The sequence below is a fragment of the Dromaius novaehollandiae genome, chromosome 17 (assembly GCF_036370855.1).
Source record: "Dromaius novaehollandiae isolate bDroNov1 chromosome 17, bDroNov1.hap1, whole genome shotgun sequence".
Taxonomy (NCBI): Eukaryota; Metazoa; Chordata; class Aves; order Casuariiformes; family Dromaiidae; genus Dromaius; species Dromaius novaehollandiae.
In genome coordinates, this window is record NC_088114.1 from 14515249 (window position 1) to 14584805 (window position 69557).

General features: G+C 57.8%; 1 protein-coding gene across 1 annotated transcript; it reads right to left on the bottom strand.

The window, feature by feature from the left end:
* Positions 1 to 11526: 11526 nt before the first annotated feature.
* TBX3 (T-box transcription factor 3) lies at positions 11527 to 25305 on the bottom strand. Its single transcript, XM_064522313.1, has 7 exons — positions 23798 to 25305; positions 21682 to 21949; positions 20208 to 20354; positions 18014 to 18090; positions 16629 to 16783; positions 14417 to 15114; positions 11527 to 13534 (listed from the first exon to the last, which is right to left on the bottom strand). The coding sequence occupies exons 1-7, from the start codon at positions 24190 to 24192 to the stop codon at positions 13055 to 13057; spliced, it is 2220 nt and encodes a 739-aa protein (XP_064378383.1). The 5' UTR covers positions 24193 to 25305; the 3' UTR covers positions 11527 to 13054.
* Between the last annotated feature and the right edge of the window lie 44252 nt (positions 25306 to 69557).

A 69557-nucleotide genomic window follows, 5' to 3' on the forward strand; every position in this document is an offset into this window, starting at 1 on the left:
TTCTTTAGCAAGTTCCTTGCCTTCTGGCTACACTCCTAGCTCTCCTCTTCTTGAGGAGTGTCTTTACCATGCTTATGTCCAAGTCTCAAAATCCTCCCCAAAAACAAGCCTCCTCCTTTGTTCTCTCACCAAGGAGCACAAGAGACTGATACCACAGGACCCTACATATAGCTCAGGTCATTTCACGTCAACTTTCACACACACAACTGAATGCCTAGAAGCTCTCTGCAAAGACACATTGGCATTCAGGAACCAAAACCTAAAGGCTAGGCTTGCTTAGACCTACCTTAAGTCCCACAGATAAGGCAGCACATCTTAAAGAGCCCCCAAAGGAAGGGAACCAGCTAGATGCCTACACAGACACTTGAGCTGTCATCCTGGAGACCTGGATTCTCCTCTGCTCTCTAACATCCCATCTGAAGTGCCTTCACAGGCCTAAGAGAGAAGCCAGCTGGTAGCAACAATACTGGCAGAAGGACCAAGGCAATCCAGCCAGGACACAAGGAGGAGAAGGAGAAACAAGAAGCAGCACCATAAGGAAGCCCTACAGCAACAGGCTGCAGGCCAGCCCCCAGCCTCTCCCACACTCCAGGTTTCAGCCACATAGACCACAGAGCTGCACAACACAGCTTTCTCCCCTTTTCCTTTCCACATAAATCTTCCTTGTTTCTCTCCTCTTCACAGCAGCCCCCACAGAAGGGGAAATCAGACATACCAACTCACTAGAGCCCTCTGAGCCATGTAGTAGGCACATCCAGCACTGCAGGGCTCCCTCCAGAGGGGAGAAAAAAACCACTTCACAGCCCTCAAGGGTGACCATATCACCACACAAAACCTGTTACCAGCATTACACCACCAACAACTCCCTATTTCCTCCCACACACCTTCTTACCTCTAAAGCAAGTCCAGAGCACCTCATCCCAGTTGCTGCAGGTCTCTCAGCAGTCTTCCCCACCTTGCAGCTCCAGCACCACCACAGCTTTCCAGAAAAGACCCCTGCTTACCCTGAGCCAAGCTTATAAAGACCCAGGTCCCTCTTTCTCCCTGCAGCCAGTTCACACCTTAATTTTCACCCTATCAATCACAGCTGGTTTCCTTTGCTCCTGCTGGGTAATTGCTTGCACTGGTGCAAAGCCTGAGGTCTGGAGTATTAGGGCCAGCGCGGCTCTCCGTAGGCAGAAACGGGCCTCAAAGAGAAGCAAATGCTGCAACGCGGGGCCCTGAGGCTAAGCTTTGTGCAGGCCCACAACTGGAGACGTGTCAGGTCCCGCTCGGGGTGGGGAGGCATGGGAGGGGGATTCAAATTATGTGGCAGGAATCAAGGGCAGCCTTCTCAAAAGCCCCTGCTGTCTGCACTCCCAGAGCGGCCGCAGCCACCCCTCGCCCCCTCTCATTTTTCCTGCGAGGAGCAGAGCTTAGCCCCTAAGTAGGTGTCGTTTCTCTGACAGCTCATTACGGCACAAGAGAGCAGGCCAGGGGCTGACCCCGAGGTGCGCGGCGCTCGGATGTGGGCTGGGCGAGGGGACTGAGGCTCCTGCGCCGTGGAAGCCCCTTAGGAACCGTCACCCTCCGTCCGTCGGCGGGGCAGCGGGCGCAGGGCAGGGCGCGAGGGTGCCCTCCCATCCCCGGGAGCGGTGCCAACCGGCGCTGCGTCCGGGCGCTCCTGCACGCCGGCTCTGGCCACCCTTCCTTCTGCCAGCTGCTCCCATTAACGCCGAGAAATCTGGCGGGGGTATTTTTCGAAGGTAAACCTCCGCGCACGTGGAGTGCTCTTGCCCCTAGATTTCACCGGGGCGATGTGATTTAAAAAGAAGCAGAGAGAGCGGCACGTAATTGATTACCCATAAAACGGGATTATAATTCAATAAATAAATGATAAATCAGTGTGTCTCCTCTCGGCGAAAAGCTGGAGATGCAAAGTTCCCCTCAAAGGAGCGGAGCAGAGTATCCATTATCCGAACTGATAGCAGCTACCCAAGTGGAAAGCGCAGCTGTGCCTTCACATTTTCTGACACTTTTTGCATATATTACACCATCCCACCTGAAAATGAAGTGGTTCAGACTCTAGATAACTCGTTAAAGCAAGGAAGGAACTGATGTTTTCCAAATTACCTAACCCCTGTCTGTTCGGATCAAAACCCAACACCCGAGGAATTAAGTGTGGTTTCTTTGATGCATCTCAAACGAATCCTTCTGCTCCCAGCCAAGCTGCTGGTGTTCTAGTTGCGAATTCCCCCAAAGCTCTGTCCGCACAGCTTCACTAAGCGTTCACGGCAAGCTGGGCTCTTCCGCCGCGCGGCAATCGTTCCCTCTCCCCTACCCTCCGCTCCCGAGAGAATTAACGTGAGACTCCGAGGATTTAGCTCCTTCGTAAATCTTTCAGGCCGCAGCAAAGCGGGAATCACCCGCCCCAGAAACCCTGCGTGTGGATGGCCGCAGAGCAGCCCTGACGCCTACATGCACACACACAATTCAGGGGCCCTAATGAGAGCGTGCTCCAGCTCGGGAGGGGACAATGGGCATTTCTCGTGACTAATCAGCGGCAGCCGAAAAGTAGGACAGCAGTTTATTGGGAAGCTCTGCTGGACTTGGAAAGTTGCTTCACTAGAGGAGTACAGTCCCTCCGTGCTGGTGCAGACGTTTCAACGAAACACATGCGCTTGCTACCAGTGCTTTAAGAGGGACAAACGTCTCTGTGCCTGGGAAGGCGTTTTTCCCCATTGTGTGACGGCTGCACATTAAAATGCAATCAATATCATTCCCATTGTTTACCCTGAAGTTTGATGCATGTCTTCCTGCTTTTACATCCTTGTTCTCACATTTTAGTGCCCCCGGTTCCACCAAAGCAAGTTGATCACTAGCCTGGAGAGACGTGTTTCTTGCAAGATGGCAGTTTCTGGCGCAGAACAGTTCTGTAATGAGGGAGGAGGCAGAAAATATAAATAAAGCTATAATAAGATGAGCTGCTCATGAGGAACAGCTGAATGTGTGTGTAAGAGTGTAAAAAAGTGTAAAAGAAAGTGTGAGAGAAATGGAAACAATATGAATAAAACTGTGAAGCAATAAATTTAAGCAGTTTTTGTGTGCGTGTGCATGTGTGCATGTGTATGCGTGAACAAGAGGTGAGACTAGCATATGAGAAAAGGCAAAAGAAAACATGGAAGCCAAATAGCTCAGAACATGTGTGTATGTGGGTATGTGAGGGAGGGTAAGAAAAATGCGATGAGCCAAAGTGCAGGAGGCCTTGTGCCATACAAACCAGCCAAGGGTGCAGCTGAGGGGTGTTAATCAGGCAGTTTTAGGAACTCTTCCTGCTCTGAGAGTGCAGCTATCCGCACCTTGAAAATTTTGGGGGGTTTGCTACAAACTGCCAGGCCTCGTGCTTCTCCTGTACAAGTGCCCAAGCCTGAGATGGTCACTCGGAGCTCACTGAACTCACCGTGCTAGCGTTCGTGGGACTCTTGCGCACAGCCTGGGTAACTACGCTCAGCCCCCACGACTACAAAGGAGCAGGGAGGGGGACATATAGGATTTCCAGAACAGGCTCTTCCTTCTCGGATGCTGGACAAGAAACGCTTTCAACAACGTCTTTGTGTATGGCTGCCGCTTGCACCCTCCGCGTTTCCCATGCCCAGGCACAGGAGGGTCCCCATCCCCCCGGCCCATTCCCCCCCCCCCCCCCAAACCCTCCTGCGGGGCTCGGGGCGACCTTTCCCGGGGCGGCAGGCGGGCTGCGGGGCCCCGCGCTGCGGGCTGCGCCCACCAGGTGGCACTGCAGGAGCGGCGGAGCGGCCCCGGCCCCGGCCCCGGCCCCGGCACAGCCCGGCCCGGCACAGGCACAGGCACAGCCCGGCCCCGGGACCCGCGGCGCCGCGCACCTCGCTGCCCTCCCCCGAAACGCGCGGGGCTGGTGCCGGGCGGCCGGGCGCTGCCCGCCGACACCGTTTCCCGGCGGATTTCGGGATTTCGGGGCGTCGCGCCCGCTCTGCGCAGCGCCGGGAGCCGCCGCCCGCTCGCCGGGCGCCAGCGAAGCGCTCTGGCCCCGTCGGTCCGCGCTCCCCGCGGCAGAAACCCGGAGCCGCGGGATGCCGGGGACAGGAGTGCATTTACCTTTTATCTCTCCCGCTCCCCCCGCCCCCGGTTAAACATTTGGCAGGAGGCTCGAGGCAGAGAGCGGCTGCCGGGGGGTGCGAGCCCGAGCCCCCGGCGGCACCGCACGGGCAGCGCTCCCTCCCGGCGGCGGGCGGGGGGCGGCGAGTTTATTTGCGACCGGTCAACAGAGATGAATTTACCCAGGACACTCGAGAGCAAAGATAACACAAAGCTGCCCGAGACACGAGATGGCAAAGGCCACCGGCTCCAGCGGGTGCCGGCGGCGGCTTGTGCTCGGGCCCCGCGGGGTGGGACAAATACCCGCAGCGACAGGATGTGTCTCACCCTTGGCGTTACATTTTATACATCATATACAAACGTATTTATACAAATACACTTCATACAAATGAACGCGCACACAACCTCCTCTTTCCACATACCCTTTCTGTAGCCACACATATATATTTGAACTACATAAATATTTGAACTGTATAAATACTTGAAACGCCTAAAGTTATTTAGCGCTGTATACACAGTATGTACAGAGACATCTGTATGTAAATAAAGTAATAATAAAGTAATATATGGCTATGGACACGCTCTGTAGCTATGCACATACTATGTGTCTAATCGCAGCAATGCGTCCGTGTAAACACACCACGTTGGAGGGTGAGTATCAGCAATTCCTGCGGACGTGCATTGCCCGTGTGCGCACACGAATCCTGACCAGCATGCTCAGCTTCGAGGACAGTGGCCAGCTATCCCCACTCCCCGTGGATTTTTGCTGTCGTTGTTGCGATTCGGATTCTCTTTCTTTCTTTTTTTATTTTCTTTCCCGTAAAAAGTTTGTTCGGAAAAGGGGGAAAAAATCTCCGTCTTTAAACAAAGTCTCTGCCGGCCCGAGCCGCCACCTTTCCTGGGAGCAAACCCTTCGGCATGCAAACCAAAGCTTCCCCTCGTCCGACCGCAAACCGGCGTTTTCGGAGGGGGGGCTCGTTGTTGGCGGCGCTCCCACGCGTGCCCCGGCGTTTCACCCGGCAGCGCTCCCGGGACTGGTTGTTCCTTCGCCTCTGGACGGATTCCTGTGGAGAAATCATCTTTAAAACACACCAAAGAGCCGCACGACCACCACCACCACCGCGTGCGGCTCTCGGGTTAACCCCCCCCTAATGACTGACGGCTGGTGCCACTGAGACAAATAAATACATCGTAAGGAGGGCAATGGGTCGCGAGTCGTTTTGGCCCTAAGGTGAGAGTTAGCAATGACCGCCCATTAAAACAAGCTTTTCACTTTCCCGAGGGGTAGCCCCTGCCCCCACCCGCCTTGCGAGCGGAGCGGGGGAGCCTCCTGGCCGGTCTCACGTTCGTATTTAAGGTTTCGGGGATTTTCCCCTTCCGTTTTAGCTCGGACTCGGGAGAAAGGGGAACCGGCTGAAATGGGACTCAGAGAGTTCGAGTTTGAAAAGAGTCCCGCAAATTCACGGAGAAGGCCCCAAACTGACAACAAGGGGAGCAAGGGAGAGCTTAAAAAACAATATTAAGGAAACCTATCAAAAATAAATGCCAGAGCGTATAAGAAAAGTTGCACGGCAGAGAGGAAAAGATCCTGCCAGAAGCAATCGCGATGCCAAGTTTCCCCAGGGAAGGACTCGCCGGCGCAGGGAGAGCGCGGGGGGGGCGGGAGGGGCCCGATCCGGGCGGGGGCCCAGCCCGTGCCCGCCCGGGGAGCGCGGACCGCCGGCGAGCCGAGCCCCCCCCGCGCCCGAGCAGCCTCGGGCAGCCCCTCGCCGCGCTCCCCCCTCGCCCCGAGGGAGCAGCGGAGCCCCCGGAGCCCCCCCCGGGCCGCCCCCGGCCTCCGCTTCCACCGCCCGGCAGCGGCTGCGGCCGCAGCGGAGGGAGCAGGTCCGCGCTGGGCGGGGGGGGGCACCACTGGCTTTTTCTTTCGGGCTAATTTGCCTGCAAACTTTATTTTCTCCGTGATGCTTTGGCAGCTTGCAAAGAAATCAGGCTTACTCTGGAAAAAAAAAAAAAAAAAAGAAAAAGAAAAAAGAGGGAAGCCGCGGGCAGGGGCAGCTGGCAGCGCCGGGGGCGGCGGAGGGGGCGGACGGGCTCGCCGTGGCCCGGCTGCTCCGCAGCTCGGCAGAGCCCAGCCCGTCGTCTTGCTTGCGATCCGGGCTTTTTTTTTTTTTCTTTTTCTTTTTTTCCCCAATGCCATGTGGGAAAGGGTCCTTCGCTGGAAAGGCGGGGATGTGCGGCGGGGGGGGGGGGCGGGGGTGCTGAGTACGGTGAGAACAACCTGAAGCTCTGCAGGAATTGCGGCCTCGGTTAGCCGCGCTAGAGGCCGAGCTCTTTTTTCTTTTTTTTTTTTTTTTTTTTTTGCTGAGGGCATTAAAAGTAAATAAACAAAGCTCTTTTCCCCCGGAATTATCGAATTATTTAAAAGAAAAAAAAAGAAGGAAAAGAAGGGGGTTAGAAGGGGAAAGGAGGAAGGTGCGTGTCCGCACGGCGGCTGCGGTCCGAGCCGCGTGTGCTCGCCGAGGAGGAGCAGCGGCAGACGGAGACGTTTGGGAGCTCGGGCAGAGCTCCTGAGCCGCAGCCCTGCAGGGGCAAATGCCGCAAACCGTGCAAAAAACCGGGGCTTCTGCGAGTCCCGGGCAGAGGCGGTGCCCCCGCCAGTGCCCTGCCCTGGGCTCTGCCTGGCAGCCCCCCCGGCCGCCCCTGTCCCCGCAGCCCTTGTCGCTGCCCGGCTGGCAGCGGGCGGCGGGGACCTGCTGCAGCCTCGGGGCGAAGAGCCGGAGCCAGAAGCTACAGCAGCGCCTTGAACGGCCACTTCAAGCCGAGGGCTTCGCCTCGCCGTGTTTTTACACGCCTTAATTGTTCCTTAATAATGCGGGGTTTGGTAGGAGCACGTGGGAAGTTTGGGGCTGGCTGGAAAAAAAACAACAAACCCCCCAAACCAACGCCATGCATCATCTTCCAGAGCTGGCTGCCTCTGGGCTGTTGGCTTTTCTCTCTCCCCGGAGTCAAAGGCTTCAGGTGTAAACGGCCGCTCTTTAAAAGCTTGAGAGATGTAAAAAGGGTCTGGCTGCAGGGAGAGGTCGGCGGGTCAGGGAGATAAACGATGCGATCCTCCAGCTACACGAGCTGGAATGTCCCTTTTCATGTCTGTTTGCCTTCGTGGGGTGTGGGTGTGTGTGGGGGGGTGCGCAGGGGCGAGGGCTCCGCGGGCCGAGGTGCCCCCGGGGAAAGGGGCGCTCAGCAGGACGACGGGGGTCGCAAGGCGCCGGGGTGCTGCAGGCTGCCGCTGCCCGCGGGAGGACCATCCTCGCCCCGGCTCCGCGTCCCGGCGCCTCCCTCGCGGCCCCGGGCGCCCCGGGCCGGGCGCTGCGGCCCCGCAGCCGGCGGGTCCCGGGGCTGCTGGCACGGGCAGAGCACGGGGTGGTTTCTGCGGAGGGGGGGGGGAACCTCTGGCCGCCTCCGCGCTCCTGCCGCGCTAAGCACCGGCGAGGGAGCGCTGCGGGGCGACCTCCCCACCGGAGCATTCACCTCCCCGAGGCAGCAACCGACCGACCAGCCGATCAATCAACCCGCCCAGGACGCCCGGCCCTGGCAGGCGCGACGGCGTGTGCTGCGTGCGCAGCAGCGGCTTTGATGCTCGCTTTGGCCGTGCAGGGGCCGCTTTGATGCTGGCTCTGGAAGCGCCTCGGCGCTGCGCTTCCCGGCAGCAGGGATAAACCAGCAGCCGCGCAAAGGCGGCAGTGCGCGCCCTGCCTTGCCCCCCCCCCGCCACCCCCCCTCCGGCCCGGGGCTGGTAACGAGCTCGGCGTCGCCGCCGGCAGCAGCGCGGTGCTCGGCGCCGCTCCGTGCTGGTCCCGCGTGGGCGCCGGCGGCGCGCGTGGGCGCTCCTACATACACGGGCTGCTAAACTTCAAGAAACTTTTTTTTTTTCCTTCCTTCCCGTCTAACGAGCCCTCTCTCTGCCTTTCCAAAAGCGCTTCCCGGTGCAATCCTGCAGCCCAGGGCGAGGGAGGAGGCGGGATGGTCCCAGCTTCCAAGACTTTTACGAACACTCGTTAAAGAAGGAAACCTTTCTTTCTTTCTTTCTTTCTTTCTCTCTTTCTCTCTCCCTCGCTCTTCCCTTGTGCGGAGTACGCGGAGGGCGCTTTGATCTGCGAGGCCTGGCTCGCTCCGCGCCCGCACCACGGCTCCGCGCAGAGGGGCCCGTCCGCCGTGGGAGCCCCAGCGCCAGCACATGAAAGGGAAAAGGGCGGCCAGGGTACGGGAGATCGACCGAAGGGCTTAAATATTTCATATTGCTGGAAGCTGTCAAGGCCAAAAACAACAACACGCCTCCCGCCCTCCCTCCGAAGTGTTTGCAGAGGGCAGGGGTGCGTGTGCGTGCGAGGGGGCCGGAGCGCGCCGTGTACCAGGCCCGGGGAAGGGAAGGGGGAGCGGGCCATAAATTTTCACTTGTAATCAATCAATAATTAACTAATAGCGGAGCGGGGCCCGAGCGGGGCCGGCAGGACGGAGCCGGCGGCGGCCGCACCGCCGGGCCCCGCAGCCCAACGCCTCCCGCCCGGGGCCGCGGCGGCTCCTTTGCCCCCCCGGGGGCCGGCCCCGCTGCCCCAGCCCCGCGCTCCTGCCCCGCTTCCCAGAGACTTTGCCCCCGCCGTCGGGCAAAACCCGGCCGGGGACTCCGCTCCGCTCCCCCCACCCGCGGCTCTGCGGAAACCCAGCTCGGCGCGGCTGCTCGGCCGGGGGGCGGTGAAAAGGGGGGGTTCGCCCTCCTGCCCCGGCGCCGTGGGAGCCACCCCCCCCCCGGGGGTCCCGTCCGTCCCCCCCGGGCCGTGGGTCCCCCGCGGGGTCGCTCCCGCACTTCCCGGGCTGCCCGAGAGGTGGCGCCGCCGCCCCGTCGGACAACCCGCCCCCCCGGATCCCCCCCCCCCCAGCGCCGGGTCGCCTGCATCAGCCATAAAACCATTGAGGATATCAAGACAGGCGCCAGGTGAGTAATAGACAGGATAATCCAGAGAGATTGCTCGCTGTTTACCTCCATCCACAAGCGCCACAAGAGTTACTCATTAACGTTACTATATACAAATAAGATACACAAGAGATAAAGCCATTTGCAAGTCAGAGTTACACCTGCGGTACACGGATTTCTGGCAAGGGCATGGGGAGGGGGAGGCCAGTATTAGCCCCCTCCTCCTGAATCAGTCAGGCTGTGCTGCTCCCCTCGCCCCCATCCAAAAAAGAAAAGGAAAAGGCTTGGCCGCCGCTTTGCAGGAGCCGCGGGGCAGCCGGGCTCCCGGCGCTGCTGCTGGCGGAAAGGCTGCCTGGCTCCCGGGCTGCCGGGAAGGGCGGCAGCGGGCGGGAACCGCTTCCCAGCGAACAGCAGCAGCTCGTTACCTGGCCGACAGCAATCGCCCTCCGCCGCCGCGGAAAGGGCCCTCCGTGTAGGGAGGGAGCTGGGATCCCAGCAGCTGGGGAGGGGGGGGAAGGAGAGGCTGCCCCACAACCCAAATGGAGGGGGCTGCGGCGGGGGGGTCGTGTCGCCCTGGAAGGTGCCTCTGCGCCGCCGCCTCTAAGGCCCGGAGACGCGAGAGAAAGTCCCACAGCGTTGCCGAAGGCTGGTTTTGCAGCACCGCCGGGGTATCGGCCTCGTGTCCCGACGTCTCCCTGTCTCCCCCCCGGCTTTGCCCCCCCCGTGCGGGCGCGCACACGGCCCCCCCGGCCAGCTCGGAGAGGAGGCAGCCTCGGCCCTGCCGTAGGATCCGGGTGGAAAACCAGACCCGTCCTCTGGGGCTCCGGCCCCCCCAGCCCGCAGCCCCTCTCCTGCAGACGCTGTTTCTCGCCAGCCCCGACGCCCCCCCTTCCGTGGGAGCCCCGCCGCGGACAGGCCGGCTCGGGGGGGCACCGGCAGCGCGGCTGCCCTCACCTTGGGCCCATCCGCGGCCGGGGGAGGGAGAGAAAATGCTGCTAAACCCCAACCTTTTCCCCTCCGACCGCCCCAGCTGCCAGCCCGGAGGCTGCCCCGGGGTTCAAATGCGGCCCCCGCTCCCCTCCCGGCTGAAAACGAAGGACCCCCCCCACCCCCCGTGATGAAGGGGCAGCAGAGACCCGAGCTGCCTGGGGAAAGCGGTGTGCAGGGGGGGCGGCTGGGGAGGCAGGCGGTGCCCTGCAGGGGGTCGCGGTCAGGGTCCCCAAACGCCGGGAGGGTGCCCGGGGCCGGGGGGGGCTGCGCTCACCCCCCCCCCCCCCCCCGGCGCGGCCGGTCCCGCTGCCGTCGGGGCCCCTCGGAGCCGCGACGCGGCGGCCGCGGGGGGCGGAGGGGGAAAAGTCCCCGCTCTGCGCGATTTCCCCCCAAAACCCGCCAGCGCGCAGAGGCGGCGAGGCCGGGCAGGGTTTGCGGCTCTCCCGGGTGGCCGGGCCCGACGGCGCCGCTCCAGACCCCGGGAGGAGCAGCTCTCCGGCCCCTTCCCAGCGGCACCGCTCTGTCGGGCCGCCGCAGGACCCAGGGGCTGGGGCCGGCAGAGCACAGAGCAGGACCCGGGCTGGCAGTACATCCTTACGGCACGCATTACTGGCGGAGGATGAATCACTTGCCAATATATGGGCCACTAACTGTTGAAAGGAGGGGGAAAAAATCTCTTTAACGAGGATAAATATATACGTTCTGCTTAAGGATGTGATCACGGACTGGCAGAGCTGCAGGCAGAGACCGCCAGCTCGCTTTATTTCTGTTCGCAGTGACCTCCCGGACCAGCGGCTGCACAGTTCACACTGCAGCCGGAGCGGGTGTCCCTCTTTCAGCCGTTTTCTAGCTGAATATCAAGGTATATCATCGGCCCGACGGCAAGAAGAGGCGCTTCCAAAGGGAAAAAATCAAAAGTATTTCCAGGTGATAACTGGAAAGGCCGATTCCTCTGCCCGGACAGAGGGAAAAACGAGCCCAGTAACACCATCAACTCACGAGCACTTTACCTGGAAACTTTGGAGGAGGGCTCTGCATTAAATTTTAACACATCTATTCTCTAATCCTTCCCTTTTGCTTTATTAATTTATGATAGATAAAAGCAAAGCTGAGCCATTCTCATTAACTTTTCAAATGCCACTTAATATTGTTCCATTAAAAGAGGTGACTTAGTAGCCTCTGAAGCTACTTTAAAAGAGAAAGAGACAGAGAAAAAGTACATTAAACAGCTTGCTTAAGACTTGTACTTCCCCAGCAACGATGCGATCGACACTGGTGCGGACGGACTGGTTTCTACCAGCTCCTCTCGTTCCCTGGGAAGTATCTTAATATTAGCAAGGGGGTGGGGGGGGGGGGGGGGGAGAGAAGAGAGACGAGGGAGACGCATCTTTTAACCCCCATCCTCCCAGGCAGCCTCTCAGGAAGGGTGGGATGCAGGTATTTCACAGCACGCCCAAGACATTTCAATAAAAATTTATTGAAACTTCAGTGACTTTTAAAAGGGAAAAAAATTACAAGGAAAAAAAAACCGAAAAACTTCTCAACATTTATATAACACAAAATATACCTTCATTTTTTTTTCCTTTGAACCAGCTCTGAGCACCTGACTTTCAAGCCAAGAAAATATGCACTCACTCAAACAAAGACAACAATAAGCACAGTAGTAAAATTCCATCGTGGTTTTTTGACACACCAAGGAAATGGGAAAAAATAGTACAAAGTAAAGAAAATCCTAGAATCTTCATCTTTTTCTCTCAAGCCACTGGAGAAGCCTGTTGTCATGTATTAAAGTATATATTTTTTGTCGTTCTTGTTGAAATTTTATACCGAAAGTAGCACTTTTAACACTGAAGAAATCAAGGATTAAAAGCTACCATGGCACATGGCGTTTTCTTTTTTTAAGGTCTTTGATTTTTTTTTGTTTGTTTCTTTCTTCTTTGCCTTTTGCATTCGGCTCTTTTTAAAAAGGACGAGGTCAGGTTTTCTGCGGTGAACATAAATTTAAAAAGTGAGCACTCGGAATCACGGGATTTCTCCTCTGGGTGGTTCTGCTAGGTTGGGGCGTATGTTTAAAGGAATTACGAACTTGAAATGAAAACGACTAAAAATAAAAACAGAAGAAAAAAGATAGCTGCAGTCGTATTTACAGAGATATGTACAATGTCAATAAATTAAAGTTTAATTTCGAGTATTCATATTCCACGTATTTACAAGAGTTATCAAATAATTACATAAATACTTTGTTTTAATAATAGTGTCCGCTTTTTTTCTTCTTCTCAGCATGTTTAAACCTTGTTATTGCATATACAATTAAAGAGGGAAGGCTGTGATGAACCTACAGTCAAGCTACAGAGGGTTTTAGATAAAATAAATTTACTTTTTTTTCCTTTCCAACTACACTTCTTATTGTCGTTGCTACAGGGAGGATGTTTCAGGTAAAGGGAAGAGGGTCTTATTTTTTTGTTTTAATTATTATTATTATTATTATTCATCCCTGGGATTTGAAACAAGCATAAAAAATTAAACAACGAAACCCCACCGAAATAAAAAATAAAACCCAAAAAAAGCAGACTACTATGGAACATGCAAAAAAGCCACCGACCGGCTCTCGGACATCACAATAATATTTGAAACACACAGCTTCCCTTAATATAGACTAAGAGGGTTGTCGCTAACAACCCGTCCAGGAAACAATGGTTGGAGAACCGATATGCAAGTTACTTATACTTTCTTTCTTTCTTTCTTTCTTTTTTTAGGAAAAAGAAAATCGCTTCTCTCCGGTTTTAGCCGCACGGCCGCTCGGGGCGGGGGGGTTCTTCTTCGTTGGTTGGTTCTACTTCGCTTTTCTGTGGTTTTGCACGGTGGAGAAGCGAGAGGAGCGCGGGCGCGCAGACCCCCGCGACCGGGCGGCTCGGCTCGGCTCGGCTCGGCCCGGCTCGGCTCGGCGCGGCCCCTCCCGCCGCGGCCGCCGCCCCCGGGCCGCGGCTACGGGGAGGCGCTGCGGGCTCTGTCGGGCCGCGGCTCCAGGCCGCTGACGAGGCGCTGGATGCTCTGCAGTTCGCTGGCGGCCGCCTCCTTGTCGGCGCCCAGCTTGGGCGAGAGCGACGCGGCGCCGGCGGCCAGCGCGGGGGGCAGCGCGGGGGGCAGCGCGGGGGGCAGCGCCGAGGGGCGGCTCGCCAGCTCCGAGGCCGAGTCCGCCGCGGCCGCCGCGCCGGGGCTGGCAGCCAGGCCTCCCGCTTTGCCCTCGGCCGTGCCGGCGGCGGGCCCGGGCGGGGCGGCGGCCAGCAGCCCGGCGCCGTCGGGCAGCGGCAGCGGCAGCGCGTAGGGGCTGTAGCGCAGCCGCGGGCGCACGGCGCCGAGGAAGGGGTGCCGGTGCACCGAGCCGGCGCTGGAGGCGGCGGCGGCGGCCGCCATGTAGGTGTAGGGGTAGGGGAAGAGGCTGCCGAAGGGAGACATGGCCAGGCCCTGGGGGCGGGCGACAGGGAGCGGGAGAAAAAAGAGAAAACAACAAAAAAAAAAGGTTATCGCCTGTGCGACGCTTCCTGCGCACAGCCCGCTGGCTACGACCCACCCGGGGGGCTACGCACACACGGACAGACCCCCCCCCGCCCAGTGCTTCGCCCCGGCGGCTGAGCAGCGACGCAGAGCGGGCTGCCCCCCCGCCAAGCTCTCCCCCCCCCCCCGAGGTCCCCGAGGTCTCCCTGACCCGCAGTCATCCGCAGACCCCCCAAAAGGCAACAGCCCCCCTCCAACCGCCCCCCCCGCACCGCCCTCGCCGGCCCGCACAGCAGCCCTGGCCGGCCTGGCCGCCGCCCCCCCGGGGCAGCTCGTGGCTGGGGGGAGAGATGAAGGGAGAGGCTGTGCTTCCTCCTCCTCCTCCTCCTCCACGGGGAAATATCCCCCCCCCCCCCCCCGCCGTGAAGCGCTGGCTCTCCCCGCAGCCAAAGCAGCCCCGGGGGCCGGGACCCCCCTTCCCCGCCGGCGGCCGCACCGGGAGCTGCTCGCCCCGGGCCTCCCCTTGGGAAGCGCCAAGCCGGGGGGGGGGGGGGGGGCGGTCTGGCTGCGGCCACCATGCATAAACTTTGCAGAGAGCAGCAGAGCAAAGGCAGGCGGATGGCAGAGATCAGCGAGTTCAAGATGCCCCCCCCCACCCCCCGCTTCCCCCAGTCCGGGGCTTTAACACGCCTGAATTCCCTCCCACCCCCCCCCCAAAAAAAGAAACGGAGTCTGCCCCTGCAGAAAAGCCCTGCCCCGATGTGCTGCCTATGGGGGGGGGCACAGCGGGGAGCCCCCAGGACCTGCCCCACTGCTGGGACAGGACGGGGGAGGAATAGGGGGGGGAAGTACCTGAGAAGCCAGGACGTGCTGCTGCAGATGGAAGGGCAAAGCGGCCGCCGACGCTCCCGAGAGTCCCTGGGCCGCCGCCGTGGCCATGACGGTGCTGTCGAGGCCCGAGACGCCGGCGGACGCCCCCGACACGGTGGCCAGCAAGGGGCCCATGCCGGCGGCCATGCCGGAGAAGGCCCCCCCCATGGCGAACTGGCCCGGGTGCAGCAGCAGCGGGTGCCCGTTGCCCAGCGGGTTGAAGAACTGCTGCCCGGCGAGGCCCGGCGCGAAGCCCAGGTTCTGCAGGTGGCCCTGGCTCAGGTGCGCGGCGCTGTCCGTCTGCACCGTGAGCGGGGCGAAGGGCTCTTTGCCCAGCAGCCGGGTCTCGTCGCCTTTGGGGCCTTCCCGGAGGGGGCTTTTGAGGTCCTCGCCGCCCAGGCCGCCCCCCCGGGTGCTGGAGGAGATGGTAGCCGGGCTGTGCCGCGAGTCCGGCGGGGCTTTCTCCGGCCTCTCCCGGCTCCTGCTCACCGCCGAGTCCCCGGGGAAGAAGTGGCCCTTGGCGGGGCTGCCCCCCTTCTCCCGGGGGTCGTCGGCCGCCGCCGCGCTGGCCGGCGCAGGGGTGCCGGCCGTGGTCGTGCTGATCTTGCCCGACTCGCTCGCTTCGAGCAGGGGATCGTCCTTGCTGTCGGCGTCGCTGTCGCCCTCGCTGGGGCAGAGATCTGCAAGACAAAGGCAGCCCGGGGCTGTGATCCGCCGCAGCCCGGCCGGCCCGAGCGCAGGGGCAGGGAGACTTCCTGGCCGGCCAGAAATTTAAATATAAATACTTTTTTTTTTGTTTAAATAAATTCCCCGGCTCCCACCGCCCGCCCCGTTCAAGAGAGCTGAACTTTTACAGCGCCGAAAACTGGCGGAGAAACAAAGCGGAGGCCTGCAGGAGCGACCCCCCAGCCGGATGGGCCTGGGGCCAGCTGCTCGCTCTCGCCTACACCGGGGTCAATCCGGATTAGCGGCACTTAAAACTGCCCGGGCCGCGGGGCGGCGGGGGCGGCGGGGGGGCGGCCGGGCTCTCCCCGCCGGGTCCGGGGCCTCCGGGCAGCGCCGGGCCAGCGAGGGCCACGGCTCGCCGCCCAGGGCCTCCGCGGGTGTCTCCAAAGACCTTTTCCGCACTGTTCAGCCCTTTCCAGGGCGGATTCAAACACCCCTGCCTCCCCCCCAGCCCCCCTCACCCCGCGGACCCCCCCAGCCCAAACGCGGGCACGACCTCGCTGGATTTCCCCTGCGCTTCGGCTCCCAAATCGAGCGCCCCAGGTGCGAGGAGCTGCTCTGCTCCGCGGGTCCCTCCCCGCTCCCCTCCCCTCCCTCCGCTCGGCAGGACTTTAAACAAACGCGTAAGGCAACAACAACAAAAAAAGGTTGTTTCCTCCTCCCCCGCCCCCGTTTGGATTAATGCATCTCCAAGAGCTGCAGACAGCCGCTAACCCGCACGCAGAGGCAGAAACCGAGGGCGACTTTTCTATAACAAAGTTCGGGACTGTATCCAGGGGAAAGATCCTTCCTTTACTAACAGATTCAGAGAGGAATATTAATGGAGTGACTCCAGTTCTGAACTTTTGCCCCGTGGTCTGTCTTTGCTCCCTTGCCTCGGAGCTGGCTCCTCTCTGAACCAGGGGAGGGGAGGAAGGAGCGTGCAGCAGCAGGGAGCCAGGGCGAGAGAGGGACAGAGAGAGAGGGGAAGCGAGAGAGGGAGAAAGAAAGAAAGAGAGAAAGTAGGGGAGAAAGAGAAAGAAAGAAAGTAAGGGAGAGAGTGGGAGAGGGAGAGAGAGAAAGGGAGAGAGAAAGAAAGCATGAGAGAGGGAGAAAGAGAGAAAGAGAGAGAGGGAGAAAGAGAAAGTAAGAAAGTAAGAGAGAGAGTGGGAGAAGGAGAGAGAGAGTGGGAGAGGAGTGAGAAAGAAAGAGAAAGAAAGAAAGCATGAGAGAGAAAGTGAGAGAGAAAGAGAGAAAGTGAGAGAGAAAGAGAGAAAGTGAGAGAGAAAGAGAGAAAGTGAGAGAGAAAGAGAGAAAGTGAGAGAGAAAGAGAGAAAAAGAAAAAAGAGAGAGAGAAAGGGTGAAAGAATGAAAAACCATGTACCAGCCAGCACGGATCCCACCCCGAAGGCCTAGCTCCTCGCGCGGGGCCGAGGCAGGGCCCCCCCCTGCCCAGGGGAGCGGGGTGCCGGCTGCGCGGGGCGCTCACCCTTGAGGCTGGAGGTGCCCACGGACGGCGCGGCCGGGCAGGCCTGCGCGAAGCACTTGAAGGCCGTCTGCTCGTTCGAAGACTCGTCCGAGGTGGCGGTTTCCTTCTTCTGCCGCTCGTCGTACACCCGCATGGACTGCAGGGTCAGCTGCTTCCTGCAGGGAGACGGGGCTGAGGGGGGGCCAGGGCCCCGCTGCCCCCCGCGGGAACCCGAGGGCAGAGCTCAACCTGCCTGGGGGAGCTGCTCACCGACCCCAGGCTGCCGGGGGGGACCCCACTTCTCGGGGGCGGGGGGGGGGGTCACACGCTGCTGGGGGGCCGGGGCAGAGCGTGCTGGCGAGGGGGCGGCGGGGAGCGGGAACCTGTCCCCGGAGCTTTGCTTTTAAAACGCGAGGATGTCCCCGAGATATGAGCCATCTTAATGGTTGCTAAGATTGCTAGGAAGTGGTTATTTTGTTAGGCACTTTATGTAATCTTTTCGCCAACAATTAACCCGGAGTAAAATCTATTTATATTTAGAGAGAAATTAGAAATCATTTCCGTCCTGTGGCTCCAGCATTGGCTTTATTTTCACGCTGACGGACAGAGGCGCTGGCATGTGCGTGTGTGTGCGCGTGTGTGTGCGTGTGGTGTGCTGGGCAGGCAGAAAGGCCTCCTGTTTTGCTTTACTTCTTTTTTTTAAAAGGAACAGATTTATTCATTATCTAAAACTGAGTGCAAATGGCTAAAATATCCTGTCTTCTCTAACAAAACAAAGCAAAGACATATAGCCCATTAAAAATATAAATAAGAACCATCCCCTTCTCTATTTCCTGTAATATATACATATAAAAAATCTTGGGTCACACTTAGTGCTGTCCATCTTTCTACCTGCGGCACAAACTGTCCTGCTGCTTTTGGAAAAATAAAGAATTGCTTCCGTATTCAAAGGACACCTCTGTCAAAAAAGTTTATTTATATTTTTCCCCTCCATACTCTAGTCTTTTCAGGAGAGTTCCCAGGAAAATGCCAGAGGAAAGTCAACCAGCGACCAGCTCTGCCCTCACTCCTCCCTGTTTCTCAGTGCCAGGTAGAAACCATGGTGCAATATTCCTGCCAAAATTTTAAGGGAAACTTCTTTCTCCAGTGATATTTGCCATCTTTCTCTTAATGCACCAACACCACTTTCTCCAGCCGCCCAGTGTGGTGTAAAAAGCAAATGCGGAAAGCACGACCGGCTCACGTGCAATCAGTTTGGCGTTATTAACGACAAGATCCTTATTAATTTTGGCGGGGGGGAGTGTGGTCTGGGGGAAACGAGGCGGGATTTTGACCTCCGGTCATGTTCGGAGCTTTGCGCACATCAACCCCGAAGAGGCGCCTGTGCGTGATCCTTGCAGACTCACCTCTTCTCCCTCCTTCCATTGCCGGTGTCACGAAAACCTTTGGCGAAGGGGTTGTTGTCAATTTTTAATTGAGTTATCTACAGGGAGGAAAGAAAAAAAAAAAAGGTAGGGGACTGGGGTGGAAATAAGGCGAGTAGATTTAGGGGGGAAAAAAAAGCCCTCTCCCCTGGTCGCCGAGCCAGGCGTCAGCCCTGGAAGAGCAGAGACACCGCGCGCGGGGCCGGGGGCAGAGGTGCTCGATTTGGGGTGAATCCCGGCTTTTCCCGGGCCGCCTGCGCGGCTCCCCGCAGCCGTCCCCCCCCGCCAGCCCCGCGCCGGCACTAATTCGGCCGTGCAATGCTATCTATGCAAGCTATGCTCGCGCCTCGACTCTTTAAATGCCATAATTAAACCGCAGAGGAATCATGCCCACCCCCCTCGCTATAATAAAATGCTTTATATAATCGCATTAGGCTCCGGGGGTGTGTGCGCGCTGGGGCGCTGGGGGTGCCAGGACCGAGTCGATTTTACGGGGAAAAAAAAGTTTTCGAGGCTGTCCCCGGGAGGAGGGGGGGGTGCGGGCTATCGCGGGAGATGTTCGCTGATCCGCGTCCCCCTGCGCGTTTCGAGGCCCGTGGCGGGACGGAGCGAGCCGCGGAGGCTGCGCGCAGCAGCGCGGAGCCGCATCCCGACGGCGCGGGCGGCCGGGCCGGCGCAGGGGGCGGGGGGGGGGGTCGCTTTTTTAATTCCCGGCCGGCCGATGGGTTCATTCGCCGTGCAAACCCTGCTGCCTCCGATCTGAGCGGGGAGCGAGAGCCCGGAGAGGCGGCTTCTGCCCCGCTGCAACTCCGCGCAGGAGCGGCGGCAGCGGCCGAGCTACCCCCACCTGCCCCCCCGCACACACGCCCAGGGGATCAGGCGACCGCACGGGGGGAAAAAAGCCACCGCTGCAAACTAGCAGGACTTTTAATCCAGGTGATCCGGCTTCGCCTTCTGACCTCCCGGCAAGACCGCGCCGATGCCGCCGGGGCCGCGGCCCCTGCGCGCTCTCCCGGGGCGCTTTCTCCGCGATTTCATGGCAATAAGACAAATAGGTTTATTCCTGCCCTTCAAGCGAGCCGGCCCCAGCTGAGAGACCGCAGCGCACAGCCCTGCTGCGAAGTCCCGAAGCAAAGTCTGCTCTCCGCACACGCATTTTCCTCCCGCTTCCTTCAAAACGCCCGGCCGCAGGGAGCCGGCAAAGCTGCCCCAGCCCCGAGGGAGGACGGGCTTTGCAACGCCGACGGGGGGGGTGAAGACCCCCCTCTGCGCCCCCCGAGTCTCCACCGCGAGGGGTCACAGGGCGAAGCCGCGGCGAGCGGGCACCGCGCCCCCCCCGACCCTTCCCTCCAGCTCACCCGCACGCAAAGTTACAATTTATAGACCGAAAAATAAAAAAGAAAAAACCCTTTTGGCTCCTTCGCTTCCTTCCACTTGACTTAATTATCGTAAATTCACCATTTGCCGGTCGCCCAAATGTACCACCTTCGCAGCGAGCGACAATAAACTGGCAGAAGTGGGAAGGCAGCGTCTGCAGCGCTGCAAACTTTCTCACACTGCCTCGTTTAGACCTTCCAGCTAAACTCGAGCGAGATACCCCTCTCTGATCAGAGCATATTTCTCCACCACAAAAAATAATAAAACACTGCAGGATACAAAAAAAAATCATAATATAATAATAATAGGAACCAGACGTGTGCTCCAGCCTTATTGCCAATTGCTGTTAAAGGAGCTAAAACAGCACAAAGGCCAGGAAGAATTACAAAATCTCCAACCACGCTGCTCTCCCCCCTCTGTCTTTCGACACACGGATCCGATTCTTTTTCTGATGCGTCTTAGATTAAATCCACACCGAAAGCAGCGCTCCCCACCCCATCCTGCTCCCTTTCCCCCCACACCGGGGAAGGAGAAAAAAAAACACCCTAAGGACCCCCCACCCCGCAGACCTCGGCACCCTTCCTTTAAATCACACCTCCCGAGCAGGGGGCCGCGGGGTGGGGGTCGGGGGCACCCCCCGCCCCAGCGCCCCCTCGACGGAGCGACCCGTTTGGGGCAAAAGGGAAGGGAGGAGAGAGGGGGTAGAGGCGGGCGTCGTGATTTTGAAGGGAACAATGCAGGGGAAAAGCTCTCTCAAAAGCCAAAACACGTAAAACAAATCCTTTCTTAATCTCCTTACCTTATCATTCTGGTATGCGGTCACTGCGATGAATTCCGTCTCCGGGAAAACGTAGGTCCGGAACGTGCTGTAGGGCAGCTTGAGGATATCGTTCGCTCGGACGATGTGGAAGCGGGGCTGGTACTTGTGCATGGAGTTTAAGATGGTCTGCGGAGGGGCAGCCGGGCCGGGCCGGGCGAGCCGCCGCGGCAGCGCGGGGGAAGCAACACAGGCAGGTCAGCAGCAGCCCCGCACCCGGCCGGGGCGCCGGCGCCTCCCCCCAGCTCCTTCCCCGCTTCCTCCTGCCCTCACTCCTCCTCCCCGCCGCACACGCACTCCGAACACGCGCGCACACACGTACACACACACACACACACACACACACACACACACACACACACGCCTTACAGCATCCACCAAAAAGCCATGACAGCTACAGCCCGCCCGAGTCAGACCCTCCACTCTCCATATCTAAGGGGGGGGGGGTTAATATCCCAACAGCGATTTCTTCCGGGTGGGGGGACACAACTGTTTGGGCTCCGGATGAAATGTATTCGGATTTCAACGTAAAAAAGGTAGGAAAAAATAAAATAGCATCAGGCACTACAATAGCAACAACAACACAAGCGCCTCTGCTCGCTCTAATTGCTTGCCCCAATCCACTTAAGGCCTTCTGCGAAAGGCAAAAATGTATCGTCTAATCAAATCACAGCCAGCAAATGCAATCTTCAGCACATTAGAGATCCCCCGACCGCGGCCGCCACCAGCACCCCCGGCTCCGCGGCAGGATCTTTCCCAGGAACAGAAAGAAATGGCAAGGATCATCCAAGCACTTATCAGCAGGTTTGTTTGATTTCGCTCTTAGGGGAGGATTTTATCTCTGCACACCCAGTAAATGTAAAGGAGTGGATAGACATGAATGGGCAACTTGACCTCTGATTTTGGTTCCTGTTTATTTTCACTCCGGCTTGCTTTACATTATCCAGATTAATATAAATTTAAATGTTTGCATACTTAGGCCTTTAAGCCCTTTCTACACATATGCATTTCATTTTCCTATGCCTAAAAGTGCGATCGTCTTCATTAAAAAAAAATCTCTCTATAAAGTGAACACAGCTCTAAGAAATACCGAGTTATGCTATGCTCGAAATGTATGTCTAAAGTCAATATTGAACGGCACGGACTGGGCTTTGGAAAGGTTAGACGATCAGCTCAGTTGTTTAATACTGACTTCAGCGAAAGCACGTTAAAGGAGTAGTATAAAGCGGCCAGAGGGAGGTCGCCGGAGCGCGTGGGGAGGACGCTTTGCTCCTCATTTTCCACCGATTTATTACGCCCGAGCTCAAAAGCCGGGTGCAGCCGGGCTGCGGCGCCGGCTCGGCGCCCGGGCGCCTTTTCCTCCGGGGGCTCGGCCGGGGGAGAAGCCGTGCAAGCCCCAGACTAACGCGAGGCAGCGAGAAAGCGAGGGGGGAAGGACCGCGGAAAAGGCACTCACAAATCCGTGCTTGTCAGAGATATTGTTAGTCAGCTTCAGCTTGTGAAAAGTGACGACTTTGGACATCCACTGCTCGCCGGTGGCCGGACTGTCCGGGTGGATGTACATCCTCTTTGGCATTTCAGGGTCAGCTTTGCCGGCTACCATCCACCGGGAATTATGGAATTTGTACCTACAATCATCAGCCGCCACAATATCCATCAATAAAATGTACTTGGCCTTTTTATCCAGTCCAGTGCATCTCACTTTAAATGGAGGAAACATTCTCCTATGGGCAGAGAGAGGGAGAGGGGGGATAAAGAAAAGACAAGACGGGGGAAAAAAAATTACAGTGTAAGTCAGCTCCTGCAGCTCCGTGCCGCATCTACCAAGCAATCGCTTCGGTTCTGAGAAGCAGAAAACTCCCCCACACACACCAAAAAAATTCCCCCCCCCCCTCCCCGCCAGGCCCGGCGACAAGATTTTTCAGACGCTTAGGAGTTTCGAGAGGAAAATGTCCCTCGGACGGCATGGAGCAGGGAGAGGTGCCTATTCCCTAGAAGTCAGCAGGCACCTACCCTCTTCCCTTCCTGAACAGCAAAGGCTCATCTGGGTCGCTAAGAGCGCTCAGTATTTCCCTTTTACCCGCTCAGCAAAGCAATGCGGAGGGACAGGGCTCCGATATAGAAATATTCCGCCTTCCTATAACCTTCCTCATCGATATGGGGGGGGGGGGGCGGCTTTTACTCAGTGGAGGAGGAAAATAACCCCACAGGGAGGGTGCTAGGAGTTTCACCGTGCCGCAGCGTCCCAGGGTACGGTGATCTATTTGGATCTATTTGTGCACCGGGCTCGCTGCAAACCGCAGTCCCCCCTGCTCCCAAGTCCCGCTCGAAACTGCAACAGGATACCACAAATTTGCTGTTTATTATATCGGGTGGTTGGCATTCGGCAATCTCAACTTAAAAGGAAACACATGACTTTGCAACATGTAAGAGCGCCTGAAACTCGGTCGAGGCTTTCGCACAAAACTTTTTTTGACCACAATTAGCAGAGAAAAGCGAGGAAAGGCGGAAAAATGGGCCAGGGGATTTTGTCCCTCCCTGCTCCGGGGTTTCCGCCGAGCCTGTAGCCTGCAAGCGGTGCGGGACAAGCAGGGGAAGCGGGAAGGGGACTACGGGCGTCCGAGGACACTTTTGAGGAGCGCCGTGCTCGAGTCGCTCTCCCGGCAGATCGCACGCGGATCGCTCGCTGCGTTCAGAGGACGGCGTGTTATAAAAACGGCGAAGTGCAAACACTTGGCTAGCTGCATGTCATCACATCGATAGGCAGAGTTGTAAAAGAGCACAGATGTCTGCTAGCAGCAAACGCCGAGAGAGAGCTCGAATAGGTAAACCTATAAAACGCAGAAAAGCAGGGGGTATGTGCGCCGTGCACGCTCATTCATTCACGCGGGAAGGTTATATAAATACGCACCGAGGGGATAAACACGCCGCGCATTTCTGAAGTAGTTGCAAAATCTTCCCCAGAACTGAGGGCAGGAGCTGTGCCGTGGGTACATCTTTTTATCAGTTTTTCCATGCATTTACAAATGCAATTAGTCAGCACAAATGCATGCCCAGCTCGCAGCAGAAACAGAGGCACAAGCGAAGCAACTGATAAAGTGAATATATCTCGCCCTCCTGCAGTTACTACTTCACTAACACAGATATGCCTCGCCAAATATTTTTCTTTGTTTTTTTTTTCCCTTTCCTCTTCCCCTTCAGGAAGCAAAACTACATGTAGCAAGGCTGAAATCAGGCCAGCTCCATTCCCAAATTATTTTCCTTCTGCTACCAGCGGTCTCCAGAAAGTGCTAAGCTACCGAAGCACGATCGGCCCCTCTCGCCCCCTCCGCGCACGTCCTGCACCGAGACGCTTCGCGGCTCAGCAGCTCGGTCTCTCCGGGAGTGCGGTGCCCGATACGTGCCCAGCTCTTCGGCTGCCTGAAACTTTGCATAATTCCAGATGAAACGCGTTTTATGGAGGAAGTCGCTGGCAAAAGAGCCTTCCTTTTCGGAGCAGAGCGGTAGGGTGCAGAGACCGGGGGTGGAGGGGTGGGGGTGAGAAAAGGCATGAAACCCAGACCCAGACCTACCTTCCCGATTTGGTAATCACCATCTCCGTGCCTCTTTTATGGAATTGCTCCCAAAGCTCTTTGGCTTCCAGATGCACTTTCGGGTCATCTTCCACCTCTTCTTCTGGCTCCAGAGTTTTTAAAGGCCGCAGATGGGCTGCTGCCTGGTGGCCCAGGGAAGAAAAGGGGATACCAGTCTCTGCAGCCCCAACCAACTGATCCATAATCGGTTTAGCCAGAGCCCCGGGCAGCGAAAGGGCGGCCGCCCCGTTGGGAGGCAAAGCCAGAGCCGGGAAGAAGGGCGGCTGGTGTCCCAGCACGGCGCTCATGGCAAAGTCCGGTGCCCGGTGAGGTAAAAAGGGATGATAAGCCATGCTCGTCCCAGGGATCACTGGATCTCTCATCGGTATATTCATCCACTCCACTCCTCGGTCTTCCTACTGCTGGAGTAGTCCTGGAGTGGTTTCTAACAGCACATCACGGAGAAGAAAAATTAAGATAATAACAACAACAGCAACAGAGCACCAAAAGCAGGGCGGGGGGACAAGCGCTGGGCAGCACAGCGCGTGGGGCAGAGGCAGAACTGCTACAGCCCGCAACGGCCCGAGCCGGGGCACGTCCCCAGCGCCCGGGACAGCTGATTAACAGGACTGTTCATTATCAGTCTTGCTTTTTTTTGTTCTGTCTCTGTGGGTTTTTTTTTCCTGTGTCCTTGCGATTGAAAAGAAGCGCCGAAGAAGGGAGGGGGAAAAAAAAATCCACGGGGTCCGCTGTCTGCTCCCGGCGCCGCGGAAGGGCCGAACCAAGCGAGATCCTTTTTTTTCTTCTTCTTCTTTTTTCTCCGGCCCTCAATCCCCCCGCTCGTCCTTCGCTGCGGAGGGTGGCGGCTGCAAGCGGGCTCGTCTGCCGGGGCGGCTGTCTCTCCCCCCCCCCGCCCCCCCGCCCCTCCACCTTTCCTCCGCGCGGTCAGGCTGCAGAGCGGCGGCTGGGGAGGGCGGCAGAGCCGGGAGCGGCGGGGCCCCCCCGGCGCCCCCGCGGGGCTCCTCGGCGGCCGGCGGCGAAGGCAGGGAGCCGGCAGGGAAGCGGCGTTCGCGCCGCGCCGGGCGGGAGCCGCTCAGGGCGCCGCGGTTGCCATCGGCAGCTCTTCTTCCTTCCACTTCCACCCTCCTCCTCTTTATTTTTCCCTGCTCTCTCTCACTCTGCCTTAAAAAAAAAAAAAAGAAAGGAAGGATTACGCACTAGCTTCCCCTTGCAGCGAAAGGGGCGAGGGAAGGCGCACGGCGGCGAGGCGAGGGGAGGGCGGGGGAGCGGAGCGGAGCGCAGCGCGGCTGCGGCCGGCGGGTCGGGTCGGGCCGCGGCTCTGCGCGGGGCGCCGCGCGCTGCGGGATGTGCTGGGCTCAGGGCGCAGCCGCCGCCTCCGTGATTGGCTCGGTGGCGCTCCCGGGCCAATTGAGCGGCTCCATAGGCGGGGTCGGCGCGGCGGCCGCGGCCGGGGCCGGCGCCGAGTTATAAAAAGAAGGTGTCGGGAACGGCAACGCTGCAGCGCAGCGGCGCGCGGGCCGCGGCCGTGTGAATATGTCACGGCGCCGGGAGGGAGGGAGGGGGCGAGGGGGGGAGGGAGGGGGCGGGCGGGCGGCCGCCTCGAGGGGGGGAGAGGGCCGCCGCGCCCCCCGTGCCGCCGCCCCGCTGCGCGGCTCCCGGCGCCGCCGGCTGCTGCCCCGGCCGCCGCCGCCGGTAGGAGCGCGGGGGGGGGACGGGGGGGCTCGTCCACGCGGGGCGGCCGCGGGTGGGGGGGCTCCAGCGCGCCGGGGTGCCCCCCCTTCTTTCCCCCCCCCCCGCTCCCTCGGTGTTGGGGGGGGACGTACGGGACACGCCGCGCCCCCCCCCCCGGTGCCCCCCCCCCGTACCCACCTCCGGCGGGCGCGGGCTCCGCCGCGCCGCACGCCCATCGCCGCCGCCGCCGGCCGCTCCCCGCCGCCCCGCTCGGGCCGCCGCCGCCGGTGCCAAGCCCCCCCTTCCCCGCCGCCCCCTCTTCCCCCCCCCCCCCGAAAGTTGCTTTCTTTAAACGCGAAACGGGGCCGAGGCCTCGCTGGCCGCAGCCTCCTCTCCCGGCAGGGCTGGGGCAGAAGCGGCCCCGCCGCCCTGTGCCCGAGCCGCCGCCGCTGCCGCCGCTCTTATCATTATTAGAACTATTTTTATTGCGATTATCATTATTGCGATTAGTATTGCGATTGTTATTATTGTTGTTGTTGCTGCTGCTGCTGTTGTCGCGCCGGGCCGCGGCCGCACGGAGCCCCGCGCCCGCGCTTTGCCCCGGGGCGGCCGGGGAAAAGGGAGGGGGGGGCTGCAAACCGGGAGGGTTTTTCTTTCCTTTCTTTTCTTTTCTTTCCTTTCTTTCCTTCCTCGGAAGCGGGGAGGGAGCGCGGGCGCCGAGGCGCTGCGGCGCCGACAGGGTTACGCCGGGCAGCCCTCCCCTTCCACGCCGTGCGGGGAGGAGCCGCGCCGCGCCGCTCTGCCTGCGCCGGGGCCGCGGCGGCGGGGCAGCGCCGCGGGGGGGGCACGGGGGGGGCTCGGCAGCCCCAAACGCGGGGCGTCACCTCCGCCCCGTCCGCCGCGAGGGCGCCGGCAGCGGCAGCAGCGCCCCCCCACACACACCCCGTGCCCGCGTCACGCGTGGGCGCTGCCCGCGCAGCCCCGCGGAGGAGGCGGGAGGAAGAAGCCGGGCGGGACCCGCGTTTTGGGCAGACCGGTGCCGCGGGCGGCGGCCGTGCGTGGCGGGGGCGGACGCGGACGCGCGGGGCGGGCGGCGCATCCCGGCGCCGGGGGGGGCCGAGCCGCCCGGGGTGGGGGGGGGGCGCGGGTGCCCCCAGCCCCCGCGCTGGGGCCGCGGGGGGGCGAGGAGGCGCGGAGCGGGCGCGGAGCCTCTAAAGCGATTAGCTCTGCGGCGCTGCATTTTTGACGCACATGGCTAAGAGCGCTTGGCGCCAGGCTGGTGAAGTCCCCGCAGGAACCAGCGTCTAGGCTCGCTCTGCATCCACCAAAATATCTCCCCTTCGGTGGTGGGCGGGGGGGCACGAGGAGGGAGGGGAGGAAGCAGGAGCGTTCAAAGAGGACGGGGGAAAGATAGAGGGGGGGGTCTGATGTGTTTTACGGAGGCAGGAGCTGGGATGCCCCGGCAGCGCTCGGCTGCCGTTCGCAGCCGCTCACCCACGGAGGGGGGGGCGGTCCCTCTCTAGGGACCTCTGCTAGGGACCAGGCCGCGGCCCCCGCCGCGATAGGGACCCCCAAGCCCCCAACGCGCCCTCCTCAATAAACCCGCCACGGGCACCCGGCGGCCTCCAGAAGCCAGCGGCACCGGCGCGGCTGCAGCGCGGCGGCCCCACGCGTGTCCGCGCCGCGCACCCCGCGGACGAGCAGCCGTTCGCCGCGCGCGATTCCCGGTGCCAGCGGCTGCCTAATGGCAGGAAACTTCCGCCGGCTCCGAGTGACCTCCGCGGCGAAGCCCCCCGGAGACTCGTATTATGAAGGGAGGCTGCGCTAATCGGAGATCAAAAGCGGGAAGGTGCGAACAGTCTTTGTCTCCCCTCGGCCGCCTCGTTCCCCCTCCTGCGTGTGATAAATCTACCCTGGCGCCGACTGCGCGCTGGATGATTAATTTGCAAGCAAACAAAAGGGACCTGATGGCCAGCCATCTTAGTTAAATATTGGCCAGTGCTTCCAGCTACTTGTTAGCCGCCTCTTCGCCAGAAATAAATAAAACCGGCGAGCGCCGAATTAAATAAATAAATACAGCGGCCCCGCAGAAATGAATGGGAAAGCAAAGGGGAGGGAGAAAAGGGCGGGGGGGGGGGGGGGGAAAGGGCAGCGAGGCAGGCGCTATCTTGGCTCTCCAAAGCGGCAGGAAAGGCCTCTGCTGTCTCCCGGCCGAGCGGGGCTCTCCGGTGTCGGAGCGCAGGAGCTGGCGGCCGGGCCGGGGTCTGCGTTGCCTCCCGGCCGCCCAGCGAGCCCCGCTGCCCCTCGGCCTGCCCCAGCCTCGCCTCTCCGGGCTTCCCCTGCTTCAGGCCAGGCCGGGGGAAAAGCAGAGCCGGCCGGGCCTGAGCCTCGCTCCTCCGGCGGCTGGGAGAGGCCACGGGAGAAGGGAGCCCTCCCCGCTCGGCGGGGTTTTGCCCCCAAGGGCAGCTTGGAGCGTTTGCGGCGGCTCCGGGTGCGGGAGGAGAGACGCTCCCGCTCCCTCCCCGCGGCCGACCCAGCCAGCCGGGGAAGCAACTGGGAGGAAAAGACAAGCAGCCCAACTTTGGGGCCCACACGTCGCCTCGCCGGCCCACAGCAGCAGCCAGGACGTGCAGAGGCTGCGTACGTGCTGCGAGGCCTCTGCGTGCGGGTGCGGTGCCTCCAGGGGGGATTTATGCACCGGGGACCCCCCAAATCCCTGCTCCACCAGCAAAAGCGGCAGCGTCCCCCCGCGCCGTGGGTGCCTGCCCGAGCATCGCCCTCCGCGCCGACCTTCCTCCGCCCGGCGCCGGAGCTCCGCTGCCGGCTCCGGCCCTCGGCGGGCGGCATCCCGCCACGGCCGAGCCGCACCGGTCCGGAATAAAGGGCAGCGGGCTCGTTTACTTTGGCAGCTCTGCAGTAAATACGCGCTCGAGCTGGGGGGCGTCTGGCGAGCGGCGATTACACGCTTATTCCCATTTAAACTCTCGCCCGCCTTTGCAGGCCATTCCCAATCCCGGCAAAAGGTGTCAGCAAATGGGAGCTGGTGTTGACACGGCTCCATCCGCGAGTGGCACTGCAGGCCGCCGGCACGGGCTCCCCGAGGGAGCTACTCCGTGCGCTCGCACTACATAAACTGCTGCGGGGGGAGAGGGGAGGTCACCGGCGCCGCTCTTTGCCTTTCCCTTCGGCAGAGCTCTTCTGCCAATCGCAAGCTCAATTTCGCCGACAACCTGGCCCCAAAACTTTTCGAAATAACCTGCCTTGTTTCGAAAAGCCACAGCGCAGCACGTGAAATAGCAGCCCCCAAAAATCGCATGTCTCCCTCCAACCGAGTTGGGCCCCGTCGTGTCCCGGCGCAGTCAGGGGGGGCTGTGCCCATCTCTGCCTCTCCGCACTACTCAGGAGTGATTCGTGTCCCTGGCCTGGCCCCTGCCAGTTGCAAGCTCATGTAGGAGTCCAAAAATCAGGGCTCCAGCATTGAATTTTTTTTCCGCCCTCCCCCATCATTCTCGGTTAAATCGCCCCCCCTGTCCTGATCCCTCCTTCCTGCAGGCCAGACCTATTTTCACCTGCCCCCCAGCTCCCCGCACCCCGACCAGCTCCGGCACTCTCCAGCCCCTTCCGTTTTGCCACAGAAGGGAGAAGAAAATAAAGGAGCAAGGCCACAGCGCGACCCGGCCTCCCCACCGCTCGCCTCCCCGGGGCCTTTGCAGGGCCTTGGCCTTATCGAGCAGGACCCTGCGATGCAGCAGCGCGGCCTGGGGCTGCGGGTGCCGCTCGTCCGTGCTGTCCCACTGCTGCTCTTACCTCGCTGTGACATTCGTGCCGAGCGCCACAGGCTGCCACGCAGGCCAGGCGGCCCTTTTTGCCCCCTCCGTCTTGTTCTTTTTTGCCAGGCTCGTTTCTGGCAGAGACAAAACGAAAGCCCTGCTCCCCTCCCTCGCCCGCCCTGTACCGGTTCTTCTCCACCACCGACGGCGAAGCAGAAATTGTAAATAGAGTCCACTATTTGGATAAGGCTTTTTAAAAATAGCCCAGCGTATACATACAGTTTGCCGCTCAGGAAGTAGAACTAATTGTCGTTTCCTATAGCCACACAGATCTATCTTTTCAATGCTGTCTTTGTGTGTCTGCGCGGGAGAGAAAGAGGGAACGAGTGGCTACGTTTATTCAATTATTTAAACACACACACACACACACACACACACACACACTCCACAACAACACCGAGGAGGGACAGTTCTCCCAGCAGGAACCCGCCAGCTTCCCAGACGCGGCATTTCCCCTCCTGCCTCCTTGCAGACCCAGTCGAACAAGGCACTCGAGATTACCTGGCAAAGAAAACCCAGTTTTATCTGCTTTGACCATCAGCCGTGTTCTTTTACGACCCGGCCACAGCACTGCAGCCTTCCCACCCGCCCCCTCCCCCGGGACCCCCCCGTGCCCTTCCCCGCGGGGGAGGATTGGGCCGGGTCCTGAGCAAGGACCGGAGCCGGCGGACGGCGCGACTCCGAGCAGGGCGGGGAGCGGGGAGCGGGGAGCCCCGCAGCCGCCCCGACCCGCTTCGCTCCGGCTTTCAAGCATCTTCTCCAAGATGCCACCGAGGCACCGGGCGATCGATGGATACCTCGTCTTGGGGGAGGGAGGGGAGGACCAGCTGTTGCGAAAGGACATGGTAAATCTAATAGGGGCTGCTGTCAATAGCGAAATGACAGAGAAGAGGAATTGGCTTCTTAAAATCTGCTGAACTAACGCTCGCCGTGGAGCTGCGGACACGTATTCTCAATCGGAGCCCGGTGTCCATTACTATTTGCCTTCCTAGGTTTCAATTAGAGGGAGATCGAGCCCTCCCCCCCGCCCCAGCCCCAGCGGGGGATAAACGAGAGGGAAGAGGGGGCTGAGGCGCCGGACAAGTCCTCCCTGTCACCAAACACGAGCTCTCGACGCGCCCAGGCAAACTCAGGCCGCACCGAGCGCCCGGCCGGGCCAGGGGAAGGGGCAGAGGCCCCCGCGGCCCGCGGTGCTCCCGGGCCCGGCCGCATCCAGCGGCGCCCCGAGCCGGGGGCTGCTGCAAACACCGGCACTGCCCTTCTCCCCTGCCCCTTCTCCTCCTCCCGCGGCTCCCTTTTCTCTGTCTTTCCGCCTCTCCTCCGTGCGCCTTCCTTCCCACCCCCCCATCGCTCTTCCCTTTCCCTATCCCGAGCTCCAGAAACACCCCGGCCCGCGCAAAGGCTCCCCGAGAGGAGCCCTGCGGCTCGGCAGCCACCCCGCAGCCCGGGCTGCCCGACCGGGCAGCGCCCGCTCCGCGCAGGCGGCGCCGAGGGCAGAGCCCGGCCCGACGGCTGCAGCGGCGCCCGGCCCGGCGGCTCCCCCGGCCCGGCGGCTCCCCGGGACGAGCCCGCGCCGCTCTCCGCGGGCTGCAAGGGCGCAGGCAGCCATCTGACCTCAGCCCCACCGCCCGCACCCCGCGGCCAGGTGATCGCAACCAGCGGCTGCGAAGGAAAAGCTTCTCGCTGGCGTTTCCCCGAGGGTCTGCGCTCCTCGGCCGCTGCGCTACGCCACGGCAGGGACCCGGAGCAGGGGACCTGGGGGTGGCAGGGCCCCCGGCAGTTTCATGTAACTTTTCCCCCTTCGCGTGAGAGAACTAAAACTGTCCCCAGCGCAGAGGGGAAAAAACTCAACGAAACAAAAATAACGAAACCAAAATTCTTCCGATCTTCTGGAGGAGGAGGAAAGAGCTTGACTTGTTCAGCGCCCCCACAAAGGAGGTTTGAGGTCGGCTGGGTCCTGGTTTTTTTGTTTTTCCTGGGAAGCCCCTCTTGAACCGGGGCGTCTGCCCGAGCCCGGCTCCGTCCCGCCGCGGGGGGCGAGGGAAAGGCTTTGCCCTGCCGGGGCAACCGAAGGGTGCCCAGCTCAGCCCTGGGACACTTGGTGACAGCGGGCTTCGCTGTAACGCTGGGCCATCTCGGCAAGCCCAAAGCTCCCCCGCGACGTGCGGGGGAGGGAGAGGGAGCCGCGGGCTGTGTCCCAGCGGGACGCCGGCACGGTGTGGATCGGCGGAGAAAGTCCTCCCCTCCTGCTCCGCCACCGCCCCCCGCTCGGCTTCGCACTCTCGCTGCTGCAAGGGGGCGAATCCCCCGCGGCCTCCGACCCGCCCGAGAGCGGCTGCTGCCGGCTCCTCCGTGCGCCCCGTCGGGCTGCGGCAGCGCTCGCTCCCGTACGGAGCACGGAGGGTCCAGCGAAACCCTCCAGGGAGCAGCTCCGCGGGGAAGAGCCCAAGCCGAAGAAGGGCCTCTCTCCCTTTAGGGCGCGGGAGGTTTTGCAGCGCTGTTTTATTTCAGTTTAGTATTTTGGGGTGAGGAAAAAAAAACTTTAGATTGATTTCCGGAAAGCGCGAACACACACACACGTGGGAAAGTGAAAAAACCGGTCCTTCGAGGTCATCTGAGAAGGGGAAAGGGGATCTGTAATCCCCCCCAAAAGAAAAGTAACAGAGGGGGGAAGATTCCATGTTTTATAGCTGAAAACTACTTTGAATTATTCGCTTTTAATGGCATACATATCTGCAGAAAAGACAGGCTCCACTTTCGATTTTGCACTTGCTTCTTGCTTTTATGCATTCGCAGACACACACATACATACAAGTATATATAAATACATATGCTTTTATTCCCCCCCTTCCATGGCAAGGCTTCCCGCGCTCCCCGCCACCCCACTCTTCTCCCTGGCCCCAAACCAGTCGCAGGCCCCTCTTGTGCCCGCCGCAGTTACTCCTCTGCTGGGACGCAGGAGCACGGGCAGAGCCGACTCCTGCCGCAGCGTTTCCCCGGAGCAGCAGGGGTGTTGTGAAAATTTATTAAACACAGATGAGCCGCGAGTCGCGGCATACGGAAAAGATTTACAATTAAAGCCGAGCGGAGCACAATACAGTCATCTCCGCATTGCAGGTGTAAACGGGGGCTGCCCGGGCAGCCTGCGCTCCGCTCCCCCGACCTCCCGGTTTCCCCCGGTGCTGGGGGGGGGGGGGGGGCTGCACCCCGCTTTGGCCGCCTGAGCCGGGCCCCCCCCCACGCTCACCTGCTGCTGCAGCCGCTTCCTTAACCGCCCGGCGAGGAAAACTGCCGAAACGCCCACCCGCGCCTCGGAGCACCCCGAAAAGCGGCCGCACACGCGGGAGGCAGGAGAGGGCGAAATACGCAGGGAGACCGCGCATCACCGCTAAGCTTCCGCGCAGGAAAAGGGACATAGTCGCCACTGCTGAAGAAGCGCTTCCCACCACTTTGCTGCTAGCTCTTGGGGGATCCGGGCGCTTCGACGCAGCTGGAAGCTGTTTCCCAGCTCACCAAACGCCGCAGGTGCCCAAGCCCCCTCGGTGCTCCGGCTGCAGCAGCGCGCGACCCGCCGGGCTCGACACCGGGCGCCGCAGGCACGGGGCGCGCTCGCGTTTGGGCTCCAAATAACGGGGAAAGCCGCTCATGAACGTTTAATCGAGGTTGTATTTAAACGCTGTTGGGGCAACCGTCCGGCTCCCAGGTCAGGGGAGAATCCTGCTCGGTGGAGGCAGGAAGGCGACGGGGGTGGAAGGAGAACCGGTGATTCTGGGAGCGCGTTAGTGGGTGCAGCGTGCCCGGAGCTCGCCTCGGCAAAGGCGACGCGTGACGAACGCAGGGCGCCCGAGCCCCCGCCGCAGCCCCCGCCGCAGCCCCCGCCGCAGCCCCCGCCGCAGCCCGGCTGCCGAGGCGCGGCAGCACCGACCCTGGACGGTCTCCTGACAGCGAGGAGCCTCAGCGCGCACCGCACGCTGTGAAGGACCCCGTCTGCCCTCGGGGATGGGGGTGGAGGGGCCAAAAGGGAAAGAAAAGGCAAGAAAAGCCCAGCCCAAGAGCCGAAGTGGGCAGAGTATGACATGCACAAACATCCAAACAAGATCCGAACAGTACAAAGCGTCGGAAAATCCAGGGCAGCCACATGAAAAGAGCAGCTAAGTAGGAAGTGGTGTAAAAGTGTTGTCATTCATTTTGCCTTCCCGTACAGCTGTTCTGCATAAAGCCCTATCTTCACGAGAGGGAGGGAGTGAACGCTGCGTGAACCGAGAGCCCGGGCTCACACCGAGGCGGGGGGAGAGGACGAGCCGGGGGCACCACGGCCCGGCCCGGCCCGGTACGGCCTGGCCCGGCCCGGCCTGCCCCTCGCCAGCTCCGGGCCGGCCTGCCTGCCTCCCGCCGGCGGCAGGGGCTGGGAGGAGGCCAGGGCAGTGGCACCGCTCATCTTAACGAATTGCAATAAAAGCGCTATTAGAAGTGACAGCTCGGCGTTTATGGACTGCAACAATGCGTGCTGCGCCGCAGAGCATCCCTCGCCCCTGCTCCCCCCTCCGCCGCGGGAGCCGGGGGTCACGCAAAATAATGATTCCCGGCATTTTCGCCTGCGGAGGGGGGAGGGAGTGAGATTACGTGGCCCCGACGGGGCGGGGGAGGCGAGGGAGACCGGGGAAGTTCAGAAGCAGGCGCGGAGAATTTGGCCATAAAAGTTAGGAGCGCTGATGGGCAAGAACGAAGCCCGAGAGCTCTGGAGCTCGCCCTGAGCGAGGACTAACCCGACGGGACGAGCGAAACGACGGCCGAGATCGGGGGCTGCAGGGGGAAAGATCGAATCTCGCAAAGCGGCGAGACCAAAACCACCCCCTCTCCCCCCACCCTCCCCTGCTTTCGAGGCTGGATGAAGACGTGTGGGAGCTGATATTTCAGGTGGTAGAAGAAGAGAGCAAACACCCTGCCAAATGCACGTCTCCTTCTGCACCGCCCGCCCCGAAATAGTGACCCAAAAAACAAAACAAAACAAAAAACCCCAACAATTTTCAGCAAATGCATCCGAGGTTGCTTCTCTCTGTCACTCATCACCCAGGGTAAAATCCCATCTCATGAGCGCTCCCCGCACTGGCAAGATCAACCCCTCTGCCCCTCTTCTCCCCGAGACAGGTGCCTTCAGGTGTCCTCTGCTCTCCCTCTCTCGCAGACGCAATGCCAACGCCACCGCGCAGAAAAGCGCTAAGGACAGTAGCCGGGTTTAGCCGGAGAAAAGCGACTGTTTGCTTCTTTATTAGTGTTGAGTCTACTCTAATTACGAGCAAACGCTGCTCTCGGGCTGAAACGACGTGTCGTCTTCTGCTTGTAAAATACATTTCAAGTAACTCTTTTCTGTCTATAAAATACAACGCAGGGAATATAAATAAACCGCTGTCCATTTGTTTAATGCTATTTTAGCCAAATTGACTGGCCGGATTGGAATTCGACATAAAAGCTTTAGTTTGCAAAACATCCGCACTGCAACGTCTGGGAGCCCGGGCTTGCGCTGCAGCGCCATGGGCACGTTAACTGCATTAAACCCCTCGATACATTTTCTAGCGTTTGCTTTTCTTTCCCCTTTGCAGCCCATCCACCCGCTCTCCCCGCCTCCGGGCGCCCGCGCCTGTTTTTCTCCAAATGAAGTATTTTACGTGATCGATGGAAGGAGTCATTTGGCCCATAATTAGGTCAATAAAATCAATGTTTATTCCTCTGATGGCCTGAAAGCTAATAAATTCCTCTTTTATATTCGCTCCCTCCGAAGATTAAAAACGAGCTGCCCAGCGCGGGCGGCGGCGCGGCGGAGCGGCGGCGGGCGAGCGCCCCGTCCCGTCCCGTCCCGTCGGGGCGGCGGCGCCCGCCCAGCCCCAGCGGCTCCCCCCGCACAAGAGCCGAGCGCCGTCACCAGCCGCCCCCAAAACGGTTTATCCGCTCCTGCCCCTCGCCAGCCCTTTCTATTTTTCAACGTGGGACATTTCAGAGCGAATCCAGATTTACCTTAAATCCCCCCCCCCTTTCCGTCCCGCATATAACTTCATTTCTGTTGATTCCCTTGTGAGCCCCGATTAAAAAAAAAGAAAGAAAAAGTCCTTTCATGAGCACCAAGGGAGGTTTGGAGACGACTTGGAGAAATCCTATTAGAGTTTGGGAAGGCACGGCTTTAAAAAACACGCGACGTTTTTATTTTGCACGCAGCAATAGCGAGGAGAAAGCATCCCCGTCCTAATCAGATCAATATAGAGACACACAAATCTTTGCAAAGGTTCAGCAGTTTACAGTGGGTTCCAGACCTTTGACATACATTGCAGATTAATTGGGCACTGTCGGGGGGTGGGGGGGGGAGGTGGGATTCCAGTTAATTAGTCGAGAAATGAATAAAAACTAAACATTATCGGAATTGTCTGCGGGTCCCGGTTTGTTAGTGGGGATTTGGGGATCAGCTTTTGTGCGCCGTAAATTGGATCTGAGTAGCGTGGTGCTGTCTTACACTGTCGTTTTGTGAGCTGGCGACAGCTCGAGTCCATGGGAAAACTTAAAGGGAACCTGGGGCCCGTCACGGAGCCTCATTATCTCATGTCGGATACCATCTTTCGGGGAGAGCATTTAATCAGCAGTGGCACCCAACCTGCCCCTCCCAACCTGGGCAGCGCCGGCACCTTCCCGGCCCTCCGCCCGCCGCACTTCCCGCCGCGGCACGAAGCCATTCCGCCAGAGAAACATAAATAAATACATGAATGAATAAATAAATGAATAAATATCCCCCCCTGAGCGGGGGAAACCGTCCCCGGGCGCCGGGAGGGGGCGGAGGGCAGGAGCCCCCGGTGCCGTCCGCGGCCACCGCGCCCGCGGGCCCCGCCGCCCCCGCGGGACACGTGGTTTCGCGTGTGCTGCTGTTTTGTGGGCCCGATCTCGAGTCGACCTCGGGCTTTTTTCCTTCCCCAGAGGCGCCTGGGCAGAGCGGAGCGGGGCCCAGCTCTGCGCGCAGCTTTGCCGGCTCCGGTGCGCGGCGCCCGTCGGGGCGGGTCAGCCGCGGTCGGACGCCCGGGCCGTCCGCAGCACGGTGCATTCCCGGGGGCCTCCCCCCCGCCGCCGTCCGCCCCGGCTGGCAGGGAGGGCAGAGGGGAGGAGCGGTGGGAAGGAGCCCGGGATGCGCAGAGCACCTTCCCCCGACGGCGCCCGTCGCCGCCGCAGCAGCCCCGTCCTCGCCGCTGCCCCGCGCCGCCGGGCTCCGTGCGCCGAGGCCGGCGGGGCCCCGCGGGCCGCAGCGAGGGGAGCAGAGAGGGGGAGCCCGCAGCCCGCGGGAGCGCCGGGCCGCGCTCCCCAGCCCGCCCCCGAGCAGGCTCCCAGCCGCGGAGGGGACCCCGGGCCGGCCCGAGCGGGGGGACAAAATCGGCGGGCGGAGGGCACGGGTCGTGCTCCGGGTCCGCGCAGGGAACCCCGGCGGCAGCGGCACCGGCTCTGCTGGAAGGGAGGAGGCTGTTACCGTAGGGCCGCGGGGCCGGACACCCCGACAGACGGCGGGGAGCTGGGCTATCCGAAGGCACCGGCAGGCTCACCTTTCCCCTTCCACCAGTAAAAGCACCCCGGGACTGTAGTTGGCGCCGGGGCCACTGGGCGATCGCCTTCCTTCGCGCCCGCCCGCACCCTGCTTTGACGGGCTCGCTTTGAGCAACGACCTGCCCCGCGGCTGCGGGCGCCGGCGCGGGGACTCGAACCCGCGGCCCGCGGACGGGGCGCCGGCCCCAAGGCAACACCGCGCCTCGCAGCGCCGGCGGCCGCGGTCCCAGCAGCCCAGCGGCGCCGCCGAGCACCTCCGTCCCGCCGCCGCCGGCCGGGCTCCCCGGTCCCCTGCCTCCTCCGGCCCGGTAATTGGGTGCGCTTAAAATCAACCCCGCTAACAAGCCTATTGTCCTCTTCGCCCCACCCCCGCGTGTGAAACATTGTCATTAGGCGTCTAATATCCGCACCGCTTACGGGGGGAGCGGGAAGAGGCCGACAGAAAAAAAAAACCCAACAAAACAAACAAAAGAAAGTGTGTGAACTCGCGGCGCCCATATGCATAGCACGATGCAAAGCGGGTTAATATCAGTTAGCAGTTCTGCAGTGACCTGTAAAGTTGCCTCTCTGGAAAGATTCTTGATGTATTACTTAACATGGCTACACAGTTATCTGTCTCGGCATTAATGCGTCCATTAAATCACTGTTGAGTAGCATCAACCTACTCCCGAGTCTTTCCGTCCCCTGGGAATATGGTTTCTAAACAGGATCAAACATGTGATGCTGACAAGTCATGAGATAAGTTATAATTAATTAGAGTTTGCTACATCCACAGAACGGGTACTTGGGGGAGTGGGGATGGACCGGGCCATTAAGGACTTCAGCCGGGAGGGAGGATCTATAATATTGAGTTAGAAAACAGAAAAAGTAATAATCAAAGGTGGCCGAAGAAAACTGCAAACCTCCAGCTTTCAGAGCCCAGGCAAGATTAAAGTCGCTCTTGATGGGAAACACACCGCCGCCTCCCTAATGAGAACCATGGGGAGCCGCACGCTGGCGACGGCTTCCCAAAGAGGGGCAGAAACGCGTCGCTCGCGATTTGAACGCCACAATCGCGATTTGCCACGGGCAGCAGCAGGGAAAGGAGTCGGGCAAAGGCACCGGCCTGGCCGGCCGCGGAGGGGAACGAGCCTCCCGCAGCCCTCCGCGGCCCTCCGCAGCCCTCCGCGGCCCCGCGCGGGGGTTTCCCAGCTGCTTCCCCGATCCCCCCCGCAGGCTGCCTGCAGCCCCCGCCTGCCGCCGAGCGGCCCCTCCGCCCGGCACCCGTCTCCCCGCCCTCCTCCCCTCTCCGCGGGGAATGACAGCTAAAAAGCACACTGCAAACAAGTGGATTTGGGGCCGAGCTGTAATTGCCCTTATTTGCTTTGCTTTAGCAAACAGTCGGGGGGGGGCTGCTTTCAGGCTGGCTGTAAAAGCCCCCCGAGGAGGGGCGAGGCGGAGGACGGGGGCGAACGGGTGGCGCGGGGCTCCCTTTCATGCCCCTCTCCTCCTTTCCGAGTCAAAGCCATCGCGGAGGTTATTTGCTTGCTCTCTGCAATAAACGGGAGCCCTTCAGGTGAGAAGATGCTGGAAGGGTGGAATGTCAGGACAGATTTACACCTGTCCCGCAGCTCACGCCGACAACCCCCATAGCCTACAGAAATGACCAGTGGTGCCGCGTAGTCTGGGCAAGCCAGCAGGTTCACTCTGGGTTTTTTTGTTGTTGCCGTTTCTTTCCCTTTTTTTTTCCCGCCTCTCTCCCACTTCTTAGTCCCGTTCCCCTTTTTCTTACAGCACGACATGAAGTGGAGGGAGATCACTCGGACTGATATACTCCCCAGCCACCCCTCCTGCCTCCCCACCAGAAGACTAATATCACAGTTGACCCTCTCAAGCCCCTTCTCCGCACCTCTTCCCTGCTAATGCCGAGCTCTCAGGCTCCACGGCTGATCCATGCCCAGCCTCTTACTTGCACCTGTGGAGACAGCCAGACGATGCTGTTTGGATTGCTGGCCTCACCACCCCTTAAATCCAGGCTAATTCTCAGCAGTCCCGTCCCAGCCAACAAGCTGGAGGGGAGATAACCCCCCTTAGATTCCTGCCCTCCCAACTATCCCACCTTGATGACAGAGGCTATCCAGATGCCTCTGGAATCTGGCTGGACGGAGCTGCCATCTTCATCTGCGGAGAGGACAAAGGCTGCATTCCCCAACTCCCAACCCAAGGGCCTGTTGCCACCTCCTAGTGCCTGCTGAAAGCTCTCCTCAAAGCCAGCTCTCAAGTGTGGCGTCTGGTGGAGCCGGGACCACTCAGCCCTGCATTCAGCACTCCTGGAGCCGGGGCTCTGGGCAGCCACGCAGGCGAGGAGCAAGGGGGGCACTGCTGAGGGCCCCCTCCCTCGAGAGGGCTGGAACACGTATCGGTAGCCACAAGCCAAAAACATCTTGTGAGCAAGAGAGGCAGCCCAACATCACATCGTCCAACCTCATGCAAGCACCTCTGAACAGGACCTTCGGTAGTTCCCTTCCAGCATGGGTATATATTCAAAGAGCCAAAGCATAAAGGCCACGCGACATGACCGTGAACAACGCCGAGGTCTCCTGATGGATCCCACATGCCCACGTTAGGTGCCCACATTCCCCAGGACGGAGGTTTGGGGCAGCAAAGTGCCCAAGTATGGGATGCACAGAACTTCGCAAGCCATGCACAAAGAAAAAGCCAAGTCATAAGCTGTCTTAAGCATCTTTGCTTCAAGTTTAGCAGGTGTCACACTCTGCTTAGGATCTTCAGCTGTGAACCCTCTCCTGCAACTAGGCGATGGAGCTGGAGTCGCCCCTTCTCCCCAAAGGCCCAGAGAAGGTTTCTCATCACCCTGTGCCTATTCTTGGTCTCATTCCACTGATTATTTCCCAATTGTACAAAGTCAGAGAGTTTCAACAGCTAAGACTGGGAATGGCTCACATGAGGATTCTTGCCTACCCGGGGGCTAGGAAAGAATAGAAAACCTGACCCAAATGAGGCAAGTGTGGGGACTTGAAAACAGGTCCCTCTGCTCATGGCGACAGCCCTAAGCCCTGGGCTGGGGTTATAGCCGGAGGGAAGCACTCGAGATTCCACCAAAATCTTTGGGAACATCTAAGGGTTCGGCACTTCTGCAAATCTCTTCAGGCTCCTTCAGATGCCTGGAGATAGATTTCACAGCTTTCCGTTTAACAGCTGAGTTTCGATTCTCTGGCCAGTAGAAGAGGCTGTGCAGCTTCACCTATTTCACCTAGGCCACGTGCCGTTATGGCACAATAATTATGAGATAATCCCCTCTTCCATAGTAAAATTCAGCCCCATGAAGATACTAGACAAGGATATCAAAAAGCAGCATGGGAGAGGTGGATAAGGGTTAAATCTTTTATTGCCTGGAGGAAAAAGGGGTGATTTTCCCCACTGTCTTCCCTTTGGAGGTTGAGGTTTACTGGGATGAATCTGCCAAATGTCAGGAGACATCGCAAGGACTGATGAGGCCAAGAATATCCTGTTGGAAACTTTTAAAAAAGTTTTGGGGTGATTTTTGTTCTTCCACTATGTGTTTGGATGCAATTTTTACAGGCTAGGCAAATTTGCAGACTAGGCACAATGGGCAAAACCCAAGGAAAGAGTCAGTGCCCAGGTAACAGTGCAGACAGAGCAGTAGCAACAGAGCAGAGATGCAGCTGTTTTATCATCTGCAAAATGAATGTCAGCTCAGCAATTTGCATGTGACTACTCTGGGGAGTAACTGCCTTAGAGGCAGGAGGCAGAGAAGCTCTTTGGGACTGGCAGGGGGAAGAAGAGGACACAATAAAATGCTATTTTGAACTGTTTTTTTTTTTCTGGCCACTCTCAAGTTGACGGGGTGGCATTTAAAGAGATGCATAAATCCAGATGTGAGACCAGAGAGGGCTAGACACTGCAGCCATCTCTCCATGAACATACTTATTGTTGGCCCTCAGGTAGAGGGTGTGTTAAACTTGTGTCCAGCGAGCCCCCAATCAACTACTAAGCCAAGTTCAAGGTCTCATGCGCAACTGTCATTGCTTTACATGATCTGGATCCTGCATCTTGGAGAAATCGCTTCCCGTCCTGTATGCTGGGATCACTGGAGGCGCTTGAGCTTACACCAGAAGGGGTTTGCTCAAGGGAGAGTGCTGACAGCAGGCTTTGCTCCACGAGAGGCCCTCAGCAAGACAAGCCACTTCTCACCTCCATTTACCAAAGCCTGCATTTGGTTACCTCCTGGTAGAGATCCTTTTTTTTTCCCCATCTGGGATTTCCCAGATGGGAGCACATGCCTGTTCTGCCCGGCTGCTCCGAGCGGCACGCGCCTGCCGTGTCGCAGACACGTTGCGTTTCCTTCGGGCTCCTGTTCCCCCTCTGCAGAGCAGGCGCGAGAGCTCTGAAGCCTCCCAGAAGTGCCGGGCTCGCTCCGTCTCCCGGAGACGGGGCATATCTGCATATATTCAATGGCCATGTCTGGGAATTCGCGATGTGTTCTGCCTAGACGTGATTTCCAGGCACAGGAAATGGGTGTGCTCAAAAACCTCAGACACGTTATAGGCCTACCTAAGATCTGCCGTGATCGGACAGTCTGTCCAGCTGAAGAAGCCCTGAAGATGGACCAGGGGGCTGGAAAGCATCTCATCTGGATGAAGTTAAGGACATCCAGAAGACACATTTCAGAACGTGCAGTTTTTCCTGCATGACACACAGGGTCACTCTTGTCAACAAATACCCTATTTTAATATTTCATTAAACTTTCATGTTATGCTTCAAGTCCACGATACAGGCCCACTCGACAAACCTAAAAATCAATTAATAAGTCCCTACGCTAAGACCCACTGAGAGAGAAAAAGGCTCCCATTAATTTCTCCAGACTTCAGGTCAAGCCCTAAATGCATACACATCAAAAGACACGCATATTAATGCAGAGCAAAGTCATCAGCAGCAGGATTTTCAAGGGCCACACTCAGCCCCTTGGATGCAGCAAAAAATACAGATGCATGAGTTTTTTGTTTCCCTTTTTGCAATGAAGCAACTCTTGATTTTTTTTTTTTTTTTTTTTTAAGAAAGGAAAATGGTGAAGGAAGTTGTTTGCGCTTTTCACCACAAGTGACAGGTTTCCTACAGGCATGTGCGTGCCTTGCACAAACACACACACACACACACATCGCGCCTAAGCTCCTGAGAAGAAGAGTGACAGCCAAATTGCCTTACAGCCTTCACTGGCCGCGCGACTCCCCTGCCAGGTTTGCACTGTGAACAGGTGGCTTTCGCACCTAGCACATATTTCTCGTGGCTGAGTGTTAACAGTGAAATCAAACCCTTCCCTTTGACCCAGGAATTTGGATGGGCGAGGGAAGGGTGCCTCCTTTGAGGGGGTGTGGCACTTCTTTCCGCAGGACCATCCATCATTTCTCTGCTGAAAAAGAGAGCAATACCCCGTGCCTGTAATTACTCTGTGAATTCAAAGGTGTCTCATTTTTTAATGGGCCCTTAGCAATAAGGCTGGCACCTCATCCTCTATCATCTTGCACTGACATCTTCCTTGCTGCAAAGAGCGCCCGTGCTTCGGAAAGGGGTTTCAGCGGAGCACGCGAGCAAGCCGTGAGGGGTCTTGGAGCTTCTCCTATAATCAAGCCAAGGGGGGGCCCAAGACACGCTTGATGCCTTTGCCCAGGAAAGCGTGACAATGCCGGACCATCTATATTCTCCTCTCTGTCTCCACTGCCAGGCCCAGCGCAGGGGATGAGACCCCACTTCTCAGGGCAACGACTCCCTCGCCAGCAAGGCCAAGCGGGAAGCAGACACTGGCTGCAGCCAGGAGCACCTTCCTCCCACCCCCTTCCCCCGTACGGAGCGGAGATACCCCTGCTCAGCGCCAGACTGACTCAGATTAGCTTCCCTCGCTCCTAGGAATGAGGGGGTGAATCATAGCTTTGACCTACAATTTGGAGCCTGCTTTCTTCCCAGGGCTTTAAGGAAATCTCATGTTAAATCCATAACCGAGTCCTAAGGGAGACAGGCAAAACATCCTTTGACACAGCTGACCTCCTTTCTCTCTCTCCGAGAAGATGTTTTTCAAGGAAACGAGCCAAAACTCCAGTTTAGGGAAATGTGCAGAGCTTGGCTGCGCTGGTAGGTCTGTGTTGACTCAGGCCAGCCAGGCGCTGCCTTCTAACCTGCTCCTATGCAAATCCTGCCACCAGGACCTACAGTCGAGCTTTCGCAAGGCTTCCGTTTTCCTGCTGGTAGCAAGTTTTGTGCAAACACAGCGTTGCCGCAAATCCATTTGCAATGGCCTTAAGTGACAGCAGCCGATTTTGACACTCGCACCGTAAATCTCCCATTTTCCCTCGAAGGGTTTGGCAGCGCAACATTGATTTTCTCCTCAAAACCTCGCCTGGCAAACGTTTCCCTATCTCATAGCCTCATGCAAGCACAACACTCCGTAATTACCAGGTCTGAGTCTTTCATTCAAGTGCCTTCAAGGACTTTGAAGCATAAAGTATTCTGACTCGGGGGCCCCTGAGGCAAGAACCTAAGGATTACTTTGCCCAATTTACTTATGAGTAAACTGAGGCACAGCAGGGGAGAACCTCTAATTTTCACGAGTCTGCTCATTCAGGGTTCCTCATTTTCCACACTCCCAACTCAAAAATGCCCTCAAGGCTTCAGTATTCAGGGCTGCTGAGCAGCCAAATACTTGGCAGAAGGATTTTGCAGCACTCTGGAAAGGCAAATCCGTCATTTTGCAAACCGCCCACTCAGAAAAAAATCAGGGCATCCAAAACTGGTGGTTTGCTAGGCTCAGGCTGATAATAGGGTGTGTTATTAATGAGCCCCAACTCTCAACCCTTCTGCACTTTCATCGAAGAGATATCTAGAGGGGCAAATAGGAAGGTAGGTAATATCTTACCCCCCCTTCTGCCCCAAGAACTCTGCGTGTGGGCAAAGAGTGGGAGATATTTCCAATCAATCAGCTTCGTAGGCTGTTTCGTGCCTGCATTTGCCATAAGCCACCTCTGTCGCAAGAAGCAAACAGTTCCAGGAGCACCAGAACAGAACTAATGTGGCCTGGTTTCCAGCAGATCTGCAGCCATGCTTGATTGCCCTTTTTAACTAAGTTACACGAAGGCTCAGGCACGAACTCATTCCTCATTTGTCACCCAGGGTTCTGCACGAGAAAGAAAGACGGGCTATTGAGTGGAGTCTCCAGGGTCTCGTATAGCGCGGACTCTAGTGAAAGTGTTATGGCCCATTACGGGGGCTGAACAGCTGTCCTCAGTGGGGATCCTCAGGCCTCTAACCAGAACTGAGGGCTTGCAATGATTTCCACCTTAGTGGGAATCACTAGCAGTCTCTCTCCTCTACCATGCTCCTTATTTTCACAACGGTTTTAGGAAACTTTGACCCATTGGTCAACTTTGACTGAAACTACCTTTCACATTCAAAAGGTATTAGGGGAAGAGGATGAAGGGGCAGGGCAGAACCATTTAAACCTCTCTTTCTTAGCAACTATCTGAGGAAAAAGGAATAATTGTATGTTGTTCACATGCACCCAGAGAAGAAGCTACAGGAAAGAATCCATCAAAGAAGGAAAGGAAATTCAGATATACGAGGAAGAGTTCAAAGCTGAATTATGATTTTTCCTCCAGGATCTCATTGCACTAGGCACTGTACAAACACATAGTGAGAGACAATTTCCTGCACTAGATATATTAAAATCTAAGTTGGTGAGACAGAAGGAGTGTGGGAGGGAAAATAGGAGGGTAAAAGAGAATTGAACTGACTCACCCTGGGTAACTTATCTGGTCAAGAACAGAGGCAGGGAGAAATAATCTGAGTCTCCAGAGTGCTGGTCCAACACCCCATCCCCTGGACAAGGCTGCCCCTACCTACCGCTTCGGTTTGCTGGCAACGCCAGGGAGCAAGGGCCACTTCGTATGGGACTGGGAAGCGAACGAGCAGCCTGAGAGCAGCACATGGAGAAGAATGTTGCAACCAGCTGAGAACGCCAGATACTTTTGAGAACAAAGTGATCGTGGCCAGCAAAAAAAGGACGGCCTCACACGCCGGGCAGAGTAAATCTGCACAGCTCCCCAGGAGTCGGGGCTCTGCTCAGTAGCATCAGCAGGATCTGCTCCACGTTATCAACCGCTGCTCCCGGGCAGAGGGGAGGGGAGCTGTGAGCTCAGTCAAGGCTGTATCCAGCGAGGAGAGCACCAAAGTGTGCTCCCAGGCAGGAATCTGGAGATGCTGGGCAGGAAGCGAGAGGGGTGATAAAAAGAGAGTAACTCCAAAACAGTGATGCAAATTAACCACCGTGAGCAAAGGAAAAGAGAGGGGAATCTGGTCCTGGTAAAGGTAAATTAAACCTTCCTTATCCACAGAAACCCTTGAAAGAGTTAACAAAATAGTAGGAAAAGGAGAACAGAGATTCTAATTTATGGAGAGGTTCAAAGGGCTTTTGATAAAGCCCTTCAGTAGAGTCTCTGAAGGAAATTTTATAATCATGGGGTTGGGAGATAAAGTGCTGTCATAGATTAAAAACTTGTTGAGACAGAAAACAGAGGAGAAGGAAATAAATGGCAAATGACCAGCATGGAAATAATTTAGCAGAGGTGTCCCCAGGATGAATTTGGAAAGTGGCTAACTGTAGCACGACTTTATGACTAATAGCAATTAGACCTGCTGGAATAATAAACAGAAGAGTACTAACAACGTCAAGCCTGTATCCACTGCCTGCATGCGCTGCGAAGAAGAGGAGTCTGATCTAGATTAACCCGTTAGTCTTTTTTGATTACTCAGAGTGAAAAAAAGTGTTATTATTCCCATACACTCACCATAAAAGTAAGGACAGAAACATTTCAGTGACACCTCTCCGTCCCCGTACTCCCTCTGCGAGTAGACGTTTCAGGAGCGCGCGGACGAATACCCAGCACCGGGAAAGCAGAGGAGCAGGATTTTTTTTTGCTTTAGATCGCAATGAAGTTTTCACTGGCTGCCTCCCCCTCCCTACTCCCTCCTTTCCCCAGCAGCCTTTCAGGATCTCCTGTGGGCTGTGACCCACTGGCTGAGAAACCATGATAGGAGAAAGCAAGCACAGTGCTGTGCCAGTACCTAAAAACTGCTTAGCCGAGGCAAGACGAGGTGAGATGCGTGGTGGGACCCCTCGCCAGAGGAAAGGTATTTTGCAAGGAGTGAGGACGGGCTTTTGCTTGGTGGCGGCGCGGCCTGCCCAGCGCTGGGGCAGCTCTCCTGCGCGCTGCGAGGAGGTGCCCTGCTGCAGCTGCCACGCTCGGCACGGGGCGGCTAACCGCCCGGGCGCTCCCGCGGCATCTCTCATCAAGAGGGGTGCAGGAATGACCAAGGCGAAACACCCTGTTCTCTGGTCACATCCCAAACCCAGGAGACCGTCAGCCACCTGGGATGTCCGATCGGGCTTTCTGTATGCTGGCTGCCCCCCACCTGGGAAAGATCCCTTTCCCCACGTCTGGTCCCTCGTTATTAAGCACAGCAGCGCAGAGATGAACCAGATTGCACTGCACATTTCAAACAGCCTTTAATCGAGTCACGTGGTCCCTGGATAATTTTGAAACAAATGAAAATTGATACATTTTGGGCTTGCTGAGGGCAGGGAGGGCGGGATGCGGCTGCCGCACGGGTAGCAGCGGCAGCACGGCCGCTCACGCCGCAGCAGTGGGCGAAGGCAACAGGCGGGACCGCAGCCCTCTCCGTGCCCCCTGGGGACGAGCAAGCCAGCTGCTCTCAGCAAGAAGGTGCTGGGCATTTTAAAAGAAGCGGCCTCGGAGTAAGGAAACAGTTGCAGGAATATTGATTGCACAAGATGGCTGGCTGCCTGGCTCGTCTTTGTGATCCTTTCTATTTTTCCTTCCCTCCCCAGCGCGCCCACAACGACGGCCCTTTTATGACAGAATGATTTTAGCGAGCCTAAACACAATGTGCCTTACAGCTGTAATCCTGGGACTCCTCGAGCATGAATCATATGATGCACAGTGCTGATAGTGGGGGCAGAGGCATTTGCTTCACTTCCAGACAGAGGGACTGGAGTCAGCCTCCACCCGGCTGAACCAGTGCTACCACTGCTCCCGCACCTTTCTCCAAACACCACGTCAAAGCCGGGCAGCTACTACGAGCCCTGTTTACTAAAAACACCCTCCCGAGCTGGAGCGAGCACGGGGAATCAAAGCGCAGCCCTGACGTCGAGAGCTCAAGGCATTCCAGCCCTTGGCCGGTTGCAACATCTCGTGACCTTGTGCGGGCAAGGCCACCAAATCCACTTGTTTGACTTCATTCTCAGACTTTCACCTAGTTTGATTCGGGGAGAAAAACCCAAAGGGTCAGAAACAAAAATAATACCAAAGGGAACAGACGTAGCCAGGAGGAAAACCTTGCTCCCCTTGCCTCCGGCCCAGAGCCAGGGATGAGGGGGAGCCGGCAGCAGAGCTGCTGCATCTTCTCACTGCAAGCAGTGGGGAGACTCTTGGGGCAGGAGATCAGGCCTCTCACGTGAAGATGGAGAGCAGGGGCGCTGCAAGGCACGGAGGGTCAGCAGGAACGGGCAAACCGGGGATGAGTCCAACACACTACCCCATGCATCCTCCCTTCGGCTTCAGACGAAGAGGCCGTCGTGCTAGGAACTTCAGTAGCAGCCACTGCTTTTTCATTTTTATTTTTCATTTCCACCCATTCTTTTTTCTCCTTTCTAAACCTGTCAGATCTGAATCCATCTAACCAGATCTTTTGGAGAAAAAACAGCAAAGGAAACTTTGGGGCAGAGATATGAGGCAGGAGGAGCCCAGGGAAGGATCTAAGGGCACGCACAGATGCCTTCCTGCAAGCAGAACTGCTCATTTCCGCGGGGCCAGAGCTTTGCCCAGCGCAAACCGGCATCGCTCCACTGACTTCAAAGAAACAATGCTGCCTCAGAATGGGATTCGTTTTCCTTTAGCAAATGCTAAGGACACTTTTTTTCACTCACTTTGGTGAAAAACAGGACTGTCCCCAGCATCCTCCTGTTATACAATGCATCTCCTATACTCTGCTTACATTTTATTTAAGTATCCTCACTCAAAAGGTCACTGGCACAAAAAAACACACAAATTTTACTATTTGTAGGTCATGGGATTTCACAGGTATGAGTGTCCTTTTATAGCATATAAGCAAACAGCTAAGAACATATTTTGATTACCCTTTAAAACTTGCAATAAAGGTGTTAAAAGGAGCGAGTGTTTTTATGTGCCATGTCAAGCTGTAATCTGCTCCGTATCTCACACGCACACTCTCTTCCAGCAGAGTGCAGTTGCAAGTCTGTCTCCAGGGTTTTTTTTTTTTTTTGGAAGTAGTGCTTGTATAACCAGCAAAGGAAAAGCAGAAAAGCATATCTATGAATGGCTTTTTAAAGTAGCAGTCCGATGCTGTTGTCCTCCTGCCCCAAGGAGCTACGTGTGAGCTTGCTATTGCCTTCCCATGCGAGGTGATAAGAAAGTTTGGGCTCAAGTTACCAACAAAACTACCGGGTCTGCGACAGCAAACCTGTTGTGCCCTGCTGCCAAGGAGAAGCCATGAGCCTAAGCCGCAATCCAAAACTTCAGCGCTCAGGTTTTTCCCAGCCCGCTGTGTGCAAGGCCACACGTCCATGCACTGGAGAGGAGATGGGGAGGGCTTGGCCACGGGCCAGGCCGTGGGGTGGGAGAGCGGTGGCTTCCAACGGGGTGTCCGGCACGCAGCTCCGGCAAAACCCGCAGCCTCATCTTCAGCTCCACGAGCATCACAGGGGGAGAATGAGGGGCCCACGACTGGAGTTAGAGGAGCTGAGCTACACAGTGGAAAATGCTTGGGAGCTAAGCTTAGGCTTCATCTCCCTTTCGGTGGGACCTCGGACCACAAGTTGTGAAGGTAGAGGAGGAAGGTGCTTAGATGCCATTAAAAGATCCCCTCTTCCCAATGGGAAGAGTTGCGAGGAGCGTCCGTCTGCGTGAGCCTGCAGACAGACCAACACGCGCTACCTCTAAGACACAACTAGTATTAGCTGAGGTTCCCACGTGCTGCCAGGGCAGTTTTGGGCCCGCATCCATGGAAATCGCAGGGCGTCTTGCCCTCGCGCACCTCGTCCGGCTGCCTCGCAGCCTCGGCCAGGCGCTGCCGCTGGTCTCCCGCGAGCCCGGCTCGCAAGCCGCAAGGCAAACAGCTGAGCTGCTGATCATTTCAAAAATAAACAAACGGCCGCTCTCCTAAACCAGGAGAGCTCAAACAAATAATTATCGCCTGCCCCTTGACGCTGGATACCGGTGCCACGGAAAGGGCTGGCTGAGCCTCCTGCTCCTGTGTGGTCTCCCTTATAGACGGGCCAACGTAAAGGACTAAATCACTGAACTTCACAAGTTGCTGCTCGTTAGCCGAACCGCACGGGCTGCCGGCGTGCGTATGCCGCCCGGAGAGCTGCGGCAAACTCATTTCCCTCGTACCCCTGAGAAGCTGGGACAGCATTTTCCAGCCTCAGAGCCCACAGATGATTTCGAAGAGGTTTGTGGAAGGTAACTGGAAAGCAAACCACTTGTCACCCGGGTTAAACCACGACTCCGGCTTTCACACCCCAGCGGAGGAAAAAGGAAAAAAAAAGTGCTAGCGGGCTGGCCAAGGCGAAAATCACGGGGCTGAGAGCACGCACCTAGCTGGTTAACACACCTCAGCTGATAGGTGGTAACTCCCGATGTTTAATTGCATGCAACTACCTGTCCGTGCCTTTTATTTCGCGGGTGTAGCTAGTTCCTAGAGATGGGACAGATTACAGACGCTGCTCTCTTTGCCCCAGACTCCGAGGATGCCAAGCGTTCAGCAGATAGCAGCACAAGGGAGCCCGAGGTAAAAATAAGTAAATAAGCAAACAAGCAATAAATACACCCATTTCATAGAAAAGCGAGGGTTTGTCTCCTCTGGAGGAATACTAACCAGCAGACCTCTCGCTATTTCTGTCCCTTCCGGAGTGCTGCAAACTGGGATCCTTTCAAAGCATTTTTACGAAAAGGGGGAAGAGAGAAGAAAAGTGACGGAGGGAAGGGCGGCTGCTCCCCGCCGGGTCCTGCCCATTCCGGCCGGGGCAGGAGGAGCCGCTCGGGCAGCTCCCGCGGGCGGAGCCGGAGCGGCGCAGCCGGGCGAAGCGCAGCCGTCGGGGCACCGCGGTGCCGCCCCGGCCGGGCTCCGGCACAGGCAGCACTTGTTTGTTACGAGCAGCTTTGCTCCATCCGCGCAGCTTTTTGTGCAAAAGTGGATTATCTTGCTGATCTTTGGGGTAGACGAACCCAGTCTGGCCTCGCATCCTCTGTAGAATATTAGTTTTTATCTCGGGGTGGAAATTTCATATAAAATCCAAGCGCGCTTCATGATTCGGTGCTGTTGCCAGCTCTTTTTTTTTTTTTAAATAACTCTTGAGATCAACGAAGCAATGATGTTTTTAGAGAATGTTTTGTACAATTTGTCCAGATGTTCAAATAGTAACGGAGAAACACTCCAAGAAAAGAAGGCCCTATCTTTAATCATTACAAGAAATTTATTTGCTCTCACATTATTGACAGATTAAACCCCCTTGGTGATCAGCAGAAGTAAACATCATTTTTTATTCGTATTTTTGTAAATCTTTCTTTCTTTAAGCCATCTATCTAATGAACTCACCCCAAACAGCATTTCCAACTGCTCCTGCACCATCATTTATACTGCTGGGCTAATAATTTAATTTTCATTGGGGGAAAGGAAAGATGGAGAGAAAGACATGATTTTACTAAATTGCTTCACTTTGGATAATGTTCATCCTCCGGCCAGCTCTGATTTATATCTGCCACTGACATTTCCAGTTTCCTGGAAATTAATTCCCTTATTTGAAAGAAAGAAAAATACCCTTGGTGACATTGAAGGGAAACCAGGATTGCAGGGTATTCGCTGGGGCTCCAGAAGGAAGGGAGAGAGAGGCACCTCCTGCACCCGGGCTGCTCCTTCCCCTCCCCAAAGGCCCGTTTTCCGCTTGCGGCCGCCTGTCGCGCTGCTCCGCGCTGCTCCGCGCTGCTCCGCGGACAGGCAGCCCCGGCGCAAGCCCTCCCCGCCGGCTCCGGCGCCCCGCTCGGGGTTAAACCCCCGGGGGAGGCAGCGGAGCCCCGGGCGCTGCCCGCTGCGCATCGCTCCCGGCCGCAGCCCCCGACGACACCGAGCAAAAAATAACAAAGAAGCCCCCAAAGTGACCAAAAAAAAAGAAATCCCCCCCCCCAAAACCCCCAAGGGGCCGCGGGGCAGCTCCGCGGCCGAGCGCCCGGGGCGGGCAGCGCTGCCGCCGCCGGAGCGAGCCGGGCAGCCGCGGGGGTGGAGCCCCCCCGGGGGCCCCCGGGGCCCCAGGCGGCGGCACCCAAGGGTGCTGCCCCCCCTGCTCCCCCCCCGCCCCGGCCGGCGCCCTGCTGCCCGGGAAGCGGGTCGCCGCCGCCCGCTGCGCCTGGCCTGCTGCGCGCTCCGCGGGAACGGGGGGAGAGGAAAACGCGACCGAGGTGCCATTAAAGTTAATTGTTTTTATTGCTGGTTTAACAGTGTCTTGTAAATCTTTTTACGACCCAGCCCAGAAACGCCGAGACCTAAAGTGGCACCGTAACAGGATGAGCCGAGCGGGGAGGACAGGGGAGAGCAGCCCTTTCCCTCGCCCCCCCAGCCTCCCCCCCGGCTTTGGGCCGTGCTGCCCGGGGAGACTCCTGACGCTTCTGAAGCGGGGCAGAAGGGGAGGGAGGAATACCCCCCCACCCCCCCAAACCCAGCACTGCTTCCCCATCCAAACGAGACCCCAAACCGTCCTTTCTGCCGTCGCACAAGGCTCCGCTGGACCCATCAGAGTTTGGGTCCTGCAGGAGGCACCGGCCGGAGCGAGCAGGGGCACGAACTGCTGCTGCAGGAGGCTGCGGGCTCCCCGGCTGCCGGGTCCCTGTCCCCGTCTCTGTCCCCGTCCTTGTCCCTGTCCCTCCTCCGAGACGGAGGTGCCCACAGAAAGAGATGCCCCCGGGCAGCGATCGCTCTCCCCCCCTCTCCTTCTATTAAAAAAAAAAAGCAACAGCTCGGAGGATATAGGAGAAAATCAACCAGCGGAGCAGCAGAGCCCGGGCTCAAAACGCCTCTGCGGGCCGGTCCGCGGCGGGTAACGGGGGCGCGGAGCCGCTGCGGACGAGCCCCGCGGCCGCGCATGCCCCGCCCGAGCGGCCGAGGCCGGCAGCAGCGCGCAGGAGGCGCGGGGCAGCCCGATAAGGGCCGCGTACAGCACCGAGGAGCCCTTTGATCTCGGGTACTTGCCAGGAGAAGGCTAATCCCATGTTGTGATATAAGTACCAGATGCTTCTTGGAAGAATTATACTGGGGCACAGGGTTAATGCTCGAGCTTTTCTTTAAAGTGTCCTGCGGATTATTCCCTGATTAAAAGGATTGTTCGCAAAAGGGCTGCAGTGTCAGCCTGACTGTTATTGTTGTTGTTGATACACGGGGCGGCGGCCAGGACACCAGGACACCAGGGGAACCGGGTGTCCTGATTTATTTCGTGCCTCCACAACCTTTCGCCCCCCTGAGCTTGACCCCTTTCTGCCTCGACAAGCTTCGCGAACTGCCCGCCGACGAGGCAGGGCAGCCGGCCCAGGGCAAGGGCTGGCCGAGGGTTTTTTTTTTCTAACACTTTCTCCAAACCAAACGCGCCGGGCGGCCCCGCTCCGCGCCCGCGGAGCCCCGGGCGGAGCAGCCTCCCCAGCGCCGCTCGCCTGGGCTTTGCCCCCCGGCCCCCCCCGCCCGCCTCCTTTCGATGCGAGCATCCTTGGAGCCCGCATTTGCTCCGAAACGTGGGGCTGGGGGGGGGACGGACTGCGAGCCCTCGGCCCCCTCCCGCACCACCGCTCGCCTCCATCTCCTTTTAACCGGGGGGGGGGGGGGCAAAATAGCCCCACACTCCTGGTCCAGGCAGCCCCAGCCCCGGCGCTGCCCGACCAAGTCCGTGTCCGTCCCGCCGCCCGCCCGATCACCCTTGTCCCCAAACGAAAAAGGTCCCGGACGCGAAAGAACTGCAGAAGTTTCCAGCCGGGACTGCTCGAAAAGGGGGGAAATCGCCTGTGCTGGAAGCGAAAGGGGAGCAGCGGCTCCGGGGAGGGTCAGAGCACACCGTCTCCCCCGGCGCCGCGGAGCGAGGGGCTGCGGGACGCGGGGGGGGCCTTCCTCCGCGGCCTCCCCATCTTCCTCTCCCGGGAGGGGGGGGAGATCGGCACCGGAGCAGAACCGGAGCCTGCTCCTGCCCCTAACGAAATCCGAGGGGCAGGACCCCCGGGGCAGGATCAGGCCGCAGAGTCAGCCCCCCAGCCTCACGGGGAGGGAGCATCGCCCGGCCCTGTCTCCTCGGGGATGCAAAAGGAGCTCGCGGAGGGGAGATGCCCCTGACACCCCCCCCTCCCCGACGGGGCTGCCCGGGGGGAGCCGCGCTGCTCCGTCGGAGATGCCCCGGGGACCTTCCCAGGGAGCCGGCAGCGGAGCGGCCCCCCGGCTCCTTCCCTGCGCCCGGCGCCCCCGCATCCCCGTGTCCCCGCGTCCCCGTGTCCCCGCGTCCCCGTGTCCCCGCATCCCCGTGTCCCCGCGTCCCCGTGTCCCCGCGTCCCCGCGCCAGGCAGCACGGATCCCCTGCCCGGGCTCTCGGCCTAGCGAGCCGCAGCCGCCCCTTCGCCTCCTCGGCTCCTTCGCCCTCCGCAAGCGCTTCCGCGAGCTCTGAGCGCCCAGGGCGAGCGCCCACCCTTATCCACGCTGCTCCGCTCGGCAGCGTGTTTTAGGCACCCGGCGCCGGCGGAGAGCTGCGGACACAACCACGGAACCGGGGCGGCGGGGGCGGCGGGGGCGGCGGGGCTCCCAGCCCGGGCCACCGCTCTGCCCCCGGCCCCGCTCCGCAGCGGCTGCCCCGGCCCGCTGGGCTCTGCCCAGCCTCCCCCGCACACTCCTGTTTTTTCTTTTTTTCTTTTCTCCCCTCCTGCAAGGCTTCCCCAGACCTTGCCCTCTACCCGTCTTTCGGGGAGAGACAGCGGGATTTATAGCTGTGCAAAAAACAAATCAACCGGGGACGGGGAACCGCTACAGACCCTGCAAAAAGCGGGCGGAAATCGCAAGGCCCCGTAAAAAGGGGAGAAACCCTCGAGCATCCTGGCAGAGGGCTTCCAAGGGCGGACGAGATGTTTTCCCTAAAAGCGAGCAAGGAAGGGACATTTTTTCCACATTAAGTGTCGGGAAGGCAAAAGCAGGGTACATAACTGGGAAATTATAAAAGGAAGTAAATCCATCAAAGCAAATGCAATTGGGAATACAATTAGGCAGAGGGCTGAAAGAACACAAAAGCAGCGTAGCTTGGAAGGAGCTCTGCCGCTGAGTGACAATACGCAGACGGTGCGGGGAGGCAGCAGGCAGAGCAGGGGGGCAGAGAGGGGAAAGGGAGAAAAAAAAGCAGCAAATGCGATTTTGCAGGGAGGCTCTGGGCAAGAAGCAAAATCGATAGCGACTCAGCTCGGCGAGCGGGAGGTGGGAACTGCGGGCTGCTCTGCCTCCCTCACCCTCTCGAGCCAAGCGAGCGTTTTGTCCGTTTTCCAGACAAAAAACACCTTTTTTTTTTTTCCCCTGCTGCGGGTGGGGCGAGGCTGCGGGTCCGGGACACCGGGGACAACAGCTCAGTTGGCACCCGGCGAAGGGCACACGTGTGGCCGCCGAGCCCCGCAAATCCTGTGCGTAGGGGCGAAAGGAGAAACCTGCCCCCCCCCGACACAGGCCGGTCGCCCGGTGCCCCCCGGCCTGCGAGCCCCGGGGGCAGCGCTTCTCCCCCCCCTCCGGCCGCCCCCCGCCCCGCCCCGTCCCAGGAGCGGGGCAAAAGCGGGATCGGAGCGGAAATTTCTGTCGCAAAGTGACTGCAGAAGAATTAAAAGTATCCCAGCTCGGCAGACAAGCTTTACCCTCATTTTCTCTCCTTTTCTCCGGCGGGGCAGGAAGGGCAGAACAGACGGCAGTGAGAAAAGCGCTAACGTTTTATGCCCTGTAACTCAAAAGTCCATTTTTCTTTTGTTCGCAGTGTAGCCAAGCCCTGGAAACTTGAGCGAACCGCTTATATACCTGTGTGAATCTGTGCATACAGACTCCGATCAACACATACGCGCACACAGCTCCACATGACATATACTGCTCAGATCTTTCTTAAAAACCATGGTCTCTCCTCCGAATTTCCTATTTTCCGTGCTTTAACTCGTCATCGTTTCCACCGGGGGGAAAAAACGTGTCAGGATAATCAGCAATTTTCAGCAGCAGTGACTTTCTTTCGATTGGGGTAAAAAAAGGAAAACAGGCAAAGGTAGTATAAAAACGCAATTATATTACACGAGTTTTGCACAAATGAACTTAATGAGTAAAAAAAATATGTAGTTAAAGGCTTTGCCCCCTCGCTGAACCAGATTAACAGTATTTGTTGCTTTTCTAACTGTAAAAAAACCCTGCACTAATGAAAACTAAACTTGACATCCTTCAACTTCCTCAAGGTATCTTTCCCCCGCAGACGCTCCGAAAGCTCTTAGAGAGATGAGGCGATGCTGTATAGAACTGCTACAGCGTTTGCTTTAATCGAAACGAGACGCAATTGCTTAAAACAGCAATTAGGAAAGCGCCCCTTTTTGATCGAATTGCATTTGGAGCATCGCGAAAACCTGCCCCGTTCCCGGCGCCGTTTCCTCGCACAGCCGAGGAGCGGGACACCGGCAGTTTCACCGGCAGCGTTTTAGACATCCCCTCCCCGGGAGCCCCCGCCGGCCCCGCACGGAGCCCCGGCCCCGGCGGCGGCTCCCCCGGCCCGGCCCGGCCCGCGGCGCCCCGCGAGCGGCCCCGGGGCAGCGCCAGCGCCTGCAGCTCCTCGGAGCAAGTAAATCTAACCTACCGCCGCTGCCGTGGCAAGCAGACGAGGTGCGGGAGCAGCCCGCGCCGCAGCGTCCCGGGGAGCCATGGCAGCGGCTCGCCCCGCTAGCGCAGGAGGAGGGCGGCCGCCGCGCAGGGGGAGAGGGGCGCGGAGGCGGCGCGGCCGGAGCGGCGAGGGCCCGGGTCGGGCAAGCCTCACCCAGCCCACGAGCTGCTGCTCGCCTGCCAGGCAGCTCGGGACGGAGCCGGCTGCGGCGCGTGGAGTGTAACCGGATCGCCTACATTAAACGGCGGGGCAGAAATAAAACTACCGAGCGCAGCATTGGAACCAGATGCGCGGGCGCGGCGCTGCCCCCGCGCCCCCCGCGCACCTCCCGCGCCCGCCGCCCCGGCAGCGGCGAGCCCTCTCCTCCTCCGCCTCCTCCTCCTCCTCCTCCTCCTCCTCCTCCTCTCGGGGTTTGGGAGCACCCGGTGCCTTCAAAAGCGGCAGCCTCCAGCCCCGGGGCTCCACCTGAGCCGGGGGACCCGGCCGCGGGAGGGGACTCAGCGCCCGCGGGGAGGAGGAAGGGGGGAAGCCCGGGGGGGGCACGAGGCTGTGGCAGAGCGCAGGATTTGGCCCCCCCCCCGTAAGTGTCACCCGCGCCGCGAGGGGCAGCGAGCTGTGCCCCCCTGCCCGCCGCCGGACCCCTCCGTGGCTGCGGCACGGGAGGTTTTGGGGGTGGGCAAAGGTGGAAGCCGGTTTCGGACCCCCCCTTTCCCAGCTTTCCGCCTGTCCTCAGAAACACCCGGCTCGCGCCGCCAAGTCCTCCCACCGCTCGCTGTAATCCAGGAGGGGAGCACGAGGAAATAAAAGGCGAGATCAAAAACGCGAACCCTCGGCCAACGCTTGGCAGGCAGGGGAAGGCCTAAAAGCCATGAAGGAAATGTGGAAATCGAGTGCGAACCGAACACGGGAGAGGCCGCAGGACCGTGCGAGGGGAGGGGAGAGCAATGTTGGCCTGGAGATGAAACCGCGCTCCCAGTCCCGGACGCCTAATCTTGGCTCTCCTCCCCCCCTCCCCTTCTCCAGATCCGTTTTCTCGGAGCAAAGTCACAAGGTAGCCACGGCTGGCTGTAACCTAAGACCTAAGGATGGCTGGGAGATTATTTTTACATTAAGAGCTGCTCAAAGATGCAAACGTGCCTTCTGATGAGTTTTGCACTTTGGTTTTTGACTGAGGCATGTGCAGTCATCTCACGCGAAACATCTCACCCCGAGACGGTGCTTGTGCACACGCACACGCTCCCAGCGCTCGGTGCAATCCCTAAGGCACGCGCACCCAGCCAGAGCACCCAAGGTACAAAAAAGAAATTTAAGCTTCGGCTCTGAAACTGATCTCCTTTCCCCTGGATCACACTTTTGATCTAATTTGTTCCTCCGTCCAAATGACTTGGCTCAGCCTCCCCCCTGAAAATTCGGTGTACAGTTGACATCAATCATGTCTCAGTCTAGGGAGGCATAAGGATAGAATATCAGAGAGGTGACCATGCATGCCACATGATTCAAATCATCTCAGCATTGATTAATTGGGTTCAATCTGAGTTTCAGAATCATAACAACTGTTGTTCCCCTTCACATAACATCAACAGGGCCTTTAAAGCAGAGTATCCATTTACTCCAAGGCATGTGATGCATTAAGACCATCATCCTCTATTAAACCTTAAAGGCTGGATGAATTTTAGACAAACTCAATTAGCTCAAGATGGTTCTGCAGTGATTAGACACTGCTACCCCTTCCCCTTCATCAGGGGTTTTTCTCCCCCTCTACTTTTTAATATAAAGGGCAAAGTATTTTGACATGTGGAAGATACATGTGTGCTCTGAGACTGTCCTCTTGCCGCTGTGATTGCTCTGGTGGCTGGCCTAAGCGAAGGCAAAAACCCTCTAAAACTTGTAAAGGAAATACTACATAAAAGCACTTTCCCCTGGGTTTAAAGATAAACTCCTTACGGATACCTGAGGTGGGGCATGAATCTGTTATCAAGATGAAGCAGGAGCAGACAGAAAACAGGGCAGTAGCAGACTGCACCCCAACCTTAGCAGAAAGCAAGAGCCAGCCAGGACTCCAGGCCTGTACAAACGAAGGTGCGGGACTTATCCCTGTCCCTGTGTTCAGAGAAAAGCCGAGTATAGGTTAAATCATTGTTCATCAGTTAACCAGAGCCAAAACAGGACAGAAACACGGTCTGGGCAGATAGAGGGTGAGCAGAGTTTGCGATGGAGACTACTTCTGCAATTCAGGTTTCCATATGTTAAGAAAGATGAGCCATATTTGTGTGTGTTTGATTCTTATCTACCAGCTGGGATCACTCATCCGGGTTGTAACTGAAATAATAATGATTAAAGAAAAGCATGCATGCCTTGTAATGTTGCAAGTATGGGCCTCCACATCATATATATTCAGCCACGATTGAGGAATGACATATCACAAATGCAGCCTTGAGCAATCAGTGGAATATCATTTCTAATTACTGCTTTGCAAGCTGAAACCCTATTAAGTACTTCCCTGTCGTGCCTATTATGACTGGTTCTACACTTAAAACAAAAGCGGCCTTTCTGTAATCGTTCCACTTTGCGTGGGAGCAACGTTACTATGATTCCCTTCAGAGACTGCTTTCTTTTTCTGCTTGCACCTTAAGAAAGACGCCCTACACTCTGGAGGGTCCAGTAGCAAAAGACGAGACAGATGAATGCTGCAGGAACGCTCCTTGCTCCGCGACAGTCAGCCCAATGCCTGTGTTCGAAACACCCCTTGCATATGAGGCAGCAGTATTTTCAAGCAGAGAAATTCCACAATCAGATTTTAAGCAGAGCTTTAAGATAAATCTACTTTAAAATGTTATCTCTAAAAACTGCGCATCCAAGTAACATTGAACTGAGCGGCTTTGGGAGCAGGATTCTGGAAGAGCGAGGTCTCGCTGCATTCCCAAAACCCAACAGTCCGAGAGCAGCCTCACCACTGCGAGCTGTGCTGACTTCAGGCAGGATAGCACATGGATTTGGTCAAACACAACAAAACTTATTGCCTAGTCACCACCGATCAAGTCCACATGCATTTACTCATCAGTCATTTTCACCAAGCCAGAACCATTTCCAAAAGCCAATTGCACTTATGCTTTCTTTCACAGGGTCTAAGCTGGGGAGCTTAGCTTGAAAGACCTAATACAATAACTCACAGCTTGCTTCCTGCAAGATCCGACACCTGCCTTCACCAGGAGATGGAGGACAGAGACACTGTCCTCTACCATCACGGAAAAACTTGTTTGTACAGGCGATGAGGCTTTCTCCAGGTCTCCAGGTTGGTCCAAGCCTATGTAACAGCCTCCCTTGGGAACGGGTGACTACCTTGAACCTCAGCCCCAATCTCCCTCCTCCCAGTTTGCTGGTCCAAATTAAGTGGGGCTGCTCTGCAGAAGACTTCAGAAGCAGGAAAGAAGCCACGGACTGTGCGGATACCTCAAGCCTGATCTGAAAGCTGTGGTATAAATAGTGAGAGTACACAAAGATGGAAAACTCAGGATTTTCAGGCCAGGTAACCCCTTGATCAGCCAGAGCAGAAGCAGACTGTCTCCACTGCTAAATTTGCCTAAGGCCTACGGGATTCCCCTGCCCAAGGGGAACCCAGCAGAGATCCCCCCGACATCAGTCCACTGACTGATGATGCCCACTGACTGATGCTGCTATTACTGATACAAGCAGCACTGCAATATGTAAAAGACCATCAAAAGGAAACTACTGCCAAAAATGTACATTCTACATATAGCCCAAACTACCAAGTACTTTCATTTTATCTATCTGGCTCTCTAAATAGATAGATTGAGAGTAACAACCCCTTATCTCCCGAGGGAGTCGAGAAAAGAAAAATCATCATTTGAGACGCAATCGGACACAAGAGGAAAACCAAGAGGCGATTCACGTTCCAGCCCTCGCAGCCGGACCGAGTGGCGCAGAGCGAGGAGGACGGGGGCCGCGAAACGGCAAAGAGCTGCCCAGCTGCTGGTGCACGTTTCTCGCGCGCGCTCCGTGGGGCCGGGTGAGGGGCAGAACGGGGCCGTGTCATTAAACTGAACTGTCAGTCATATCCAGGAGAGGACCCAGGCAGAACCGCACAGGCAACCCAGCACCGGCACTGCCTGAGCGGGCGACCTCCGCAAATCCGCTACGGGATCACCGAGCGGCAGCAGCCCTTCCCCGTGTGATTTAATGCACGGGGAAACGGTCCGCTGTTCCTAAGGGGAGGCAAAAATCTGCCTCAGCCCTGTGCTGTCCCAGCGAAGGAGGTCTCGAGTGCCACGTGGACAAATCCCAACACTGGGGCTTGCTACAAGGTCACACTGGGAACGCAACCCCCCCGAAACCCTGCTTGCAGGGGAAGATTTCCCAAGCCCTGGCGCCACGTGAAGAGGTTCTTCATTTGCTGTAACACAAACCATCCATCTGCGTGGAGTGGCTTCCTCGCGGGTTGTTTATTTGCTCTCACTTCTCTTTCCTTGTTTCACATGGGTTGCCCGGTCCCTTCCCCCAGCCCTCATGCCAAGTCCCCGATGGGAAACGGGAGATCGTTGCATCCTTGAGAGCGACACTGGATCTCCTAATTTTGTGGCGGAGAAAAGAGGGGAGGGGAGCACGGGGACACCTGTGCTGCTCAGCTTGGGCCAGTTCTTGTAAATAACCCTCACATTTCTTCCTGTAACGATGCCAATTTTCTATCGTCTCCAGGGACTGCGGGCTGCCCCGCCACCCCCGGCAGCCGCGGGTGAGTACTCACAGCGGGCTCCTCCGAGCAGCCGAACGCAAGGAGACGGGAGAAGGAATGCGCTGAATTAGACCTGGATTTGAACTTTTAAGTCTCCTCTCGCTGAGCATAACTTTTCACTTTGAATTTGACTGATCCGGTAGCTCTAAGCTACAGCGAAAGAGCGCACAGGCGTCCATCCCCCTGCACTTCCTGGGAACTCCAAGCCGCTGCTGCCCAGGTCTGTCCGGAGCGCCGGCTCCTCCGGCGTTCCCCGAGCGAACTATTCCAAGAATGCGCGAGGATCAGTCCCCCGAGCAGCGGATCACGGGGGGGCGAGGGGGGAGCTGTACAGTAACGCAGCATTTCCCCCGGCCCTGGAAAACAGATTGCTTTTCCCTGCCTTCAAGCCAACTTCCCCTGTGTGACCCAAGAAGTTTCTCTAATAAAAATATAGATGTAACCTTATCTAAAGTGAGTGCAGCAAAGGTATGATGGATAACGCGTAATTAATAACAGAAAAATAATGTTTCCCCTGTTATTAAATCAAGGCCTCCCCTGACCTCTCACCCTCATATAAGTGTCTCTAGTTTTACGGCAGCGATGGACAAAGTTATTGAATGTCCGTACGTGCACACGCATCCTAGCTGGCAGGAGGCTCACCTAACTATCGCTGGAGCTAGTTTAGGGATTTTCAAGTTTTTTTTTTTTTTTAAATGCCTCCAGTAGTTTCTGTGACGCTTGGCCCCCGAATGAACTCAATCAGTGTATGAAACTAATCTGGCTCCACGGGGTAAAGATTCTGTCTCCAGGTCGCAGCGTAACGATATCTGTTTACACATACACACGCGGACGGGCATTGCTTTTGGGCTCCCTAATGCACTTCCAAGCTTAGATGGCTGCAGGAGGAATGTATCAATATTTAGATATATTTGCAGCGCACAAAGAGAAAACAAAGAGCAGCGCGATTCCCCGGAAGGGCTAAGCATGCTCTGGTTGCAATGCGGTAAAATCTTCAGCGCTTCCAAGGCGGTGTTTCTCCCTGGGCTGCTTTTCTTGTTTTAGTACTCGCAGACGCTCAGCCCCCAGCCATCGCTGCTGATGCAAATGCATTCGCAGACTGGGAGAGAGGAGCTAGGGAGAAGTAGCAGGTTTGGACCCGAGAGTGCACCCGCACTTTAAAAAAAATCAATAAATAAGAGTCCAGCCTGGCTTTCCCCATAGTTCCCCACTTCGTCAACGCACCGACTGTCGGTAACGCTATCTAAGTCCAACGGTCCCCGGGCTGGTCTCGTGCACGGGCGTCCCTTCTCCTCAGAAGACCGCCGTCAGCGGGGATGCGACCGCTCCTGCCGCTGTCCCGGCGCTAAAAGCAGTGGGAATATCTGACGCCTTCAGAATTTGCAGCCCACCGGTTCCCTGCAAGGTGCAGATACTGTGCCCGGCGTTTGGGTGCTGACCCTCCCCTCCCTCCAAACGCCAGCTCAGGCCGTAGCTGCTCCCTAGCTCCGCTCCAGCACCGCAGCCCTGCGCCTGGTGAGGGGCACGAGCCACGTTCGCCCTTGGACCGGAGAGGGCTTGAAGGGCACCTTTGCGGAGAGGGCACGAGGCAGGCGACACGCGGGCACGCAAGGCGAGGAGCATCGCGGTGTCCGCTGGTGGTCTCCTCGCGGCGTAACACGGATCAGAGAGGGGAGCTAGCGCCAGCCCCTTCCCCGCCTCCAGGCCCCGGTTGCTGCCCTGCATTTAGTTCCCCTTCCGCTGGGCGCAGGATGCACTGCATCACATGTTCCTCTTCCATCAAAAAACTGCAGTTTATTTACTGTTTTAATAACTCTGCCTCCAAACCATGCACAAACCTGGATGGCTGCAGCTGCTCAGGAGGCATTTTCTGTCTTCCACGTCACCATCGGGTCCCAAACATCTCACAACCCCTTTGGAGCACCACAACAAAGCGCACGCTCACGACTATCGTCTTCCCAAGAACACAGACACTTTCCAGTTCAGCAAAATGTTTCATTTCAGTAAGTACAAGCTCTTTCATCTGGTGCCCGGGCCTCGTGTTCAATTACTTCTCTGTGGACTTCCCCCCTGCCAAACTAATTCAAAAAATGAAATAAAATTTGCTTGCTCAACCTGAGAACATTCAAGGAAGGTATTCTGCAGTTCAAAACAAAGCTTTTTTTTTAGAAATGAAGTTTTGCCATCAGCAGTAACGTTTTGTGAGCAAAAACCTGAATCTATCAAAATGACGCTTTCTGATAAAAAACAATTCTGTTAAGTTTCCTCTCCCTGCTCCCTCCTGCCCGTTCACACAGCGACATGGGAGAGCAGAGAGCAGGTTCTCCCAGGACCAGTCCCGCACCCCTGCCCCAATCCTCCTAAAAATCCCTGACCACGAAATACGTACAAAGGTAGCAAATTCCGTTCTAGAAACAAATCTGCTCTATTTACTGGTAAATATTTATTCAGATATTTACCAAGAAAACAGGAAAGGCAAATCCCGCATTTGTATTTCTAGTATCATTCCCGCGGGAAGATCCGCAAATACACTGTGACACTGACATCGGAGGTCAAGTTTGAGACCAAACCCAAACTGCCCGCTCGTGCAAATCGTATTTTCTTCCCTTAGCGTTAAAGGCATCGTTCTGATTTATTCTGGAGGCCACACCATTTCTGCTGCTGAATATCTGAGCCCTGGTCACATACTTTGGGAGATGTCATGTTATTACGACTTGGAAAAAGTTCTGCAAAGTCAAGAATTCATTTCCCCACAGGGAAAATCCACAGCAAAGGTGATCTGGCATAACTCCTAACGAGGCAGGGCATCTGCACCCGAATGTCCATATAACTTACGTACATTACAGCAGTTTCCATTTCCAAAAGTGTCCTATTATTGCTTTTTTTCTCACCTCAGGTGAGACAGACAGAGCAGTGGCTTTGCCCACGTGTAGAAAATCAGTCCCAGCAGCAGGGCTCAAAATACAGTGTTATAACACCACAAATACAAATAATAAAAGACTGAGAGGAAAAAAACGCTCATGAACCTACTGCAGAAGGGCTCCCACGTAGCGAAGCCCCAGCAACTGCAAGCTGCGAGCCTGCAAAGCTTCATCCACGTGCCCCTGTTTAACTTCCCTGCCCCCGAGGTAGAAAATAGCTTGTGGTCTGAGTTCAGTCTCTGGTTTGAAGGAGCAGAGCTGAAGCCTGCCTGACAGGTAAGGCCCAACTTTGAAGTGTTTGGATAGGGAAAAAATTAAGGATTTTAGCTAGGGTACTTTATTGCAAAATAACAAATCAGAATTCTTTCTTATATATATATATTCATGCTTCTCTTTCTATAAAACATATAAAGCAGCAGATTAATGGAGTTAAGCAAAGCCATCACTCTTCAAAATCACTGCATGGGAGTAAGCAGGGATTCTGGTTAAAATTACACTTTTTTTTTTTTAAAGGCCTTTTTTTGATTGGAATCAGCTACGAAATCATGCAAAATCGAAGGCAGTGCCCCTGCATAAGAGCGAAAATGACTGCCTCGGGGTTTCTGCTGCACTTCTGGGGATATGGAGAAAGAAAGAAAGAAAGAAGTTACGAGGTGGCACCTGAAAACCTGCTCAGCTTTCAGGGAAGAGGAATGTAAACACGTTGTTTTGCTCACTTCCATCACCGGGTCCAGGAAGGCGGGGAGGCGGCTCCGAAAGCGGCCGCCCCGGCCCCAGCCCCAGCCCCGGCCACAGCGTGCTGCCAAGAATAGACAGCGCCGGCAGATGCTTAATCATCTTCAAACCATGCCTCGCCATGCCAGATCTAAAGCTCTTGGCCCGTTGCAGGACACAGTTAAGCTCCTGCTTAGCCCACGAGCTGAAACGGCCTTTGAACGCAGTTGTCCCTTAACCCGGTTATAATTGGGTCCCTCGGCGTAGTGGGAACGCGGGCAGTTTAGGGCCGTGATTGACAGGCAGCTTCGAAACTTTTCACAAGAGAGGCCTGGGGAGATGGGCAGCTCCCGGGTCTCTGAAACTATTTTTCCTACGTTTTTGACTGATTTTTCAGCCTTACAATTCAGATGCCCAGCGCTCTGAGCCTTCACACGGGACTATGTTCCCACCTCCATCCCACCCATCTTGCCATCTCTGACAGAGCATCCAGCTCCTCAGTGCCTCACTTCCTTCCACACTTAAAAATACAAAAAGGGACACCTCTCCTGGGGGGGGGGGGGGGGGGGCATGAGGCCCCCAGAGTCCTTTCACGGTCCCAAAAGTCACATTTCCACTGTCAACCTCCTAAGCCTTCCCAGAGCTGAAAGCACAGCCTTCGGCCTGGGCCTGTCACCTACTCCCCTGGAGAACGCAGGAGTCTCACGGCCTTGGAGGAGCTGCTACGAGACACCTATGTCCAGACCAGCCACCCGCAACAGCAGACAGCCGAGTTCCCACGCGCAAGCAAAGCTTTCGGTTGTCTATTTACTGAAATTGTGTGCTAGCATCACAACAAAAACATGAATAAATACCAACGAGAAGCACCGCCGGCACTCCCAAGCCTGGTGGAGATGGGGCGAGGGCGAGGGAGGCGGGAAGGGTTAAATACGCCACGCGTCCAGCTATTCACGTTGGAGCTTGGCCAAGGTGCGAGGGCTAACGCTGCTCCTTCGGGAAGTGTGCCACGGAATCCTTCCCCGGCAGAAACGGTCACGGCCTTGGCTTTGCATCTCACCCAAAAGGCGACGTGACGGCGCAGCGACCCCGGCTCGGCGCAATAACGGGGTGTTGAAAGGGACGGTCTCCTGGGTCTCCTGGGTCTCCCATGCCACGTGGCGTCGCACTCGGCAAGGCAGAGCCCCGCGTGTAGCCAAATTATACGGCGAGCACGTTGGACAGAACGCGGCCCCAGTTTGCTTCCCAACAGGCAGGCCCAGAGCAAGGCCACTGCTTGGGCCGGCTCCAGCGAAGGGCCGTTAATCTGTGCCAGCAGCCTCCGCGCGGGGATTCGCTATGGGACGAGGCCTTGGGAGCAGAACTGCCCGCGAAGGCGCTCGTCCAAGTCAGAGCAAGGGGGCAACACTGCCTTGGACTCGTCCCCGGGTCACGGCTGCAATCCTTGGAGCTACGTTTCCACCGGGGTTCCCTTTCGCTCTCTCGCATAGACGTGTTACCGCTAACTTGAATCTAACTATTCCTGACCTGGTAAGAGCGAGGACAGGGCAGGGCAGACGCGGGGTTGGAGCCCTGGGACGCCACTGCTGGACGCGAGCTCGCTCGGATACGCCGCCCCGCTCTGCACATCGTGTCCGGTTACAGCTGCCAGGCCGAGTCCTTCCTCCGAGCCCGGAGAGGGAAGGCGGCTGCGAGGACAAGGTACACAAATCCAATAAAATTAACACCCCTCTCCCTCCCACTCGCACTGCTTACTTTGGGAAACAGGATACACAGGGATTTTTCTACTCGGGGCTACCCAGTGTTTATTTAAGGCGTGCTTTTAAACAGTTTGAGCTGCGTTAGTACAAAATTCGTGCGATCGCTGTGTTCGTTTAGACAAGGCTTTGGACTCGCCAGCTTAAGAAAGTCCCACCAATTCCCGTGCTGGAAATCTGGTTGGTTGACCCGGGGCAAACTCCCAGACAAAGACTCTTTCTTCGGGTTGGAGAGTAGCACATTTCTGCTTGGCTTAAAATAAATTTGGAATAGCTTGAGCTTCGCTGAAAGCATCCTGGATCACACCAAAGCGAGGAGCCGCAGAAGAGCTTATACAGCCAAGAGGTTCACGGACCTGCCCAAGGGCTCGGTCAAGTCACTGCCTCTTCGCTGAACCCCAGCGCCCGCATACACGGGGTAAAACGCGCTTAGCTCAAACCTCTGTAAGGTGTTTAAACTAGGGGGTTTTACCTTGTCTTTGTCACAGGGCAGCGATACCCACGTGGTGAGTTAACACACAGCAGCTGAGCCCCAGGGACCCGATCGCGTGTCGGAGCCGGGTTCATAGACCGTCCCACCACGCAGCGAGGCTGCTTTTCCCTGGCACTGGCTGGATGAGGACACGGCTTTCCCCAGCTTCGCGCGGTCGCTCCTGAATGATGCTGGTATGGGCGAAGGGAGGCCTCAGCTCCGCGCTGGCTGGATCTGACCCTGGAGGAGCACAAGGCTGCGCGTAGCCCGCGACATCGCGGCTGGAGCCGAGCAGATAACCCACGGCTTCCCCCCGCCATCCCTGGCCAGCCGAAGTGCTGCATTTCCAGCAGCAAGGATTTGTTCCAGTGCTGAGAATAGCGCCAAGCATTGCAAAAAGGTGAAAAATATGCGCAGAAACCACTGGCGAATACCTCCGCTCAAGCCAGCTCCCGCCAGGCAGCCGGAAGCGTGACATCCGTGTAGCGAAACGTCCTGGGAAACAATTAATGCGGGACGAGGATCAAGCAAAACGCACGCACGTAAATCAGCCGAGCAGCATGGCAGAGGGCAGGCCGGGCTCCCGGCGGGTGGCACGGGTCCATGGCGCTGCGGCAAGGCTGCCGCGGCCGCTCCGCGCTCACCCGAGCACAGGCCAGCAGCTGCAGGGAGCGGCGCGCTCGGCGCGCGGGGGAACGCGAGCTCTGCTAGAGCCATCGCGGCGAGCGCCCGGGGACGGCTATGTGTTTTTCAGATGTGCAGCAAAGTTGTGTAAGGAGCGTCAAAAATACCGAGCGCGCTGGGGCTCAGGGAGGGGAGTTCAAGAGTTCAGCGGGGAAGCAGAGAGCTGACGCTTCTGCAGGGAGAGGGTGACCGCGAGCAAGAGGAAGGGCAGGGGGAAAAACCCTCTTCTCCGCCAGAAGCACCATTTGGGCTTGCTGGCAGATACGTCCGTTCAGGTGTCATTCATAATTCACAAAGCCGGGATTTGGGGGGTAGGATGCAGCCTCCAGCCCCAGCCTGGGCTCCCAGCTGAGCTGCTGTTAGACGCCAGGAGCTTCGCCTTGGACCCAAGTGATGGCTGGGCCGAATTTTCCCGCTGGGCAGCAGCTCCCCCAGCCCAAAGGGAGCTTGAGGTGGCACCGCTCCAGCAGGTCCTGCCTTCTGTAGCCGACGGGGTGCAATCACCACGGCCAAATTGCCGAGCGCGAGCCCAGGGTCACGCGGCGCGCGGGAAATCATCCCCACCACAGAAGTTCATTTGGTTTCCACCACGCTGGCGAGTTTTTGAGGTCGCTCCCCAAGGAGGAACGAGACGGTGGCCATGGATATCCAGACGCTGCTGTCTTCAGCTGGGGCTGGTCCTGGTGGGAACCCACCACACTCAGAGGTTTGCTTTGCCGGAGCTGCGGTGATAACACTGCGCTCGGCCCCTAAAACCAGACGGGCTGTTTTGCACGTAGCATGGAAAACTCCAAAGCATGAGCCAAAACTTGCGGCTACCCCTAACGGGGATACGCAGGGACCTCTGGTTCCGAGCTCGCTGGCAACCCCCAGCAGCGCGAGAAAGCAGAAACCATCACTGCTGCTTCCTCCCCTCCTACTGTCAGTTTTGCTGCTAATATTTGAGATTTCTCTGAAATTATTCATTGAAACGTCTAGGGATTTGGCCCCGCGGGAGCTGCTCTAATAGGATTAGGCGGCGACGTTGTTCGTTACGAATTACCCGCCTTGCTCCGGGAAGGAAAAGGGCCCCGTTCACCCCCTTCTCGCGGACTTTGCGAGCAGGGACGAAGCCACGTCGGGTTGGCAGAAAATGTGGAGCACGAGCGGCACCGGAGGTTCAGGCGAAGGAGCGTTTTGCCGTCCCGGGACAAGTCGGGGCTGACGCCCTTCGGCCTCTCCCGGTCGGCAGCTATCGGAGGCAAGCACAGACTGAGCGGCGGCTCCCGGCGCGGCCCGCGCAGCCGCTCCGGCACGGCGGCTCCTCCGCCAGCGCTTCCAGCGTCGACAAGACGTTACATGCAACGGCGAAGAGGTGCTTCGCGAATCGTTTGCAGGGAGGGCCTTGGGTTTTTCCTTAATAAAAAGCTTCACATCCCTCTGCAACACCCACAAGACAAACAAACAGCCTGAACGGTCCGTCTCGCTGCCAACTCGGGCCCCGCGTTGACTCGGCTCGCTGCGCGGTCGCGGCGCCGGCTCCTAGGAAACGCTGCTTGGGCAGCACGCAGCCGGCACTCAGCGCCTCGCTACGGCACTGGGCGCAGGGCTAGCTGAACACGTCGGCAGGTGGCTTTAGGCAACGTCGTCTCCCCAAAATAATATGTCTGGTTGCGATCCTGCACGAAGAGCTGTGGTCAAAGCCAATAAAAGGCAAAAATGGAAATACAGGTGTTTTGTTATTTTAACTATGCCCCAGCAACTGGGACATATGAAAAGCATGAGGCCTGCAAACGGCAGGGAAAAGTCCTGCGATGAGCTGCAGGCCGGGCCGGATGCCCACGCCAGGCGACCACCCGGGATCGCCTCAGAGCCCCGCGGCAGCAAGGCTTCCTCCCGTTTTGTGATTGCAACCCGATGATCGCGGACCGGTGCATCATGCGGAGGAAGAAAGGTACCGAAATCTAGCGTCTAACCCGGCACGTGCGATGCTTCATTTTACGCAGGAGGCGGCCCGGGGCTGGGGGAAGCGATGCCGGCCTCCTGTTAGGCGCCTTTCCTGCTGTCCTCCCACTTCTTCCCAGACACGGTGGAAAGCAACCTGAAACAGCAGCACCAGGGAAGGCAAAATAAAGACCGACCTGGGCGTTCTTCACTTGAAAGTGAGATTCGCATCCATTAAGGAAGGGAAAAAAGTAAAGACAGACCCCCTATAAACTCTCCAAGCTTTTTCCTCAGCTGGTCAACACTTATATACTGGGACATACCTGTTCTTAACTCCCAGGGTGGGGGAAAAATTGGGAATTATCCCACTTAATATGAAGAAAAAACCCACTACAAGGAGCTCGGCGAAGCCGTAGGAAGGTGCTTCACCGCCGCAGCCCGTGCC

What these genes read in the sequence shown, in the direction of transcription:
- TBX3 (XM_064522313.1), bottom strand. Translation starts at nt 24,192, where the DNA reads ATGAATATACCGATGAGAGATCCAGTGATCCCTGGGACGAGCATGGCT. An exon ending in TCTCTGACAAGCACGGATTT is followed by an intron (nt 20,355 to 21,681) that starts GTGAGTGCCTTT and finishes GCCCCTCCGCAG; the next exon opens with ACCATCTTAAACTCCATGCA. An exon ending in AATGGAAGGAGGGAGAAGAG is followed by an intron (nt 16,784 to 18,013) that starts GTGAGTCTGCAA and finishes GTCTCCCTGCAG; the next exon opens with GAAGCAGCTGACCCTGCAGT.